The sequence below is a fragment of the Alosa pseudoharengus genome, unplaced genomic scaffold, assembly GCF_046254945.1.
Source record: "Alosa pseudoharengus isolate Yale_2024_CS ecotype anadromous, Long Island Sound unplaced genomic scaffold, YU_APseudo_1.1 YU_APseudo_1.1_scf_18, whole genome shotgun sequence".
NCBI lineage: Eukaryota > Metazoa > Chordata > Actinopteri > Clupeiformes > Clupeidae > Alosa > Alosa pseudoharengus.
In genome coordinates this window covers 33321222-33392091 of record NW_027468650.1, presented here as the reverse complement: position 1 = coordinate 33392091, position 70870 = coordinate 33321222, and the positions used below count along the sequence as shown (strand labels likewise).

The 70870-nt window shown below is 40.7% G+C and overlaps 5 protein-coding genes and 1 long non-coding RNA gene across 8 annotated transcripts; 3 read left to right on the top strand and 3 right to left on the bottom strand.

Annotated features, from left to right (window-relative positions):
* Positions 1-245: 245 nt before the first annotated feature.
* Positions 246-7153, bottom strand: sdhdb (succinate dehydrogenase complex, subunit D, integral membrane protein b). Its single transcript, XM_076291003.1, has 4 exons — positions 7073-7153; positions 5825-5935; positions 2534-2684; positions 246-1654 (listed from the first exon to the last, which is right to left on the bottom strand). The coding sequence occupies exons 1-4, from the start codon at positions 7119-7121 to the stop codon at positions 1489-1491; spliced, it is 477 nt and encodes a 158-aa protein (XP_076147118.1). The 5' UTR covers positions 7122-7153; the 3' UTR covers positions 246-1488.
* Positions 7154-11992: 4839 nt separating this feature from the next.
* Positions 11993-15334, bottom strand: il4i1 (interleukin 4 induced 1). Its single transcript, XM_076291178.1, has 8 exons — positions 15329-15334; positions 15074-15158; positions 14294-14508; positions 13926-14038; positions 13474-13675; positions 13320-13388; positions 12861-12997; positions 11993-12755 (listed from the first exon to the last, which is right to left on the bottom strand). The coding sequence occupies exons 1-8, from the start codon at positions 15332-15334 to the stop codon at positions 11993-11995; spliced, it is 1590 nt and encodes a 529-aa protein (XP_076147293.1).
* Positions 15335-16876: 1542 nt separating this feature from the next.
* snx19b (sorting nexin 19b) lies at positions 16877-29292 on the top strand. 3 transcript variants are annotated; one of them, XM_076291002.1, is made up of 12 exons: positions 16877-16974; positions 17646-19329; positions 19571-19709; positions 19815-19915; positions 20241-20360; positions 21052-21173; positions 21351-21444; positions 21790-21952; positions 22792-22924; positions 25737-25921; positions 26796-26883; positions 27660-29292. In XM_076291002.1, the coding sequence occupies exons 2-12, from the start codon at positions 17656-17658 to the stop codon at positions 27781-27783; spliced, it is 2943 nt and encodes a 980-aa protein (XP_076147117.1). In that variant the 5' UTR covers positions 16877-16974; positions 17646-17655; the 3' UTR covers positions 27784-29292. The 3 variants fall into 3 exon arrangements, with proteins under 3 accessions (XP_076147117.1, XP_076147116.1, XP_076147115.1); XM_076291001.1 differs by lacking the exon at positions 16877-16974 and adding an exon at positions 16989-17532 and having other exon boundaries at positions 22795-22924; XM_076291000.1 differs by lacking the exon at positions 16877-16974 and adding an exon at positions 16989-17532.
* A 3796-nt stretch (positions 29293-33088) lies between these two features.
* Positions 33089-46303, top strand: pou2af2 (POU class 2 homeobox associating factor 2). Its single transcript, XM_076290997.1, has 5 exons — positions 33089-33223; positions 37010-37110; positions 43389-43425; positions 44391-44689; positions 45379-46303. The coding sequence occupies exons 1-5, from the start codon at positions 33214-33216 to the stop codon at positions 45781-45783; spliced, it is 852 nt and encodes a 283-aa protein (XP_076147112.1). The 5' UTR covers positions 33089-33213; the 3' UTR covers positions 45784-46303.
* On the bottom strand, positions 45829-51072 carry LOC143131388 (uncharacterized). Its single transcript, XR_012988099.1, has 3 exons — positions 50816-51072; positions 49266-49665; positions 45829-48142 (listed from the first exon to the last, which is right to left on the bottom strand). It is a non-coding gene; the product is annotated as an uncharacterized LOC143131388 (long non-coding RNA).
* On the top strand, positions 47955-51948 carry linc.pou2af1 (lnc RNA pou2af1). Its single transcript, XM_076290999.1, has 5 exons — positions 47955-48091; positions 50081-50178; positions 50391-50445; positions 51083-51279; positions 51415-51948. Exons 1-5 carry the CDS (start codon positions 48085-48087, stop codon positions 51730-51732), a joined length of 675 nt encoding a protein of 224 aa, XP_076147114.1. The 5' UTR covers positions 47955-48084; the 3' UTR covers positions 51733-51948.
* Positions 51949-70870: the final 18922 nt, after the last annotated feature.

Below are 70870 nucleotides of genomic sequence, written 5' to 3'. Positions count from 1 at the left end.
ATGTAAATGTAACTGCACTGATTAGTAGTAATTTCACAATCGTTATTTCTGTGGTTATTCATAGATATCAATTTTCATTTGAGTTTAAAAACATGTATAGCCTTGATTTAAGTACTTCCCCAGAATAAGTGATGACAGTTTATGTGAGGTCTTTGTGGAAACCACATCTAAAACAACACCAAAAACTCCTGGCTGTAGATGCACAATAAGTCTGTGTTCACTAGAAGATCAGCCCTGGGTGACCATTTTGGTGAAGTGCTTTTTATTGTCATGAAAATCGGTGCACAGATATCATACTAGAGTACTTAAACTACATACAGTTTTGCTTGAAAGGTTTGTGCAATGATGCTGTAATTCAGCAAGAAAGAACTACAGCCCATCCAAGATTTTGGCATGAAAGACATGGCTATTTATTGAGGAAAGCAAAAAATACGTAAGACCAACACAATTTTTAAGCTGCTCGGTGGGTCTTACTATTAGCCAAAGCTAGTTTGTGCGTAGATACAATTGATTTGATTAATGGCACTGCTGAATTCAACTGCTTCCGTACAAGAAACACAGCTGGACTCAATTATCCTGGAGTTTAACAGTTGCTCATGGGTAAGCTGTATGAAGACCTAGTATTAATCAGAAATATTACAACATATTTTGAACTGATTTTTGCCAGCACAACAATGACATGGGCCTGAGTTGAAGATGTAGGGGGTGAGACGCTTCCTCTTATGACATCCTATACAAACAGTTGTTCTATCCAGAGACAAGGAAACTAACAAAAAGACATTTGTTAGAACGGACCTCTGATGCATACAGGCAGGCCAACTTAAGTAGAATATTCCCTTATTAACAAAAAAAACAGGACTTGCAGTGACAATATTGCTGTATCTGCCAACCAAATGCTGACACTAGCATCCGTCTTGTTTGGAGACTGGAGAAGAACATCGATACTCTTCACGATAATAAATAAGTCAAACATTCAAGACGTAGACTGACTTGACAAACTGTAAAGATATCAATAAGTAATCATAGACCACTGTTGCTGAAGTTACCATTAGGTATACATGCTGTTTCCATGGTAAACACGTGTGAAACAAAGACATACAAGTGGAAAAAATATGGGGTTTCAATTCTTGTGGACACCAAGCTGAATTAAACGTCTTCCTTTAAATTGAAAGGATTAATAACAATAGGATTCCTCCCTTGGCAGACAAAGCAATAAAAGGAAGATTCATCTGGCCTTCATAGTAATAGAGAGTGGACTAGATTTTCACTGAACTTGTGTGAGAAAAGCAAAGGAAGTCCTTTCCTGGAAGCAGAAATACTCACCATGACGTACAATTAAAAATACTTATGAATAATCATTAATCACTTTGTGAGAAATTATATATTTATATAATTTACATATCCCATAAAGCACACATTCAGCTGGAACAAGATCACAAAAGTCCACGTGCCCAAATGTTCCTCAAATATATACAGTCTCAAGTCCATTTATTTACTCCACAGGAGGGCGATAGCTTTGCAGATGCCCACATCGTTGTAGTTGAAGTAGCAGAGACCAGCAAATGTAATCGAGGACACCATGAATAAAGTTGCATTTGCCATCTTGATCTTAGTGTCTCCGTGAACGTAGTCTGTTAATACTTGGCCCAGTCCCCTAGGAAGAAAAAAGAAAATAAATTTTGATTAAACTACCAATACAAGCCCTGTTTTTCATGATTGGCCAAGTAGGCTACATATATTCACTGCAGGTTATTCACAATCCCAACTTTATCAAACTCTTTAATTGGAGAACCTAGGAGTTAGCAAACATTAAACAGCATATGGATTAGATGGGTCTGTCCCTTCAGAGCAGGCTGATTGTCCAGAGAAGCTTTGATGAGTATTTAAAAACGCAGGCTCTGCTAAGAGCGAATTAGCTGGCCCCATGACAGGGATTTGGGGACTAGAACAGTCACTTCTGCTTAGGGTTGACATTTCAATTAAGCAGGTTCCTGTGGGTTTAATGACAGACTATATAGAGCTTGGAGAACTGTTAATGTAACAAGACATAATGGGAATTCCATTTAAAGAGAGATAAAGGAAAAAGACATTCTAACTAAGCTGCACTATCTACAAGTTCAGTAAGTGACTAGTTATATGGCAGGCTTTTTTTCATCAAATTACTTTAAGCACAAATGGGCCTTTGGAGCAACTCAATGGGCTGTGCATAAATATAAACAGGTGCTTGCCATTTATCCACATATTTTCTTTGTATAGATCCTTTCAATCTGTTCCCAGAGGGTCTCCGGTTGAAACGCTCAAAACCAACACAGATACTATCAAATTAAAATGAATCAGACAGCCTAATGCTCTACAAAATGTTGACTTTAAAATAATTTTTTGTTTGTTTGTTTATTTATTTAAATATTTATTTCCCCAAGTTATGCTCAACATTGTTTTCTATGCCACCAGAGATGACTTGTTGCACATGTTTGTTTATGCAGTTGAAAGGTTTTATGGAAAAATAATTCAGTCATGTCACTTATGGTCATACCAGTGTCCATGGAGGGCTAGTGCTGCAGCCAGAGGGTAGTCGACGATGGGACCGGGGTAGAAGTAAGCCAGGGGGCCCATGCCCAGCAGCGCCACACTCAGAATCCGCTCTGCTGTCCAGTGCAGAGACGCAGCTTTCGAAGCAGACCCAGCTGTATTAGTTAGCAAAAATGCAAAAAGTCATTAAAAGTAGACCAAGCGGTATTGGTTAGCAAAAACGCAAAAAAGGTCATTAAACCTAGACCCGGTTGTATTGGTTAGCAAAAACGCAAAAAAGGTCATTAAAAGTAGACCAAGCTGTATTGGTTAGCAAAAACGCAAAAAAGGTCATTAAACCTAGACCCGGTTGTATTGGTTAGCAAAAACATTAAAAAAAAAAAAAAACATTGTATTGGTTAGCAGCATTACCGCAAACAAACAAAAGAAAATCATTCAGTTGCATTCTGCTACAGTCCATCAGTTATTTACTACACATGTAGGGATCTGAGACGCTGTTGGTGTTTTTGTCTCAAAATGTTTCAGTATTTAAGCCTCATCCATAACATTTGGACTGAGCCTGATGGACTGTGAATACATCCCATAATACTAAACATGGAGTGTACAAAAGAGGCAAAGGACACAAAAGACCCCACCCCCCCCACCCTTCAGTTCTTAAAAAAGCTTCCTTCAAAGATGCAACCTGCTGTTCTAAACCAGTGCACTTTTCAATCAAACCATAACTTTATAACAAAATTGTTTTTAATGCCATGTCTGCTCTTTAAGTGCTATTATTAAGAGTGATCTGATCATCTAGGGCAGTGGTTTTCACAGCTTTGGGGGTGTATAATGGCTTGGAATGTAGTGCAGCAACATATTTGAGGACATTGTGCACTATGGCTCCAAGCATCCCAAAGTGCTTGGAGGAGAATGCACTGTAGTTCTGGGGATTAGGTGCCATTTCACTACGTACCGAAGCTTAACATTTCTGTTTTAGTGTGGCAAGGTTCAGTATCCCATGTTTTCTGGCAGGTTTGTAACTTGGTCTTTTGTCAACTTTGGATTTTACAGAAGGCTACTTGACGATGTGGACCAACTCCAACATTTCTCGACGTTCATCAGCTAGATAGCTGGCAAATAAGCCAAGCTAAGCAGCAGTTGGAATGGTTCTTCAAGAACTGAGTGAAGAGATTCAACTTGTGTTAAATGTTAAAGTGGGTGGGAGCAAATATACACAATTTGCTTGTTTATTGGTGAAAAGAGTCGTCTCATGGGGACTCATGCTTTTTTGTATTTCATAACCAGGCAAGACCACTCATCACAAAACTTTAAAGGAAAATGCCGGTTTTTAGCACTTTAAGGCCCTTTTCTGGTTTGTTTTGGATGAACTACAGTGGTGGACACCGAAATTTTGACGATTGGTCCTGTCTCGACTTTTCTGACTCGTTTTGAATCGCCTTTGACTTCTCAGGGTGGCTGGCAATAGGCATACTGTAGTAGGCTACTCAAACATGTCCTAAAACAACCCTTAACGTTCGTTTTCAAAACTGTGCAACTCACTGAGTGGTTAGTGGTGTTCGTTGATGTTCCAAAACAAGTAGCGTAGCGAAATACAGTTTCTGTCGTCTTTTATTTGGCATTTTGTAAAATCCCATTGATTTCTGTCATTGCACGTTGATATTACTGCGCCACCGTCTATGCTTCAGGTTCAAATACGAATCATACATTGCGCCGATATATTTGCTTTTAATAGTCAACGAACTCCACTAACCACTCTGAGTTGCACAGTTTTGAAAACGAATGTTAAGGGTTGTTTTAGGACATGTTTGAGTAGCCTACTACAGTATGCCCATTGCCAGCCACCCTGAGAAGCAGAGCCGGACAGTAACGGAGTACATTTACTTGAGTACAGTACTTGAGTACAATTTTGAGGGATCTGTACTCGAGTATCATTTTTGGGGTGTACTCATGACTTTACTCAAGTACATTTGAGAGGCAAATATTGTACTCTTTACTCCACAGGAGTACCTGTTACTTCTTATAAAAAAAAGGAAAAAAGAAAAATCTCGGAAACTCTCTCAAACGTGATTGGATTGTGCAGACGCCACTGATTGGGACAGCCTATCAGCAATCACCTTCAGCTGTCCGCCAAAGTCAACTCCATGGTCAGATTTAGATAAGAGACGAAATAATGGACGAAACAATGGATGAAGACACAGGAGGTCCATCCCGGGAATGTGCCAACCTGTGGCCCCACCTCGCCAGACTATTTCAATTTTCTGAACAAGTTAATGATAGTTTTCGCTTCAAGTGTTTCAATTACAAAATTGTATTTTGTATTTGAAATACGTATTTTATATACATGTATTTGAAATACTGCCCATCCCTGGCAACATGGTAAAAAGATGAAAATGACTTGATTTTACTTTCAATTCCTTTTACATTCTCCAAGGTATTAACATTAACAATTTCCATTACTCCATATAGGACGTTTCTGTACATAAATGTAAGCACTGTGGCAGTAATGCAATATTTAGAAAATGTAGGCTACTCTTGTACTCTTGATACTCAAGTACTTTTAAAAACAAGTACTTCAGTACTTTTACTTAAGTAGACATCTGGCTGTTGTACTTTTACTTGAGTAAAATTTAGCAAAGGGTATCTGTACTTTTACTCAAGTAATGAAGCTGTGTACTCTGTCCGCCTCTGCTGAGAAGTGAAAAGGCGATTCAAAACGAGTCAGAAAAGTCGAGACAGGACCAATCGTCAAAATGTCGGTGTCCACCACTCTAGTTCATCCAAAACAAACCAGAAAAGGGCCATAAAGTGCTAAAAACCGGAATTTTCCTTTAAGTTAACGCAGGAAAGAAGCAAGGAGGAAATAAGAACTTATCCAGTTAAAATGCGTCTTAATGTCTGCACCATTACACAAGTCATTTTCCCATATCTCTTGAGACCAGGTGGGACAGTTTCATGTCTCTGTGTTAGTTTCAGGCGTCAAGACGTCAGAATCGCCAAATATGTTATAGGGGCTGTTTTTAATGAGTATTACATGTATGCAGTTTAAGGGTGTGAACAAACAAGACTAGGCTTATTTTTTGACATAAATCTCCTCAAATGCATTAAAACAAAAGTAACGAGCCAGTTTTGTAAAATGTAAAGAGTAGAAAGTACAAGTATTTATGTGAAAATATAGGGGAGTAAAGTAAAAAGTTGATAGAAAAATGGCGCTTTAATACAGTGCTTAAGTATTTGTACTTCGTTACTTCCCATCTCTGCAAGTAGTACTTGCTTTATACCAGAGACTTATACTAACCATAACTTGGAGTTGATGTATGTATCAGTGCTGTCAAAAGATGAGGTCGCTCTGCATCCTTCTGTTGTCCGGCCAGTGGTCGTGCGCCGAGAACACTACGAAGGAGGAGAGCTGCAAGCAAAAACATGAAAATGGTGATCTATATGATTTCCAGGCGCTTATGGTCTGGCCAAATTGGAACAAAGTGACCAAAAGAGAATGCTGACAAGCTATTCTCTTCTTATCAAGATGGTGACACAATCCAAAAGCTTTCAGCTGTATTTCGAACCTGTTCACCTAAATAAATAAAAAAAAAGGTTGATGTTTGGCAAAATCAGAGAATTGTATGCAAGTGCTGTTGTCAGTAACGTTAATAGACTATTAATGTTAATGTCAACGTTAGCTCAACTTAATACACTAACGTTACACAGCTCAGACGGTGGCTATATCACAAGACTTCTTGCGGGCTACGTTAACGTTAAATGCAGAGTGAATGCGGGCTGACTGGTCACTACAAACCAGGTTAGGTAGGATCTTGTTTCTGACACAAAAATAACTTCAGAAATTGTTTTCAGGTTGTAGGTCAGTTGACATCGCACGTCGGTCACTTCAGAGGAACTTTCAAGGGATCTGGGTACACTACGCTAAGACAAGCTAACCTTATCTCAAGGTTAATGTTAGCTATCGATACCACGGATAACATTCGTTTTTCTCGTTAGCCAAGGCAGCTAACGTTGCCTTAACAAATATCTTTACACACTTTGGAATTCACGTTAGCGTAGCCAGTCCAATAAACAGACCCGTATTAAAACTTGCCTTATCCACCTCACTAGCCGACGTTAGCTAGCACAACAACTTCCCAAGCACATGAACAAGTGATGTCACTGTGGCTACAGACAAACCATATGATGGGTAGCAGCTAACGTTGACTAACGTTAATAGGCAGCAAGCTAGCGTAAGATAGACGATGTTCAAGTCTATCCTACATATTATTTCGCCTGTTCATGGTTGGGAACAAACTAACCTAAGAGAAATACCACACCACCATCAATGTAGCTTTCCGCTAACTGATGCAATTGGAAAACCGGTATCCTACAAACATCTTCGGTAACGTTATGAACATGACTTCAGACACAAGCTAACGTTGGCACTGTTAGACCAGTTATGTGCTGCATACGAATAATCTTTTGTGTAGCAGTTTCAGTAATATGATTACTAACCATTTTCATCCGATAGATAGAACTGATGTTAAACATAAGCAATACTTACGATTTACTCCTCTATGACAGATAGATCCAAGTCTGACTAGGGCCGCCATGACGATCCCACTAACCAAGGTCAACTGGCTCACCCGGAAGTGCTATTTCACTATTTCCACATCCACCACAAAGAAAGAAGAATTGGTAAGAGATAGGCTACAGCCCTTCAGATCTTTGTAGTATTATGACTACTGGACATGCAGTAGACATGCACACACATTTTAACTGTAAAATTAGCATATAGCCCTAATGTATTTGTCACATTCTGCCAAAGTAAACTGAAATATCAAAAATATTAAATATTACTGAAAACATATTCACCATAATGTGATTATTATTACTGTTGATTCAGAAAGCCAAAGGGAGAGGAGCCACGAACACTTTTAGTAAATGGCTTAAGACATACAAAGAACTGTGTAACGTTGCTCTGCACTGTTTTAAGATCTCTGAAATGAAAGGGCATTTGAGGAGAGAGGAGACCAAAGATTGTTAAGGCGGAGCAAGATACTTCGTTGTAGTTCATGTCTATGGGCGCGAAATGGGAATCGAATCCTGTCTGCATGAGGCGTGTCGATGCAGGGATGGATTACTGCACGGGCCTACCGGGCCCAGGCCCAGGGGCCCAAGGGGTCAGGGGGCCCTGAAGCCCAAGCCTTTGCATGGAATCATTGCCTCAATATCAACAAATCAGGATGTAGGCTATGAATCTGATTGAATTTAGTATTGGCCATCCCCAAAATGCACCAGAATACAGGAAATCACATCAAACAAATTAAACATTTTCTGGGGGAGGACCCCCAAACCCCCCCTCCCACATATACGACAATAAGTGGGGGGGCCTTAATACATCTAGGCCCAGGGGCCCGAAAGTTCATAATCCGCCCATGTGTCGATGACCAAATGATTAGCGTACGTTGCAACCGGCCAACAGCAGCCGCATAAATAACCGGCGCACGACCAAAGTCGATTTTCTCCAGACTGGAATGCTCAAAAATGCTACAAATGTACCTGAAATGTTCAGAAGGGTTTGAGGATCATGAAAACGTGCCCAAAATTCACATTCTTAACTCTATAGAACCAAGACCTTAGCATATGTGGTAAAATTCTGAGCTATGCCCATAGACTTCAATGGAGCAGTCGCTGCCTCTGCTCTACATAAAGGGGGATTTTGACACCCCCTTGTGCGATCCGGGTTCCCGGAAGTGGCTCCTGATGAAATATCTTGCTCCGCCTTAACAATCTTTGAGGAGACTGCTTGAAACCTTCAAGACACAAGGCCTATCCGGCCTATCTGTATCAAAGATTAGGCGTGTTCAACTTGAGGCAGATCTGTGCAGATCTGACTTGATGTGATGCATGCTGGGTTGAACACAATGCATATTGGAATGGACGCAATGCTTGCTGGTTAGAAATTCTGTCCGACTTCTGTCAGCCGGGGAGGGACTTACCACCGTGACACCATGTCACATGACCTTAAAATATCGCGGGAGTCTTAGCTTGCAGACAGAACTTGCAGTTGCCTTCCACGAGCTGCACGAGCTAAAACACGCCCTCATGACGTCAGTTCAAAGACATGATAGGGCCATTTGGGAGGAATGTCCTCATGACGATTATGACGGGAGTCTCATGCTGCTTCCTTATGTTGGAATATGCTAAAATAAACAGAAATCGAAGGGATACCTTCTTATACGTGATTTCTGCAACAATGGTAGGCTAGCCTACTGAAAACGTTTGGATATTCTGTTATTTTCTGCTGTTGCCTAAATAGATAGACACACATATAGGGGAAACACTTGATATTGAATTTATGTGCTACAATGCAGGCCTGTTAACTGTATGACAACAGTGGTTTATTTAAACTACATCATAAGAATTTATTTTGTCAGTCATCATGCTCATTTTAATAAGTAAGAATGAAAGTTCTGCTGTGTTTATTGCAAACAACATTCCGCGATATCTCCCGCGATGTCTCCCGCGAGTCACGTCAGGCAGACTGTAGCCTGTCTGTCCGGGATGAGCTGCCCTCTGTTGTAGCTCCTCCCGGCTAGCCTCTGAAAATCACGTTTACGTAGAAAGCCAGACCAAGTCAGACTCAGTCCAAGTCGAACACGCCTATTGTTAAGACTCCATATGACCTACTGTATAAATAAGGAAGTAGCCTACAAGGTGGGGCTACTTTGCATTAAGAGCCCTTAGTCATAGGCAACTTGCTAGCTAGAGTAGCCTTTTTAATAATAGTATATAGTTGTTTTTTAGTATTTTAGAATATTTGTTTTACAATAGGGTGTGTATTTTCCAGGTTATTTTCCAGTGTTTAACAGTAGGAATAGGATATTTTAATAAGCATTTCATTTTATCTTGGTTTTTGTTTGATTCTGTTGCCCCTACAGTGTTGGAGCCTGTAAATAATACCTTTACTACTGCCGGCAACACTTTCAGTCTTAGCTCCTTCTCTGTTGCTGATGTTCATAAAGCCCTAAAACAATTAAATCCTCGAAAACCTGAAGGCCCTGATCACTTAGAACCTTTCTTCTTGAAATTAGCTGCAGATATCCTAGCTGAACCTCTGACACATCTTTTGAATCTTTCTCTGGTCACAAACAAAATCCCCAAGGTATGGAAGTCTGCTTATGTTTTACCACTTTTAAAAGGAGGTGACCCATCCTTGCCTAATAATTACAGACCCATTTCAAAACTTTCAGCATTGGCCAAAGTGTTGGAATCCTTGGTTAGTGAACAAGTGAAAGAGTACTTAAACGCTCAGTCAATTTTATCTAAGCATCAATTTGGTTTCAGGACTAAACACAGCACTATCACTGCTGCTACAAAAGTAATTAATGACATAGTCAAAGCGCTTGATGATAAGAAACACTGTGTGTCTCTATTCATTGATCTGTCCAAAGCGTTTGACACTGTTGACCATAACATACTAATTAATAGACTGATCAGTATAGGTATGTCTCAGCACTCTGTGGGCTGGTTTGTCAACTACCTCACTGATAGGAAATCAGGAATAACGAACTACCATAACGGATACGTAATCATCCCACCTCTTGTAACTTTCAGCTCAAGTGCTTAACACCATGTCTTATTCTCTACACCCGACTATCATATGCATTTGTCATGTATACAGACCTTACTGTCATGTACTGACCCTAGGCAGATGGGTCAGGCCCTTGAGTCGTGGATCTGCTCGAGGTTTCTTCCTATATATATCTCCAATTCTAGGGAGTTTTTCCTCGCCCCTGTTACCCATGGGCCTCTCTCTTGCTTTCCTTTTCTTCCTTTCTTTCCTTCTTTCTCTGATTGCCTACATTCTGTAAAGCGCCATGATACATGTGTTATGTTTTGGCGCTCTATAAGCACAATAAATTGAAATTGAAAATTGATAGGACTCAAGCTACGCAAGTTGCAGGCCTGACGTCAAAATATGCATCAATCTGTAAAGGGGTCCCCCAGGGCTCCGTTCTGGGCCCACTTTTATTCACTATTTATATAAACTGTCTGGGGGAGAATGTACAACATGCATTTTTCCATTTTTATGCAGACGACACTGTTATTTATTGTTGTGCTGCTACCATAAGGAAGGCATTTGAGCATTTGCAAACTGCTTTTCACAGAGTGCAAGCACAGCTTTATCAATTAAAGCTTGTGCTTAATGCTGAGAAGACCAAAGTAATGGTCTTTTCAAACTCAAGGAAAAATAAGTTAGATCTGAATATTGTTACCAATCAGGGTAAAACAATTGAGATAGTTTCATCTTATAAATACTTAGGTTTTTTAATTGATGACCACCTTTCTTTTAGGCTTCATATACAGAACTTAGTGAAAAAGTTGAAATTGAAGCTAGGTTTTTTCTTTAGGAACAAATCTTGTTTTACTTTTTCTGCCAGAAATAGGCTAGTCGATGCCACATTTCTTCCTATTATTGATTATGGTGATCTGTTGTACATGAATGCCCCATCAAAGTGTCTTCAGATGTTGGATGGTGTGTATCATGGAGCTTTAAGTTTCATTTCAAATTGCAGACCCCTCACTCATCACTGTAAACTTTACTCCACAGTGAATTTGCCCTCTCTGTCAAATCGCCGACTTACTCACCTCTACTGTATATCTTCATATATAAGGGCATTATAGGCAGGCTTCTATGTTACATATCTGAATTTCTTTCTTTTACACAGAGTACTTATGCCTTAAGGTCTCAGAACACTATTTTATTGAATGTACCTCAAGCCCAGACAGAGTTGTTCAAGAAGGCTTTCATGTTTGCTGCACCTTCTGCTTGGAATGAACTACAGAAAACACTCAAACTACAGTGTCTAATTTCCTTAAATGATTTTAAAGGTGTTGTTAAAGCCATAGAACATGAGTCCATCCAGTGCAAATGTTTTAATTAATGGTACTTTTATTTAATCTGGAATGCACTTGAGTTGTCTTGCCTCTTTTGTTTGTCTTTGTGTGTTTGTTTTGTGATTGTGATGTGTAACTATTTGTTCTGCTATCTTGGCCAGGTCTCTCTTGAAAAAGAGATTGTATATCTCAATGAGACTAACCTGGTTAAATAAAGGTTATAATAATAATAATAATATAGCTATAATGTAGCATAAAGCTTCAACTACGTTTTTACTTTGCAGTTTGAGACATAAAAGTTGACAGACTTGAGCATTTTATTTGAGGTCCTTGTTTGATATTCAGTTTCACACATTAGATTCAACTTTATTCCTTATTATTACCTACAGTATCACATATTACTCATTAATTGAATTATAGCAATATGGACCTACAGCATCACACATATTGTCCCAATTTCAAACAAACCATAGTTGCCCAGTTATACAGACATTTTCCATGCAGTTTATGGCCGGAGGTGAGACTTTCACAAAAACACCTGAGTTGGTCAGATACAGTCTAAGCACTGTTTTTCATGGTCTTAGACTGTCAATTTGTTAATGTTTCTGGCAGCTCTGATGGCAGATTTCATTGCAGTTTCAATCCAAGCGTGCGGTGTGGCTGTATGCTCCCCTGCAAAATGAACCCTATTCTCGCTGTTGAACAAAACAGAGGCGTAGTCCGTCTGCTGGTAAGGGGTGTAAATTACAAAAGCTCCCAGGCTGAAGGGATCCAAACCCCACTTTTTCACCACGCCGCCCGTGCAGAGACCACGTATACCCTCTCCGTGGATCTTCACCAAGTCGTTTAGCACTGCTTCCATCAGCTCGTCATCCCTCAGTCCCTGGAACAGGGCAGAGTCATCGGAACACGTGTAGGATGCCAAGAGGGCCCCTCCTTTCCCAGAAAACCCATGGCTAGGGTAGTATATGAAACGAGAGGGCAGGTCAGTGATGGATTTGCCACCTTTAATGCCAGCCTGTTCCCAGAACCGCTCACTGAAACTGAGCACCACCTTTGTGGAGGTGGTGTAGTGGACCGAGCGTAGCGCTTCCAACTTGAGCTCTGACAGGGCAGGTTGAAATTCAACAAACAACGTGGCCTTTGCCGAAGCAGTCAGTAAGACATAGTCAGCGGTTATGTTAGACAGAGTGGAGGGGCTGCGCCAGTCCTGGTATGTAACGGTTACACTGTTGTCAGACTGGGTTATGCGTTTGACCTTTGAATTAAAAATGATGGTGCTGTTGAGCATATCAGTCATTGCTCTTGTCAGGAGATCAAAGCCGCCGGTGATTTCATAGTACCTGAAAACAGAGACATAATTTAGAGCAGTGCTACCAGTCATGTTATTCACACAACAGTTATTCATTCTCCATGTCAATCAATCGTGAAATGAAACATGGTCTTACTCAATGTTGTCATTTATATCCGACTGAATGTACAGCATCTCTGTTAGAGCCGTGTAAAAAATGCTGTTCTCATTCAGAAGGTCTCCTATCATCCTGAGGGCTCCTCGGCTCAGGTTAGCCTCTTTTACCAAATATTCCTGAAATGGACATGGACCAGCATCAACTACATTCTGTTATCGTAACATTTGTTATATTGTTATATTATTACAGCATTTCATAAGTCACAATTATCATATAGTGATAGGCAGCTGAATATGCATAGCACCCAGTAGCAGAAGTCCTGGATTACAAAGACAGAAGCCTGACTTACTTTTAAACATTTAACCTAAGCATGCAGAATATATGTGGAATGCGATAAAATGCATTGCTGCAAATAATGATGACCCCAGCTCATCATAAAATGAACATTCTGTAGTCGTAGACTAATGAATTATAACCTGTACGTAAAAAGTTGTTTACCTTTACTGAGTATGAATCATATTTTTCCAAAACAGAATTGCAGCCAATGGTGTTCAAGTCATCTCTCATCTGTGAAGATAACATTCATTAACATGTATTTGTTTAAAGAACTACATCCTCAAGAGGTTATTTTTTACATAGGTGTGGTCAGTACCTTCCATAGCGCCATATCAAAAAGCTGACTTGCTGACTTCCCTTTTTCGGCTTCATTGAGAGGGTATCTTAATACATCTGGGTTGTCCTTAACAATGGAGGTTCTTTGCAGTAACCCATTTACATAGTAAAATGTGTTGTCGTCATCCTGAATGAAAGTATTTAGCCGCAGTCCCAACTTGGCTATGAAATTGAACAGAATCCTGAAATAAAGCAAGTATGCATTCAGTGGATTAATTGCTTTGTTTTTAATGCAACTATAAATAAATTAAGAAAAATATTTCATAAATACATATTGGTAATAAATAAGATGTATAACATTATTACGCTTTTTTATTATTATATAAAACTCATTTATCCTATTTGTCTTCTGGATGATACCCACACCTGCTTGTCAATGTTTTGTGGAATGTTTTGTGGAATGTTTAGTGGAATGCCAGTCTGTGTGCTCACTTGTGAAAACTGGGAATCCTCATGGCTCCTAACTCGGCGTACCAGCCCTCCCTCTCATTCCTATAGGTCTCCACTCGGCCGCCCAAGTGATGGTTTGCCTCAATGATAGTCACCTGATTACACATACAAGACAAGGCCAAGGGCATCTACACAGGTGCAAACTATTTGAACAACATATATATCTGGGTAAGTTAACTCAGAGGAACTGGTAAACCTGTCTTACAACAAGAGCCCTATGTTTTGTTATACCACACAGCTCTTCTATTAGGAGGTTTACTACTTACTGTACTATGACTTAAATTACCCAGGTTTGTCACTAAACCACATACTTGAAATACCCCCCTGTACATGCATTTTGATAAACAAACCTTGTGTCCAGCTTTTTCTAAGAGTTGGGCTGCAGTCAGTCCAGCTATTCCCCCACCAACAATAACTACATGCTGTGGAGTTTTGGTTAAGGGGAGACCCTGATTCATGATGTCAAGAAGCTCATTGTAGTCAGCATCCTGCAGGCAAGCCAGAAGAGGGTCTTCAATGTAACCTTTAACGCTGAAGATGATGATGAGTACCACTGCAACTGGCGCTAGAAAAGGATAAAACGCTTAGTTAGATTAACATCACAAGGTTCTGTTTCATGTATGAAACTGGGTGGTGTCAAGCAGGGAGCTGCTGGGCAACATGAGAAACTCTTTTGGCCTGAACAAGATGGCTGACATCAGATAACACGCTGCACTTCTCACCATCCCAGGAATGTTACGAATACCCAGATGTTCAGTTTTGGCTGAGTTTGAGCTTTTATTGCTGAGCTTGATTACTTTTTCTTCATTCATCCTAATATTCATCGTGACCTATATCACAATAATCATTCATCATAATGATTGATCCTTAGATTATCTTTTCATGCTAAAAGCCCTCTGGCATAGTTACTTTTTATACTATTTTTGTTTATTAGTGCCTAATTACAAACATCTTACAAACATAGCCGCTCATTCAGAAATTTAAATCTTTAAAGTTTTTAGCTATACTTCAAGGACTAAAAAACAGTGAAAGTTTTACTTTATCACAATTATTAGTGTAATTACGCATCAACTAACATAGATTTTCATATACGTTCTTGTAAGAACACAAGTCTTCAGTGTCTTACTTACCATAGCGACAAAGCATCCAGCTCTTAGACATCTCTCCCCTAAACCGTGTTCTTTTTGGTGTGACTCTCCGAGGGTATGTAGAAGTCTGTAGCATACGCGAAGAGAAAAGAGCTGCCTGAAATTAAAATTTACCATCAAAAATGACATTTTGTACATTTCATTACAGCATTGTCCTATTAATCTTTAAGTCGCCTACTTTTCTTTCTTTCCCACAAATGTACATGATTCTGAGAGATGAAAGAGGGGGCAACTCACCTTCATCAAAGGCAACTCTGCCAGACTCTTTTGTCAACCATGTAAAAAAAAAAAACTCTGACATAACTGAGAGGGGTGAGTAGCTTTATATACGGAGCACAAGTCGAAAAGGACCTGAAGGGAGGAAGCAGGACCTGTGAAACTGCCCACAGAGTAATGACACGGCCATGGGTGTGTGGGGGGCTCTTCTGTCCAGTGATAAATCTGTTCCCACGCCAGCTCCAGGTTCATCCACTCTGAACAAATTAGATTAGAGCATTTCCCTCTGTTCATTAACATACCTCATTTTCTTATCAATCAATCATCAGGAACACTTTGTTAATGAAATTATCATTTCAGGGTTCACAACACAAATATCCTTGGAATTAGGCCTATCAAATTATATAAAAAAATTGCCTATCAAAAGCTCACAAATTGTAGCCTATAAAATATTGGGGGGGTGGGGGGGGGGGGATCCTGTTGAACGGGTTAAATTCATCAAGATGGTTGACAAGATCTTAAGGTAATGCAGCAAATCACAAAAAACACCAATTAATACTTGAAACTGCACTCCTCTTTGGACTGGTTTCTTAGCCTATTGCCCCATTCTTGTCCTCATTCAACTATTGCTAGTGATGGTATGATGATGTCTGCTCAGAACTCATTTTGAACATAGTTGTGGTTAGTTGTATGTTCCCACGGGTCATGGAATTTCTGGAATATCATGGATTTTTGGAAAGTCTATTCCAGACATGGAAAGTCATGGAATTTTATAATTTTTGGGGCAAAGTCATGGGATATCAGGTAATTTTGTTGTAGCAGTTTAAAATGTACTTGTCAAAATACATTAATAAAAATATATTTTTGTGTATATCTGCTTATTAGCTTTACTGCTTGCTTGAGTAGCCCATCTGTGTTTATTCAATGCCCATTTATTCATCTCCCGCTCTTAGAAAGATTCTTGACCGCTACACAGGCGCTCTGAAATCATTGGTCAGTATATTATACTATTCATTATAAGTCATGGAAATTCAGGGTTCATCTCTGGGAAAAGTCATGGAATTTTACATTTGAGAGTGGGAACCCTGTTGTAATCTCTCACACTGTAAAGTTGGTCTAATAGGGGCCCATATAGAAATCACTACAACCTGAACCTGAAACATGCAATTTCCATGTTGTTCCAGTTGACACGGGATATAGGAAAAACCATTTCATTTCAGACAATTAGATATTTGATTTAGTTTATATAGTAGTATTTAGTATCTTAGTATCATGTTTATATTCTACTGTCTCTATTGTACAGTGGATTTTTTTTTTTTTTTTTAAGTATTACTTTTTCTGCTGTAAGTGCATGTTGTGTGTGATGTCTGTATGCTACTGAGACCTTGAATTTCCCCTTGGGGATCAATAAAGTATCTATCTATCTATCTATCTATCTATCATAAACACAGAGTATTTCTGATAGAAATGTCACTTTTAATCACGTTTCTCAGTAGTCCAGCGGGTGGCAGTGAAGAGTTGTTACCAATCTATGTCATACCATAGAAGAAGACAACCCGTTGGGTAAAAAATTGTAAACAGAAAAGACTCTTAATGATGGTGCTCGGAATGACGTTACATATTAAATATTTAGGCTCGGAATTTTTCACGACAAGTCATTGAATAAGGTAGATACGTTTTGGTGACTTGGCGTCTTCACATACAGTCTTAGCAGCTACATTGGAAGTGGTGCATTTCGCTTGCTAAGTTATGCATCAGATAGATAGATAGATAGCAGGAGGTAACTAGCCGTAGATACATACCAGTACGATGTATCGCTGGCTAAAAACGATAGCTTGTTATCAAGCGCACTATAGTGTGATATGATTCATTGTAGTTGGAAACTGCTAAACCATCGGGAGTAGGCTACATTTATCAGAATCATGATTATAACGTTTCGGAAAATGTCTGGCCAGCTAGCTTGTGGGTTGCTAACCATGCACTTGTTTTGACAAGTGGTTTTTCCATTAACGTTATGATGGTTTGCCATGTTGTGCATTCTTCACTTGTCAACCATCTCCAAGACCTACAAGAGTCCAAATTAACTAACTAACTAACGCACACACGTCAATCGTGCTCAAGACAATCTCAAGACGACTAAACAGATTGTGCACGGGCTTGTTCCCAGTTTTGAGCTGACCAGCGTGCCCTTTTCCTTACTCTCCTCGAGCTGTATGCCAAATGAGGTGCTTAAGACTAGTCCCCCAGAACTGTCCATCAAAACCATGCCGTCAACCAGCTATCATTCCCAACACTGACTGTAATTTGTGAATCTAAACTTAACTTTTTCTTTAATCAGGGGCTCCATCATGTCCTCTCCAGCCGGCCTTGCTTCCCAATCATGGGGCTTGGTCGACATGCTGGGCCAGAGAAGACTGCTGGGAGTTGGTGCTTTCTTGGCCTGGATGATCTTGTTCCACTTGCTGGTGAACGTGTGGCTGCTGTGCATCTTCACAAGTTTCCTTGTTGTGCTGGGTGCCTGGCTCGGATCTCAGGTGATTCTCGAGTCAAACAGGGTCGTTCACCTAGAGCGGTTTGTCACCATGGAGAGGATTTCCTCCTCCGTAGAGAGTGAGCAGCTGCTCGACCGCGAGATCGAAAACACCGTCACCAAGATCATCCGAGACTTTGTGTCATCGTGGTACAGCACTGTGTCCCCAGAGCATGAGTTCGAGAACGAGGTCGAGAGAGCAATGATCTCCATGGCGATGGAGCTGAAGCTACGCAGCAAGAGGGTGGACACAAAAGCTTTAACACAGAGGACCTTGGATCTGTTTGGATGTCACCTTCAGAGCTACATGAGGGCTAAGGAAAACCTGGTGGATGCACAAAATCAGCAAGATGACAACTCCCGAGACATTATGTGGAAGCTCTATTCTAAAGAGAGCACTCCTCATCCGGCCCTTAAGAGCTCTGCCGTCGAGGTGAATTACGCCAGGGCGATTGTGGACTTGCTTTTGCACGTGCTCGTTCCAGCGCCCCACCTGGAAACCCGAACGGGACGATTTGTGGTGGGCGAGCTCATCACCTGTAACGTCCTCTTGCCCCTCATCACGAAGCTCTCGGACCCCGACTGGCTCAACATGATGATCGTGGAGATCTTCGCGAAGGCCGTTGATCCTGTCCCAAAGCCGACCGGCACCGAGGAAATTCTGCACCTTGAAACTCCCCCAGAACCCACGCCTGCTCAGGAGACGGAGGCGCATCCTGTTCCCAAAGTACCAGAGAAGTGGAACGGGCCCAGTAAAGCAGACGTCCCCGTGGCTGAGATACCCACTGCAGATGTCGTAGACTCTGCCGAGAACTGCTCTCACCAGGACGCTGACGAGGACTCATCCAGGCCTGTGACTGATCTTACAGCAGCAGGTCTTGCTCCCATTCTTGTGCGGAGGCCAATGGATTTCCTGAGGCCCGGCAAGTCCAACCCTTTCTATCACGAGAACGATTCTGACCAGGACTCCCCTCTCTCCGAGCTCAAGAAAAACTCCACGGAGTCCCTCGTCCTCATCAGTCCCATCTTCGAGCTTGCGGACAAGCCAAAGGAGGACGCCGCCGAGGCGGCGCTGGAGGGCATCGTGGACCTCGAGGACGAGTTGTCCGAGATCTCGGGGATGTCGGAGCTGTCCTGCCCCAAGGTTCTGGTCTCTGACGATCCCAGAGCCTCCGTGGCAGATGTGGGGAAGATCGAAGAAGCGTCCAGCTTCTGCACCCTCCACGAGCTGGAGGAAGAAGGCCCCGCTGGGTCTAAGGCCGCGCTGGGTGTGGATCAGCAGCAGGTAGCCGGGATGGCGGTGAGTCCGAATGAGCTCGCTGTGATGGCACCGCTACTGGCTTCCTCACCAACTGGGGGCTCTTTCAGCTTTGACCCTCTCAGCAGCCCTGAAGGCCCGGTTATTATCCAAAACCTCCGCATCACTGGGACCATCATAGCTAAGGAGCACAGGGGTACCGGCTCCCATCCTTACACTCTGTACACGGTGAAAGTGAGTACCCCTCCTCAAAATACGTCTTACTGTTGTGTGTGTGTTTTTGTGTGTGCCTGTGTTTGTGTCTGTGAGTGTGTGCTTTAACAAAGACACTGGATATTGATTCACTGGACCAGTGTGTAGTGAGTTATCTGAAGAATGATGGGTGCACAGAAATAAGTGATCTCAAGAAAAGCAATGCTTTTAAGTGACTAATTTGTATATTTAAAATGTAGACTGTTTTTGCATGTTGTTTCAGTATGAAACGGCGCTGGACTCCGATAACCCCTGCGCTGTGCAACCTGTGGCTTATCACATGGTCAATCGCAGATACAGTGAATTTCTCAACCTGCAAACCCGCTTGGAGGAAAAACCGGAACTACGCAAGATCATTAAAAGTGCGGCCACCATAAAGCACACAGTTCATTAAATGCATGTAGGCCTATGCTGCCCCCCTCCGTGTACTAACAGTCTCATGTTGTTTTTGGGGGGGGGTTTTGAAGATGTTAAAGGTCCAAAGAAGATCTTTCCAGATTTACCATTTGGAAACATGGACACAGATAAAATTGAAGCCAGGAAAAGTTTACTGGAAAATTTTCTCAAGGTTTGGTACTCTCATTTTCTAAACCATTGTTATAATTGCATTGTTCATACTTTGGGAATAACAAAGATTTGTTACTGATGGTGAGGGAAATGCACATATACTGTAGCTCTGGAATACAGTTCTGTACATAATGTGTAACTGTACTGGAATGTGTAACTGTACTGGAATGTGTAATTGTACTGGAAAATTATTTTGTTCTAGAAAATGCCTTTTGACCCTGTGTTGTTAAAACTGTCAATTGAGTCCTTCCCAGTTAGATGGACTATGTGGCTGAAATGAACTGAGATGATTAAACCATTAGATTTGTTTTTTTTGTTTTTTACAGCAACTCTGTGCCATCCCAGAAACTGCCAACAGTGATGAAATGCAAGAGTTTCTCGCTCTCAATACAGATGCAAGGATTGCCTTTGTGAAGAAGCCGTTCATTGTGTCACGGATAGACAAGGTACATGTCTGTCCCAAGTACACTGGGCAACACTGGGTTTTAAGTTGGATTTAAAGAAAAGCAGGTGAACAGGGCCACACACACACACACACACACACACACACATTGTCAGATTACATTTCAAACTTGCAGTTGTTTTTACAGTTGATGGGATATGGTCACAGAGATAGGTCTCCATTGGTTAGGGATCTGTCCTTCCGAATGGAACATCAGAATGTTTTGAGTTCTATTCCAGGACAGACCGCCATTGTACCCTCTATGATTGTACCCCTGTCCTTTTTTTTTTTTTTTTTTTTTTACTTTATTGTAGTTTTTTTCCCTATTAACATTCAAGAGAGACACCAATGGGAACACATTACATGACAGGAACAAACAAATGAGGTACATACATATACAGTACATACTCGGATACATATACAAACATACACACACACATACATACAAACACACACATATACATACATACACACACATATACATATATATATACCCATATATAAATACACATACATACATACATGCATGTATAAGAGACACAGAAAACGACAAGTAAGACAGCAACATAACAAAAAAAAACCTTTCCTGAGCAACCCCCGAATTGATCGAGGGGGACTTTCCCTGTAGTTAGCTCACTGTAAGTCGCCCTGGATAAGTTAGCTCAATGTATTGTGATTGATTCTTTGTTAAGCAGATAGTGATGAATGCTATAGTGGACACGCTGAAGACGGCTTTCCCTCGCTCAGAACTGCAGAGTCCTACGGATGATGTGGAGGTAGAGACGGACGGCAAACTGACCTCTGACAAAAAATCCAAGTACGTCACCTCAGAGGCTCTTAGCACTGGTGTTTCTCTGTGTATCTGTCAAGATGTGTGCATGTCAAAGTGATCTTAAATCAAATGAATGAATGATTTGATTGATTGAATGAATGAATGAATGAATGAATGAATGAAACACTGAAAACCTGTACACTACTTTGTCTTCGTGTTCAGGTCGCGACTGAGGTTCTCCAGTAAAACTGCTCCTGCTCTGATTGTAACAGATATCATGCCCAAAGTGTTGTACTGCTTTGATGAGGCAAGCACGGTATGTAGATCCCAGCATAGTTATTAGACTATTATGAAAATTTTAACTGAATTGTGTTAAATATCTTTTTCTCTCAAACTATGATCTGAAAAGGGTAGCAGAAGGTGTTTGTGTGTGTGTCTCTCTCTCTCTCTCTCTCTCTCTCTCTCTCTCTCTCTTTCTTTTTTGTTTCTCTCTCTCTTTCTGTGTGTGTGTGTGTGTGTGTGTGTGTGTGTGTGTGTTAGAGAGAGAGAGACAGAGAGAGAGAGAGCTATTGCATAATTGTGTTGAATTAAGTTCTTTATTATTGTGGATCTGAGGTTAAGTTGTTAAATTGTTCCCTTAAAATCTCCACACCTGTGACAGGTGTTCAATGGTCTCTCTGTGGCTGGACTCGAGACCTTCATTCAGGAGCAGGAGATTCTTGTGGTCAAGACTAGTTTACAGGAGACTGGCTCTAAAGGAGAGGGTGGTCTCAAACTGAATATGGAGGGACAGGACTGTGGACGATCTAGGACTCTAAGTTCAGGTTTGAAGACATTTATTTAACTAGCTAGCTTTTATCTAGCTGGCTTAGACCTTGTACTGCTTCCCCTGCTTTGGCCATTCCCATTTGGTTAGTTCACTGCATTGTGACCATGTTTTAAGAAATGTTATTGAACACTTTGTGCTGTGTCGTGTCCCACCTTGGCTTTTTATGTAGTTAATGAATTATTCCATTTACAGTACAGCAATTACTAATAATATTTATTTCTTTATTAACTATTATGTTTTCTCAGAATAAATGTGCTTCCCTTCAAGGTTGGGTATTCCCCTTGCTGTTTTCATTCTTCGCTTCAGGAAACGAAGCTCAAAGGTCTTCCTGAGAGGCCCTCATGAGTTAGAGCGGTAGACTGAGCATGCAGTTTCTTTGTAAGCACACCAGAGGGCGGTGTAATCCAACACTCATTATTGCTTGCTGAGTGGTAGACAGTCACACCCTCAAAAGCTGAATGTCAATGTCGACACTCACAGACTCACAGACTTTAAAGTATGATCACACTAAATGCATGAGGGTTAAGGGCTTACCCTCTGTGAGATTAGGAAGTGCATGAGGGGTCGCCTGCACCCTTTCTGTGCCATATATGTAGACTTTACTCAAGGGAATTACCAACAATTCCCAGTGTTGTGACGTGAAACACAGGGTTACCCAAAGGGAGGCTGGAAGCTTAAAAACACATCAGTAAACAGCTGCCATAAAATGGACATTACAAAGATGGCCTCCCATTTCTGTTATTAGCATTTTCCTGTTATTAGCATTTTCAACCGTTACAGCCTCTTGTGTTTATGTGTTTGTGTTTGCATTTGTGTGTGTGTGTGTGTCTTCAGTAGTGCTGGAGACTGCAGTGGGTGATGTGGCCCTGGATGTCTTGTGTATGCTGATGAAGGACCAGTGGAGCTGGCTGTGCACCGAGAACATCCAGAGAACTCTGCACCTTCTCTTTGGCACCTTCATCGACAGGCAAGGACACACCTGTACACATCTAATATGAAGCTAAACAGCAGCATTCAGTTACAGACATTTGAATCCATCCAGCAAAGCAGGGGCCTCATGCATCTGAAAGGCTTTCTTTGGAAACTGTGTAGGGACATGTCAATGTTAAAAAATATATAGTGTAAAGGCTAAATGGATAGCATAGCAAATCTCAAAGCAAAGCTGTTTAATGTTGCCTGTCAATTTCTGTCAGTTTCAATTGACGTTCTGTCAACATCATAGACTGTTATATAGATCTATAGTTCTATATATACAGTCTATGATCAACATCAGCATTTTCATATGTCACATATAGTCACACGTACAAATTCTGGTTGTTATGTAAATATAAAAAGAATTCCTGGAACACAAAACAAGGGTCGTGTGTAAAAGCTACACTGAGGAGGGGCTCAAGTGTGTTTGCCAAACATTTCAGCTAGCATGACACATTATTTTTATGTTTATAGTTTATAGTTTTTAGCACTTTCGTCCAAACCATGGTCTGTATAAGACGTTGTGTGGCATATTAGATAAGGTCTGATCGTCCTAATATTATGTAGGATAATAATCATACTCAGAGAAATTTAGTGGAGAATGAACCAAGGTGGCAGATTGGTTACATTACATTACATTACATTACATTTAGCAGACACTTCTTGACCAAAGTGACTTACATATGTCAGCTATATTACAAGGGATCACATTGTCCCCGGAGCAACTTGGGGTTAAGTGCCTTGCTCAAGGGCACAGCGGTGGAAGCCGGGAATTGAACCGACAACTTTCAGGCTACTGCACGCTAGCCCAGCTCCTTAACCACTACACTACCACCGTACACGTGGTTGCTCAAGAGTCTTCTGAGATTATGTCAGATTGAAACTGTAGGAGTAGCAGCTGGACTTCGCGGGAGATGCACAGAGAATCTAATGAAGTAATGGATTAACCATATGATTTCCTGTTAGTACTTTATACCTCCTGCAGGGGTCAGAGTTCACACTTTGTGTATACTCTGTCATCTTCTGTTTTTCTTGGCTTGTTAAATCATTTGAGAAATTATTTCTTAATCATTAAGTTGCACTGTCTGAATATGGCGTATTCATGATGAATATAGACATGAGCTGTTAACCACTAACCACAATTTGTGCAACGTTTCTCAATGAGCAAAGTATCTGGTGCATGAGCTAAAGCTATCTCATGGCCTGTGGAAGCATCAAGCTGGCTGACTGACATTTATGCTTAGGATCTTGGTATTGAACTAGCAAATAGATTTTGCAGCATTATGAAATTAGCTTTTGTCTCCATTTTAATTAGAGCCCAATAGAATGTATAGATGCAGTTAGCCTCTGGCTACATGCACCAGGCAGAGACGGGGACTTTTTTTTATCTGGACAGGGAAGGGTGACCGCAGACGCATCCCAGACCAAAGAAAAGGCCCTGTGTTGGGGTGGGGTGATGGTGTGGGGAGAGAGGTTAGTGCTGTGTGGGGGGAGAGAGGTTAGTGCTGTGTGGGGGAGAGGGAGAGGGGTCAGTGCTGTGTGGGGGGGAGAGGGGTCAGTGCTGTGTGGGGGGAGAGAGGTTAGTGCTGTGTGGGGGGGAGAGGGGTCAGTGCTGTGTGGGGGGGAGAGAGGTTAGTGCTGTGTGGGGGAGAGCGGGGTTAGTGCTGTGTGGGGGGGGGGAGAGGGGTCAGTGCTGTGTGGGGGGGAGAGAGGTTAGTGCTGTGTGGGGGAGAGGAGTTAGTGCTGTGTGGGGGGTAAGAGGGAGAGGGGTCAGTGCTGTGTGGGGGAGAGGGGTTTGTGCTGTGGGGGAGAGAGGTTAGTGTGTTTGCACCCTGACAGTGAAGAGGAGGAAGTGGCACAGTGTCCTAGTTTTATGGCGGGGGTTTTCCTTTCCCTCTAACACACAGAGCCAGTCTGTGTGTGATCGGTGTGTGACCGCACCTTCCTTACGGCCTTCTGAGGAAGGTTATCTTACACCTGGCTTGTCACTGAATCCCTGGTCAGAGGGCGGAAGTAACAAAGTCCAAATACTTTGTTACTGTATTTAAGTTGCATTTTCAGGTATCTGTACTTATATTTCTGGCAACTTTTTAATTTCACATTCCCACACTTTTTAACAGTAATATCTGTACTTTTTATTCCTTACATTTTCAAAACAGGTTTGTTACTTTCCTTGTAATGTATTTGAGAGAATGTATTGATTATTCTGAGTCACTGCATGAAGACCAATGTCAACCTAGATTGATAGCGGTGCAACATATGCAGGGCTGCTCTACTGAGGGCCCAGGGTGGCAAAACAATGTTTGGTTACATAAGAGTGACATGACACGGTCATGAACGTGTCATAAACATTATAAACAAGTCATAACCGTTTATGACAACGCTTCTGTCACTCGTTTCTGTCAGGTGTCATTCGGTTTTTGTCATGATGGGTTAGGGTTAGGTTAACTTTAAGTTATGACAGTGTCATGTCACTCGTATGTAGATACTTTGATGTAAAGTGTTACCCAATGTTTACTGTTGTATGTCTTTGTAAAAGCAACGTTTAAGTCCAGATGGCACCAGTGAAGATTTAAATAAATCTGTCAAGAATAGAGACAAGGAGAATGCAGGTGAAATGAAAGAAAAGTGTCTGGAAGAATTATTACAGATAGGATTCAGGTGAAAATCCCATAGCAAGCTCATCCTCAAACAAACTCATTCAGGTGTGTGTGTGTGTGTGTGTGTGTGTGTGTGTGTGTGTGTGTGTGTGTGTGTGTGTGTGTGTGTGCGTGCGTGTGTGTATGCGTGCATGTGTGTGTGTGCAGGTGGCTGGAGGTAAAGGTGTGTAATCTGACCTGCACTCAGTACTGGGTAACGTACCTGCGCGTGCTGCAGGAGGCGGTTTGGCCCGGAGGGCGTCTCCCAGTCCTGCCCCGCCCCCAACGCAGCCTCCAGGAGAGGGAGGAGACCCGCAGGCAATCCCTGCACTGCCTCATGAAGCTGCTCCCAGGTACCAACACACACACACACACACACACACACACAGTAAACACACACATCGTAAACGTGCTAATTACCAACCATTTCATTCGAAAATTCTAAAACAACAATGTTTTTTAATACTTCAAAATAACATTTGCTAAATTAACCTTACATTTTTCAGTAGCCATAGGTGTGTAGATTTGAACAAAATCTGGTTTGGTTCTTACCGGGGCTTACTGCCTGAAATATCTGATTTGTTTACCACCTCAGAGTTCAGTGCTGGGCTGGTGGGTGCTTATTCTCAACCTTTCTCACAGCACATCAACGGTTAGCCCGAGAATTCTCGTCAGCAATTCAAAATTCCACTGGAGCTCCAAGCGGATTTGTACACGCAGCCTTACAACACTGTTTACAGCTCTTTGAGTCACGATAAAATGTAATTTTTGGTACATAGCTAATTTAGATAAACGTATGGTGTGGGTGCTTGCGTTTCTTTTGGAATCCGCCGTCTTGGTTTGTATAGACCCTTTCATGGAATTTTCATTATCAGCATCATAGTTGGCCCCACAAGACTTCCTTTTTAACATTCCATATGTTATCTTAATGCAGAGGAAGTAGATTGGGGCCCAAATAGAATGTTCAAGCATTGTTTTTGTTTACCTTGTTGAAAGGGTCCATAGAAATGAATATTAAGTGACACATACACATAAGAGGTTGGACATACGTGACGGTTGGTAATATGTCAAGTTCCTATAAAACACAAAACTCTAAATAGTCCCACTCAGTATTTCATCAGCATAGAATGGACTGAAAGTGGATGTTCCATTGCAGAAAGAAAATGCACTAAAATAGGGTGGTGGTTCTGTTGTCATGACGCCCTCAGCTGTTTACATTTCCCCCAGACTTGGTGTCTGACTTGCTGGGCTCTGAGCGGTACAGACTGTCATGGACGACTGTGCTGGACTCTCTGCAGGACCCCCACATAAACAGGTACGGGTTTGCATGGCTGTAGAACTATCGGCCACGTCTCATTGCCTTTATGGTCCCTTGTTATTTCCTATGTAATGTGCAGTTGTGCCCAGAAGTTTGGGCAGTGACACAAATGTTGTGTTTCACAAACTTATTTTATTTTTAATTATTAAATTATATGATTTATTTTTCTCCTTTCACATGAGACACCTTTATAGTCAGTCTGCTCTTATAATTCAGTCAGGATGATAGTGATTTCAGCTGACTTGTACGCATTCAGAGCTACATTCATGTACTTTTGGGGTCAGCGTGGATAAGGGCACTCCTTCACACTTTCCCCTGTTTTGATGATATGATTATACTGAAATTATATGTGCTGGTCAAGCTTGTCAGTTAACTGTTAACATGATTTTCAACATTTAACTAAATTTACCCATGATTATGGCCAAACATATGGTTTAATATTACTTCCTATTCATGAACTATGGTAGCAATACTTTTCCATAAATCACCTATCCACCTATAGGTTCCATCTAAATTGTATGTTGTGGTTGTAAAGTATTTTTCCACTTGTGTGTGTGTGTGTGGTAAGGAGCAAATGCAGCTTGGAACGTTGGGATCTGTTTAATAGTTCCATTGTGAGCTAATGGGAAAGTGAACCAAATTGAGTCATGTTTTCCAGTCCTTCATAGGGAGATGGGGCCTTGCTCTCTGGGATGTCTGCCTTGCCTTTAGCTCACCTGTCCTGTGCGCTCGCTCACCTGTGCATGTGCTGTGTGTCTACCTGCCCCTGACAGGCACCTGGTGTATTCCATATGGGACCTGCTCCTGGAGTTTCTCATTCCAGAGGTGTCCGAGGAGGCCTTCCAGAAATCTCTACTGCACAGCCTCTCCAAGAACGCAGACAAGCTCCTGCCATGACGAGCGTTTAGGATTACATACACACACGTGTATACACACACACACACACACACACACACACACACACACACACACACACACACTCACACTCACATATACTCACACCACACATTCCTGTCTGGTGTAGTTTCACTCACATGGGTGTCTCTGATATTGTGTTATTGTCTGTCATGTGCAGACATGTTGATGTGCTCAGTGGGCTTTTAAATTCAGAAACTGAGGCAATAGTTTGAGGACAATACCATGGTAACAAGTATTTCTGAAGTTAGCATGACTGCTAGCAGGCTAGCATGCACCCTTGCATGTCCTTACAACCTCTAGAAAAGACTTAGGAGTGATTTCAGTACCAGAGAGCAGTTTGCTCTAACTTCAAACCGTTTTGTATACACTCTGTTAGCACAGACGTGAGCAGTGTTTCCCTCCTAACTGCAGAGTGTGGCGTGTTTCAGGGTTTGTTCTGGATATTGTTCTCCCTTCAGGGTCTTATCTGAAGCTCCGGAGCATGTAGCCTCACACTCCCACATTCAACGTCTCCGACTGATTCCCCAATTATGAGCAAACAAACACAGAGACAAGAATTTGAATTAGGGTTACACTTAAGACCAATGCTATTGCAGAACTCTAGAACGTGTGATGTTTTGTGGGTTGTTCCCCTTCTCTTTGCTGGTTCACGCCTGATCTCTTGTGTCTAGTGATCTTTAGCGGATTTGTTTACAGGAGCCTTATTTGAAAACAAGTGGTCACAGCAACATACCACTAAGCTTTGTTTACTAACTCCATTGTGACGTGTTTCAGTGTGTCATCTTGTACTTCACAATGAAACTTAAGTTATACAGCATTTTACACTTTCCTTTGAAATACACAATCTAGCAGTTATTTTTGAAGAGCTATGTCCACACTGATTGCCATTAACTCATACCTTAAAGAGGTCGTCCCCAAGTAGTAGAAGTCACAGAAGAAATCTGTCTTAACGTTGCCAGATAATCCCCTTTGCATTGTCGTTTTTGTGTATTTATTAACTTTGTGTATTTATTTGTGCTCCTGTAAATGTTAATAATAATAAATACAATCAATAAATAGATACCCCAGCACAGGAGAGGCCTTAATGTATACAGGACGCAGCCAGTAGAGTCTGTAGAGCACTCAGCACACATGACCAAATGCCACAGAGGTTGTCTTACTGGCAGAAGTAATGAATGAATTTCCCACTGTGAAAGTGCATTGATGATAATGTAATCAATGTGTTGTGTTGTGTTGTTTATGCCTTATCTATCACTATCACTGTTTAGCCTATCATGTTTTTGCACTTTTTTTCTTTAAATAGGCATTCCAGTCATTTCTTTGCTTTAACACAGAGTAATGTGTCATCTCCTGTTGGCTGTTTAAATGAAAAGTACTGTATTGTTTGTGCTTTGTAGTATGTGTGTGTCTGTGTGTGTGTGTGGTTGCTGGTTAGATTGTCTTTTTTCCTATGGAATAAAATTGCAAGAGCTGCTTAATTCCAAAACAGTGGTGATGTTTGGCCTACACGTCATTGTACATTGCAAGGATTATTGAGGTGTGAATACACAAAGGGTGATAATCAGTGACAGTCCTGACTCCAATGCTGTTTGTGATTGGATGATCCCTGAACTCTGGAGTTGATGCCTTCATAAGTTTTGAGTTTGAATTGAGTCGAATTTTGGGGTACATGAACTTATTTGCCATCGACCACAGAGTTGAATGAGAGGATGCATACCCTTCTCGTCTCTGTGTATGCAATAACTCAGTCTGACACTGTTAGTCTTAACTCACTGGAAGTGAGTTACTCCAGTTAGCATTTAGCTCTCTTCTAGCCATAGGCTAGTTGTAGGCTAATTGGTGATAGGGTTCTTCTTTATTTGACTGTCTAAGCTCACATTCCAGATTAATTCAGAGAATAATTCAGGATGCTCTTTGCATTGGTTTTATAAATGTGTACCAGCAGGCCTTTGTTGACATGGAATGCCTTCAGTAGCTTGAGGAAGTGCAGTCTTTGCCAGGTCTTTTTGTTGATGTTGCTGCTTTTAATGTCCTATTTCAGATTACTGCTGCATGTACCAAGCAAGGAATTTGAAGTCTGCCAGAGAAACGGACTGATTCTTTAACAGTGGGGGCCCTATCATGACATTCTAAAGTGCATCGTCACTCGTCAAAAGTCTATTCAAATTTAGTAGGATGTTCAGTTCACATTGGGAGGGGTTTCGTTCTCAAAAGTGGAGCGCATGGCGTAACAAGGTGTTCCTAGGTCTTTTAATCAGTCATATGGGTGTGTTTGGGGCGTAACATCATTTTAAACCAATGAGAATGACATCTGTCATTCCCTTTAACGGCGCAACGCGCCATATGTCAAATAAATGCATCGGTATTTTGGCATTCAACGGCGCATTTGAAGGAGGCTGCTTGCGAGACCTTATGGAATAGTCATTCTTAAACCATGCTTTACTAAAGCCTAGCATAGCCTTCACGCATTTGCACTCATCTATTATTTGAACTCATTGGCAAAGTGAAACTAACTTCACCAAGGAGTCAGTCAACGACAAGACAGTTATATGCAGTTACTTTCACTATTGACTGACAATGGGTTACCATCGAAAACATAGGCTGGAAAATGCAACACTTACCCTAATGTTGCTCAAATGACTGAATAAAACAACATTTATCCTGCAGAGGAGTTGCTTATATCTCGTGACAGTGCGTCTTCAGCTGTGCTCCATATGTGTCTCTCGCCTCTCCCCTAATCACTTTGCAAATGATGGTGAATAACTACTCATCATGAGATGTACAGTATTTCGTAATATCTTTATTCTAATTATGTTTACCATTGTAATCGTGCAATTTGTAATGCTTTGCATGGACGTGCGCTGGTGTGGATTCATGAATGATAGAAGGATGGTGCGTGCACCTGCCAATATGACTGTTGACATGCGCTCTTAAAATAGCATATGAACAACTCGCCATTGACTTCTGACCAGGTTTAGGTGGTGTATGATAGCGATTTTTAGACAATGCGCCAGGTCCCTCCCTAGGTTGTTAATTGCCACACCCCTGGGCGCAATGCTTAAAAAATAAAGGTGCAAAATAACGAATTCAACTTTGCGCCGGTGAATAACGAACTTTACGCCATGCGCTGGTGACCCAAAATACAGCCCAGTGTCTCCTCCTCAGATCTATGACTATTTCTTTAGTTTCAGAGGAACTGAGTATGACGGTGTTATGATGAATATGGTGTGAGATTGAATTATTTTCTTTTCACAGATCTTGGCTAATGTGGATAGGAAGGCCAAGCTCTTCTGTAAGTGACAGAGCATGTTTAGAAGGTATGAATCCTTACATTAGAGCTGAGGAATGTATTTATCTGTGGATCCCTCTCCCCTACACACATAGCCTATGTCCTACATGGACATATAGTCATAAGTCTTCTAACAAAACAGTGCTTTCTGGGCCAGATGTACTAACGCTTTTGCGCCCACTTCAGGCGTATTTGTTTCGCAATGTGCGTGTAAAATCATTGCTAGATGTACAAACAGGCCGCACTCATGTAAAAGCGCAAAGTGCCGCGGGAGCTGAAAGTGGCAGATTGCGTTTGTCATGTCATGCATATGCATTCATGGGAGGATCCAGGGGAAAGGGAAAGTGGGAGTTTCGCGTAAAAAGATGGGAGGGGAAGAGTAAAGAGCGCCTAATTATGTGTTCCGCGGTATGTATAGACTGCTCCTGAAATCGCACGTCTATTCTGCGCCTAAATACTTCCGCCTTGTAAAAGCAGGTGTTAATCCAAATTGCAGTTCAATGCGTCAATAAGGGAACCTTTCAAAGACAACAGAATCGTTATTTAGAGCGATTTTTTTGTGGTGAAAGTATTTGTAGGCTACTACCAAAAGAAACCTCAACTTTTGTTGGCCTTTCGAATGTCTTACTTTCACTTTCACGTCATTCACTTAAACTTTCCTACTTCCTAGATTTGACCAATCTTCCATAGCCTACGTCACGTGCACAAGTAGTTTGAGTAGAACTACTGATCTTTATTATCTCCCTGCTTGTTTACATCTTGTATGGTATTATTTCATGATCGCTAAACGTTTGATTCTTTTTAATGTTGTCATCTGTTCTTTCTTCAACTTCATTCAACGGCGCTTGTATACTAATAAATTTCCATCCCTTTCTTCTTATTGTTAATAATAATAAACATCATTTGAATATATGCCATCATTGTTCAGCTTAGCAGTTTGTGAATTGGCTAGACAGCCATTTACTCTCCTTTCTGTTCATCAATTTTGTATTATAAAGGTCATACCTTTGCTGGTAATAGCTTTTCATAGCTTTCATACGTTTCCTTTCCTTGTTTCCTGGAAGTGTCAATCCCCTATGTGTCATTGTTGCTAATGCACAATGACATAGTAACCTGCTCAATGTTATTGTTTATTGTGGAGCAGCAATGTCTGACAGTAAATGCTTTACATGCCTCATGAGTCATGTTAAAGACTTTGTAGTTGCAAGTTTGAGGCACAGAGACATACACTATAGGCAACAGTTAGTTGTGGCTGATTGCCATTCATACAAGTTAAGGCTATAGGTTTTTGAATAGTTTCTAAGCCTGTGTTTAAATACCTGAGATCGTTTTGATACTGTCACATCTAAGCTAATATTGACCTGGAAATAGCTTAGATGGACTAAATAAACAGATTACAGCACTGAGTTGGCTGTCAAGGCTGTATTTGTTTGTTCACCAGTGACTAAGCTCGTCTAAGCAGCCTGTTCCCTCAACACACACACACACACAGAGAGAGAATACAATTAAAGCACAAACAATTTGGATTGTGCTGTGCAACTAGGACACCTACTCCTTCTTTGGACCACATGTGCAGTAGCACACAAATGCAGCAGCAAAATGTGTTTGTATTTATTTTATTTTATTTTTTTCTACTAGTTCCAGTTTTATTCAGTTTGACTTATAGTTTTACATTTTCCCTTGTGCTGTGTTCCACCAATTCAAATTCCTAGACTGTATTGCAGTAAATAAAATGATTTACATTCTGTATGAAGTAAATTATAGTGACCTGAGTGACGATTATTACTTCACTATCACATAATTCCTGCTAAAGTATCTGTCTCTGTTTTACCCATGGTGCCTTGCCCTCCCGTATCCACTGGTGATGTTGGGCACCCGGCTCTCCTTCCACTTATCTAGAACTTTGATGCAAATATTTCAGAAACGTCTTGCCATTCATTTGCATGTAACCAAATGATAAAGGTCACTTCAAAAACTGCTGTGCCTGTCCACAGGTGTAAAAGTACTGTGCAGAGGATTGCTTCCTGACAATGGTATGATGTACATTCCCCATATTGCTCATCCATACTTACGGTCAAAGGAAGCGTTTTCACACAAGGCATCCTGAAACTGTTGGCACCATGGAAACTGGTAAGGAATTAAAAGGCTATTCTGGTTCAAATATGGCTCAGTGACATTATATAGTATGTCTTAATATGTGTGTGGTGATATAGTTTATGCTATTGTCATTATTACATTGCAACTTCTATGTGTGTAACTTGATTGTCTTTGGGCTTTGGGACTGACTGAACTGATAGTGGAGTACTGTTGGCAGTTGTGTGGAAGGAAACTGGTCATGACCAGTATACAGCACCAATGTGTAAACTTTGTGTAAACTTCTTAAAATATGTTTGTCGGTCACAGAGTGTTGTCTTAAGTGTGTTTTCTTGAAAACCCTTTTTTAAATTGATGGTCCTCTGTTTTGTGAAAGTCTGGCAGCTTTGAATGGAACAAATTGTCACATGAGTTTGAGAACTGTAAAGGTTTTCCTTTATGAATCTAATACCATACATACTATTGCCAAAGGCTCTTTAAATATGGAATGTTTCCACCATCAATGAACATCTAGGATAAACATATTGCATCATCCACCATTAGGACTTGGATAATAGACTAAGTACTATAGAAAAACACTATGGACATTATCATGGTTGATTACCCTACTCTGTAGAGAAAATAAGACAAAACTCTACATTTACAACTGTATTCATTTATATTTACATTTATGATGTCTGCCGCAAAAAGACCGCATCCTACAAGGATGACACAGAACTATTGTTTTTGTTTTGATCCGTCGCCCCCCCGACACAGTTTTCTGTGAATATCTTGAGAACCGTAGGCCACACACACGCACACACACACACACACACACACACACACACACACACACACACACACACACACACACACACACACACACACACACACACACACTATTACCCCCACACACACACTCACAAGCGAAAACTTGTGTGTGAGAGTCTGTGCTTATGTGTGTGTGTGTTTGTTTGTGTGTGTCTGTGTGTCTGTGCTTGTACTAGATGTACCGCAAATCGGTACAAAATATGACCGCCGCTCAGTCCTGCACATTCTCTCCTCAAAAATAAATCAATTTGTTTCCATCTCCTACTCCATCCCCTACTCTTGCAACTTTTGTGTATGTAAATGAGTGTGCATGTGTGCGTTTGCTTTTGTGTATTTGTGTGCTTCTCTGTGTGTGTTTTCGCTTGTGAGTGTGTGTGTGGGGGTAATGGTGTGTGTGTATGTGTGTGTGTGTGTCTGCCTGCTTGCCTGCATTTGTGTGTGTTTCTTATGTGTCTGTGCGTGTGTGTGTATGTATGTGTGTGTGTGTGTGTTCGCTTGTGAATGGGTGTATGGGGGTTCTGGTGTGTGTGTGTGTGTGTGTGTGTATGTGTGTGTGTGTGTTTGTGTGTGTGTGCGTGTGTTTGTGTTTGTGTCAGTGGTGCTTGCTGCTCTTTGGAATAGGGGAAGTTTTGATAAAATGGTAAAATATTAAATTAATATTATTAAGATGCTATATTGTTCTTTGAGGGCAAAAATGATCCCAAAACCCAGAATAGACCAAAGAGTATAGAGTATAGAGACATGGCAGCTGGCTAGGCTAGATGCAACATTTTATCAGTTCACTTTGAGGGGAGTTTAGGCTATTTGGTAGCCTTCTGTGACTGTTCTGTACGTTCACCTGCCTTGCTGTTTTATTTTGAATCTCCCCTGGTGGGGAAGACTATCAAATGGCTTAGCATTAGAATAATGTAGCCAGACTAGTTATAGAGCGAGCTATCTGGCTACAACTTAGCCTAAATACACAACTGAAACAAAAGCAAGTCACAAACTCTGTAACTCCACATTACGGTTTTATTTACAGTAGGATATGTACAAAGACATGTAGAAACTGACTGTATCCTCACAAATATATGAGAATTTGAGCTGCAACTTGCCTTGCCTCTCGACACCTGCCAACGCTTACGTTACTGAACTTGAACTTGAAACTCGTGGGTGTGTTTGTGCATGCGTGCATGTACGTGTTTGTGTTTATGTGTGTGTGTGCATGCATGTGCTTGTGTCAGTGCTTGTGTGTGTGTATGTATGCGTGTGAGTCTGTGCGTGCCTGTGTATGCATGTGCATACGTATGCCTACATGCCTACTGTGTGTGTATGTGTGTCTTTATGTCTGTGTGTGTGTGTGTGTGTGTGTGTGTGTGTGTGTGTGTGTGTGTGTGTGTGTTTGTGTTCATGTGTGTGTGTGTGTGTGTGTGTGTTTATGTGTGTGTGTGTGTGTGTGTGTGTGTGTGTGTGTGTGTGTGTGTGTGTGTTCATGCATGTGAATGTGTGTGTGTGTGTGTGTCTGTCTGTCTGTGCTTGTGTGTATGTGTGTGTAAGTGTGTGTAAATTAATTTATTTTATGGCCCCCCATGAATGGAATTCCACAAAACTTTGCATGCATTCAGAGGGTGTCAAAATGATTTTGTGCAGCCAGAGATACCTGTGATTACAACACCTCGTTTTTTGCCTTTTCATTTTTAACTAGGTGGCACTATACAAATGAGTGGTTATGGGATGTGGTCTTCCTAGGCCCCACGGTTCTCAAGATATTCACAGAAAACTGTCCGCCCTATCCTCCTTTCGGGGGGTCCAGTCTGGCGGGGGGTGGGGGGGAGGTCGAAAAACAATAGTTCTGTGTCATCCTTGTGGGGCTACATGCCCAACAAGTTTAGCGCAACCCGGTCTTTCAATGTCCCGGGAATCGTTGACACAAAATTACTGAAGAAAAAAAAAAACTCTGGCTAAACCTATATGACCGCCGCTTCGCTGCAAGGCTGTCATAATAATATAGACATATTCAGTATGAACCGTATAGACAAATATGTACAGTATGTACAGCTATGTGCAGTGTGGTCACAGAACTGTTGTAGTGCAGAAACAGTAACATTATAAGAGTAGTAAGAATAAGTGTATGTGCAGTGTGAATAGTATGAAAAGCAGTAATTCCTTAGCTGTCTTTAGCATTTCAGACATCTGTCGATACAGTGTTGTGTATTCACAGCTTTACTCTGTATAACCTTAGCAATGGATAAATCCTTACTGATGAACCATTGAAGACAGCAAAACAGTCGATGAAGTAATTTGCTGCAATGGCCCTGCTTGGACATGACACTTTTGAAGGAGAAACTAAATCCTACTACGAGGACTCCTATGAGTGTCCACTCTAGTGATAGTCAATAGGCCAGTGGCGCTGCGGCACTTTGCCAGCTCCCTTGGGAATTAGGCAGTCTTTGAATTGTACAGATGTTTGGAAATAGACAAAATAGTTTACTGTTCAGCTCAGGCATTTGAAGTTTGTGCTGGACACTGCACAGGCCACTCTTGTTGTTGGATTGATTGGTTGATTAATTGAGGAACCCTTTGAGAAATACATCAAGCATTCCTCTGTGTGAGTTGCAGGGAGAATCGCTGGACAAGATCAGTAAATGAACCTCAAAGATGAGCTGCTGCTGCTGGGTCAAGCTTAAGCCCTGTAAGCCTATTCACAGAGGTGGAGATCCGTAGATCGGCCCGTGTGGATATGGTCCTCGATTCTTTATGAGTGTTTCACAGAATGGCACACGTTACTATGTCATTTACATACAAGATGATTCTCTGAAGGACAGTGTTATTACAGTACATTGGCCTTGTTATGCTGACACCAAATGACGCATAACTGTCATTTGTGTATCATATCCACTGGTTCCATTCATAACTGACTCATAACTCATTTGTGTATCATATCCACTGGTTCCATTCCTTCCTGGATTTGCTGTGTCGTATTGGTTTTCCTCAAACATTTCCAAACATGATTTGTCTTTTTAACTTTCCCAGAGTACTCCAGGCGAGTCTACCAGGGAGTAAGGGTGAAGCACACAGTCAAAGACCTGTTGGCTGAAAAACGTTCACGACAGACGACTGGACCACGCTACAATGTAAGCTTTCATTTACCCTTTTGTTCTCTCTCGTTTTCTCTTTGTCTTTCCTCCTCTTTCTGTGTTTTTCTCTTCTATAACCCCAGACTACCTGTTTGTTTGTCCATTATATCATGATTCCCTCTTTATTTACACAAGGGTTGATCTTTTTAATACAACAACAAAACAAACCATGGGCCAAAGACCGAATCACAAGCCGATGCTCTCTCTTCTTTAAACAATCCCTGCGGGTCCTTTTCTCTGGTCATTAACTATGAGTTGGTCTAAATCCCATCTGTAAATACTGACACATTCACAGAAAGTGCGGGTGAAAGAGACCCATCAGTCTCCCTAACGTTCACAATGCAGCTGGCAACAATGGCCGCCATGGCTAGTGGTCATGAACTCTGCCGAGCTCGCCCAGGCAAACCGACCTTTTCTCGTCTGGCAGCGTGGCTATGCAAAGTTAGTGTCTCACACACACCTGTGTCGCCGCATTGTGTATGCGGCCCCAGAGACCACGAATCTGTTTATTGTTCAACCCTGGGCACGCCAAACTCACAGACATCTGCCTGTACAAAAGGCCAGAGTCTTTGCGTAGCCATGGACCAGACAATGCCCCTCTCAAGCCATGCATTCAGAGCTAGCCAGGGGCTTAAGAGGATGGTCACATACTACTAAGTAATGACTTAATCATGCCTGCGCCCTACCCCATAGTAATTGCCACCATTTAAAAGTTTAGAGGCCATTGTTGGACTATTGTTGAAATGTCACATCTACAGTTGAACGTTTGGCAGTTAAAATAACTTGCATGAGAGACACTAATGCAGTAAATTGTTTTAAATGTACTTTGAATTCTATTAGAAATTTACCCAAAATAGATGACTTGGCATCATTCCAACTGTGGGAACTGTGAGACAATACTGAAAAAACTATTTGTACAATTTGTATAATAGAAAAAGCAGTCGTAAGTTTCAGACCCGGGGAAAATGGATAGTTGTGGTTTGGTTGCACATAATAACGCCTTTCTTCGAGATTCTCAAGAAAATTTAGGCAGTTCAGTTTTGCCTCAAACTTCTTCCAGCGACTGGATGAGCCACAGAGAGCTGAAGGAATGGAAGGACATAAATCACGCAGACAGACATTGCCAGGGAACGCTGTTTGTAGAAACTTTTATTTGAGGAGCATTTGTGAGCTATGTTACATAAGCCATTGTGTTTATGATAAAAGGGACAAAAAGATACATTTTATGTGCAGTTGTCTGTCTGTGCAAACAGATGGTTTGTATAGGGTTGGTAATAGATGTGTACACATTACAACAGAAACTGTGTGTGTGTGTGTGTGTGTGTGTGTGTGCGTGTGTGCGTGCGTGCGTGCGTGCGTGCGTGCGTGCGTGCGCGCGCGTGAGGGTCTGTATGTATGTGTGTAGGTGGGTGAGTGTGTGTGTGTGTGTTTGGGGGGAAGGGATGCTATTGAGAAGATACAGGTTGAGAACAGAGCATACAAAGCTCGAGCCCTTTCACCTCACTCCCATGGGGGGTTGCTACCTGTTCTTAAGGAAGGGCCAGCCATCTGCAGAGGCACACACACACATTGGCCCCATTAACTCGGGTCAAGTCCAAACAAGGGCAGAATGGCACAGCCAGTGGCTTTTCATTATTGAAATTGTCTTTATTGGGCTTTTGCAAATGAATAAATCACTGTATTATTGTTAATAACAATAATAATTCAATAAAGTAAGGGAAAGAGGAGAGCAGGACAATAATGTAAAATTGAACTTGCCCTTTGGAGAAAATAATCAAGAAGTTCTAGTTTATCTTGAATCTAATCTTTAATACACAGAGATAACTGAGCATTGTTATGCTATGGTATGGTATTGTTGGCTGATATAGTATATTTATATTATATAACCAGATGCTAATATTTTTAAGTTTACAGTCTTGGCCAAAGGTTTTGGTAGTGAAACAAATTTTGTTTCACAAATTTTGCTGCTTCAGCTGAAATACAATTTTCACTGTATTTCAGCCCTGGCACAAATGACCAGCCAACAACATTTCCGTATAATCACAGTCATCAGTACAGGGGAAAGTGTGAATGAGGACTGAGGACTGTGAATGAGTGAAGAGCAGACTGAAGTGGTCATGCAAAATCATTGTTCTTCAGTATACATGTGAAACGAGAAAAAAAAAAAAAAATCCGAAAATACTGAAGCAGCAAAGTTTGTGAAACACAAAACTTGCAAAGACTTTTGACCACTACTGTACAACATGCAGTTATTACATGCCCACATTAGTATCCAAAATGTGAAATTAGGTTTCTTTACCAAAATGAATGATGTGCCACACATACCACAGACAATGATATATGGCTCCAACTTGACGCGTTGCTTTTGTGGGATTCCCTTAATTATAATTATCTGTGTGTGATGACCTGTCTACCACAAACCACTGCACCACTGTTTAGAGGTCATCATAGAGCATACAAATTGGCTGTGTAATGTAAATGCAGGAAATAAATAGGAATATTAAACACCTGCTGTTGAGATTCCTGTCATAGAAAAAGATAAAAACATTGCATGATTATGTTTACGGATGTGCATTCATCGCTTTGCCAATGGTTCTGAAGAACGTTATTAAAGATACTGTAGTATCTTTATATATATCGTTGACTTCTACTTAAGCCTTTAGATTGAACTATGTGTTGTTATAGCACCAGCAGGGCTGTTGGAGGCTAAACGCAAATAAACACAGTTTATCCACCTCTCAAAAAGTTTCTTCACCAATTGCAACTTTTACCATTCAAAAATCACACTGTATTATCCACATTCACAATATGTACACTCATCAACACTCAAGGATCTAATTTAATACCAGTTGCATTGTTTTCTAAACACATGCACAATTGCAAAATTTTCTAAATTTACCACTAATATGTATTACAAATAATGGAATAAAGAAATACATATGTGCCTCCACAATGTATATTTTAGGAGAATTGCAGACTTTAAATGGTTAGTAAATGGTTGTAAATCACTCTGTTTCAATAGTTGCAAATCCATCATTCAACATTTGTTGTCAGCCTGTTTGTTAATTGAATTCTTTAAATAATGCTGTTTGAAACACATGCATTAATTATTTATTTTATTTTCTACCATCATGTGTTTTTTATCTGTAGTTGCTTTCTTTCCTTTTGGATTTTTTTAAATCATAAATTACATGGCAAAACTATAACTGTGAACATTTTAGAAGCTACATACTGTTGTAGACTACTGTAGATGTTGTAGACTACTGTCTCTGTTTACAAGATAGGGTCAGGGCCGCGTTTGGGCATTGGGCAAAGGGGCTGCTGCCCCGGGCCCCGGCCACTAGGGGGCCCCGGCGCGGGGCATTTAAAAAAGAAAACAAGTGTCTTATCGTCACCTGTCTTTGCCCGTATCAATGCATGCTATCACAGACAACAATGGCTTCGCATGAGACAATTAGGAAATATGAAAGCGGATCTCGAAAAAAGAGAGAGCTTCAGCCAGACGTTCTCAGTAATGCGCGCCAAAACCATGGCCGTACGCACTGTGCGTATCAGCCAGCCAGGCTACTCAACAACGAGAGAATTTCCCCTGTGTGCGTGTATTCACACCAAATTGGCCTAGGCTACCATAACTTCTCAACTCTGAACAGTAGCCTATTCCATTAACTGCATGCCAGTAGGCTATTTACAATTTTCTGTAAAGTAAAGTTTGTAACGTTATCAAAATCAACTTAATGCAGAACTATGCACGCGCGCACCTTTTGTTTGAGCAGGAGAGACACAGGCATGCTACAGAAGTTGTAGGCTAGCGTGTTGTTTTCTATTACTATCTATGCTGGTTATCAGCAAACAATGGTAGGCTATAAGCTAATTCATTAACTCGAGACTCATCATGGATATAACACGTTTTTTTTAAACAACGAAAACAGAAAGGATGGAGACAGCAAAGCGAGAGGAGTTATTTCAAATGGGCAAGCCGCAAGCACAAGGTAGGCAAGATTATTGCTTGTCAAAACGTTAGGCTAGCATTACCACTGTTTAAAGCCATACGTGAACGTAGCCTTCGCTAGAACAAAACTAGCTTAACTTATAGGGCTATACAAAGTTGTCCAAATAAATAGGTCGTTGTTAGGCGTTGTTATAAAGATATTGCATGTGGATGTTATTAGCGTACTACAGTATGTAGGCTACTTTTTAACTGACCAATGCAGGAACCTAACCGGGACAAATATTATCAAAGCGTTGAAAATTAGGTGGGTGTGTGCGTACCATCCCATTCATTCTTGCAGGCGCCCTGTCCACTTTTTTCAAAACGAGGATCAAAATAGTGATAAGTCCACGTCTAGGCATACCCCTGTCCCTGACAACGTTACCGTTATCGGCTGCGACACCCCCCTTGTTTGTATTTGATGTGGTCTGTGTGTGCGCGCTAGACTGCGTGTTTCAATGTATTTGACGTCCTGGCTGGCTAGGGCTGCGTGTTACAGTGTATTACAGACAGCGTGTTACAATGCATCATGTTGTGTGTTACAATGCATCAGGCTGTGTGCGTGCGCGCCAAAGTCTAGGCTACAATGTTTCATGAGTTCAGAGTTCGGGAGTTGCACATTTTAGTCTGACCTGGGTACCACTGGCAGTTTTCAAGCCTTAGTTGAAGTAATTGATGGTAATAATGTAATATTTCATGGTTGATTTTTTGGTGTGCATTGCCCCATGTTTGTAGGCTACTTGGTTTTTGTATGTTGGTACAATTGTATGTTGGTATGGTTCCACAATATAAATGCAAATTTAATTTTTACATTATGTCTGTCATAATGTAATTGCCTCTCTCTCTCTGTCTTGTGTATATTGATAATAATAATAATAGTAATATATATTGAAAAAAAATGGGGGGGGGGGGGGCCTCGGGGAGGCCTCTGCCCCGGGCCCCAGATGACCTTAACCTGGCCCTGGATAGGGTATAAGCACAGCATGTTATAGGCCATTTCAGACTGTTCCTGGAGGGTTTCTGGGTGAAAGCAAATACTGTGAAATGAAAATGAATCCGACTTTAGAGCAATGCTCAACAAAATGTTGCTCTTTTTTTGTCTAGTCATCATTAGCTCAATGTTGTTTTCTGTGCCACCAGGAATAACTTAGAAGTACACCTGTTTGTTTATGCAGTTGAAACGGTCTATACAGGGGAAGTAAACCTATGTGCATATGACAGCCATCCTGTTGACAATCTGTAGCCCACGTCTAACTCAACCCAATGATCCCAGACAACAAGCCTCTCATGGAAAGTTAGCATGTGCCGTCATCCCATCCCCATGCCACCCCATGGCATGTCGTGCCACAACACCCCCGCCACCCCCCCCCCACCCCCGAAGACTGAGGTTGTGTGTTCTGAGCGTCTGAGCTCATTGGCCCTACTGAGCTGATTTCCCTACGCAGCCTTCAGAGGAGCACTGAGGCATGGTCAGGCTGGGCACACACACACACACACACACGCACACACAGGGAAGTCCTGCACTGCCCAAATGACATTCAAATCCCAGCCTCAGGATTTGCGTGCCTGCGAGCCTCTCCAGTCCTCCTATCAGCTCTTTTATGTTTGGAATATGCAAACAGTGGTGGGCTTGTTGTCCTTCTGGACGCGCCCTGTCACCGTGCGCTCTCCCTCGGCTCATTCCCTCGGCCCGGCCATATAACCATCTCTTTATGTACACATGCGAGAGGGACCGGTGTGTCCATCTACCATCGCAACGTTCCTGTGAACCCCAAGCGATAATTGAATGTTTGACTTCTTATTACGCTCGCTCCAAACAAAGAGCTTCAGTCGACTCTCTCAGCTGTACTGGTGACACCACAACTGCCATTTCTGACTGAATCAGCTTGTTGCTCTGCAGTCTCCCAGTCTCAAAACACCTTCCATGACGTTTGGTGATCTCAGTATAAAGTTATGAAAATCGAGCTTTGTGCAACTTTGTAGCATAATTTTAGCTTCTGTGCATGTACTACTTTTCTCTATTAAGTCTGATTCTCTCAGTTTGCTGTAGGGGTTGGAGTTTTGTTTATACATTTTTAAACTACATATTATTATACTACATATGTGTCTGTCAGTCTGCTTGCTCCTTAACTGACTTGTCTGAGATATTCCTCCTCACTGAGCTCAACACTTTTTTAGTTAATTTGTAGATGGTAATAATTTCTTTGCGAAGAGATACACACTGGAATCCACACTTCAAGTCATGTCACTTCCTTATTGCTAATCTGTCCACTATACTGTATTGTAGGGAGTGGCCTCTCAACAGACATTTGTTCCAATGCAAGGTAAATAACTTTCTTTTTATGTCTGAATTTCATGACACATGACAAATCAAAGCATGCAATGTTTAACTAAATCTCATAAATCTGGATGAGAATTCAGAGGGTTAAACAAACCAAACTCATGCTTAAAGAATTAAATTTTTTATGACCAAATTTGCATGCTTCAATTTGGATATACTAATTTTCATAAAGCTTTGGACTAAAGTACAACATTCTAGGAATTCCACAAAGCAGGAACTCTTGTGTCAAATAAAACCTGCAAACCGACCAATTCTGGCACACGGATAAAGGTCAAAGTGCAATTTCCCATTGTAGTCTTAGAGTCTTAGAGTTCCAGAATCTGGACCAGTAATCCTGCTTTGTGGATTATATGTGCGTCTATAATTGTTGTCGTAGTTACACAAATGTTGTGTTTCACAAACTTTACTGCTTCCGTTTGTGTGATGGTTATTCACATTGTTTCTAGATTATTGTGCAGAGTGATCAGGTGCACATTACCAGGAATTCATTGCAAATAGCTTCATTAGCACAAAAACCTGATTTTCACTGTATTTTGGCCTTGTACAAATAACTAACTTACTAACTAACTAACTAGAATAATTTCAGCATAATATCATCATCAGTGCAGGGGAAAGTGTGAACATTCTGACTAAATTATAAGAGCAGACTAATTGCTATAAATGGAGGAGAGAAGTGCTTAAATTCATGTGTTTCCTTGTGCTAGCAATGGTTACCCAGAAAGACACATGTGCAGCTGAAATGCTTATAATTGTTCTTCAATATACCTGTGAAATGAGAGAACATTCCCAAAAAGTACTGAATCGGCAAAGTTTGTGAAACATAAAATATGTGTCATTGCCAAAACATTTGCCCACGTACAGAGTTACCTAAACTTGGCAATGAAAAGCATTCTGCATAGAGCTATAGGCAGAGTGTAAGAAATAACAAATCACCCTTTTTGCTCCCAGGCCCCCATATGCTTCCTAGTTACTACAGCATGCGGAGATCTTTCATCTCGGACACCGAGTTCTGCCCGTCGGGCAAACAGTTATCCACAGACATCTACTCCTCCTCGCTAGGGGGCAAACCTCTCTCCTGTGATGCCACACCTATGTCTGGCTACCCCTTCATTGACGGGTACTACCCGGAGTCATTTGGAGACTATCGCAATACTGCCCTGAACACTGGGGGGAGCTCTGTGTTCACCCAATCTGCACTGTCCTCACTGCTGCCCCCCTTTGGTACAGAACCCTCACAACTACTGATGGTGAGCCTCCCTTCTTTTTGATTATTCTTATCTTTATAATAATAATAATTATTATTATTATATTTGCTGTGGAATTTTTAATTTGACCAGCATTGACATATGCATCCATCATAATTACAATTACTAAGGTCAAATTCAATCCAGGGCTTACAAGGTTAATGCAAGTGGAGGCATACCAATATACACTTTGAGTTGAGTTTGTTTACATTCACTCCTGGAACCTTTGGATTACTTAAAACACTACTGAATTATTCAAATGAGCAAAAACAGGAATACATGACTACACTCCTCTAAACTGGACTCGGACTCCTGTAAACTGCAATCCTTTCTTTAAAATACTTTCTTTATAATAATGTTCTAATCCAACTATGACATATAAAGACAGCTATGATGGCAAGTTGTGGTCTAATTACAGCATTTTTCCATAAAATATATTCTTCCTTCTAAAGTTGCCATCTTCATTTCCACTTGTTCTCTCTACTCACGGAAAGACTTATTAAGCTACTAGTCCAAAAGTTATAAATCCCTTTTTATGGGTCTTTACTGCCTTTAGAATGCAAAAACATTTGAATACTCAAACGGGTATTAATTATTTGTTTGCATACCATCTCTGTCTATGGGCCACTGGATTTATTTGCATTGTGTTACTACCAGAGCGGTGAAACATTACCCTCTATCATTTCCACCAGAGGGACTCCTGGGAGCAGGCCGGGCCTGAGGCTGTGACACAGGTGGACAGTTTGTCCGGTGAGGGTTTGCCACCAGAGACCATTCCCAGCTCATTAACCAGCACCGAGTCCGGGAGCTCCTCGCAGTGTCCATCTCCACCGCACGGCGCCAGCATGCCACCCCCCCAGCCGTACCCGCTGTACCCGCCTCTGGACGAGGCCCACTACCCAGGCCTTTACCAGCCGTCGCCCAGCTTCCCCTGTGCACCCTACATGACTGCATCCAGTGACCTTGGCACTAAAATGCCCTCCCTGCCAACGGAGGAGTCTGAGAATGCGCCAGCGGCACTCAGCGACAGCTCCCCGTGGGTGAAGAGTGATGTAAATAGCTCCTGGTCCCCATATGAGCTCCGCAGGACCTTCTGAGGGACATGGAGGCTACCTGGACAAGCAAGACTACCAACCATCTGCCAGCAGTTGATCACATTTGTTTAATGCATCAGTCATAACAGGACATTACATGGCATTACATTTCATATATTATTGGATCATTTCTATTGTAAGTGGAGAGGTACTTTTCAAATTACCTTTACCTAGTCTTCACTAGTTACAAAATGAATAGGATATTTTTTTTTTTAAATGAGCTGTATATAACATAGAATGAACAACTGATTCATTTCAGCACAATGTAAATGCTTGCTCTGCCTAGGACATTCACTGACTATCTTTAAAATAAGAGACATTTTTTTTGGCAAGTCCAGCTTGATAATCAGTGATTGATAATAATAATAATAGTTATAGTAATAATAATAATAATGTGATGATGATGACGATGATGATGACATATGTTACTTTTTTATAATCTATTTTTTATGGTATTTAACTGTGTGATGTCTAATTTGTTTGCGCTAACTAACAGCATTTAATAAACATTTCAAGTGATGGATCTTTTGGCAGATGCGCTTGTTGTTGAATCAGATTATGTGTAGGCTTATGAATAGCCACTAGGTGACGCTGTTGTATCACACCTACCTGGTGTAAACTTCAGTTGCTCTGTTGGTAATCGATTTATTCTGTTTTAAATCCTGCTGTTTCTTTAGCCGTACAGCCCTAGAATATTGTACCCTACTAATAGGCTATTGTCACTTTTATATGACATTAAGACCCATCACATTTTCACAAGGCATAGTTTAATAAGTTCCTGCTGTCCCTCTGGCTAATTGTTGCGTGTCATCTGTGCGCTGCCTGGACGACGTTGGGGGCTTAAAACGCCAAACGCATCTGAGCCGCACCCTTGCCATTCTGTCTACAGCCCATCTTTCGAGGTATGCTGGCACGCGCATACTGTACGAGTGTGACTTTTAATCCCTAGCACATCTTTTTCTGTTTAATCTGTATGTGTTTACTCTGTCTGCGTGACCATGAAGGCTTCAGTGACCCCTCACATGGTCTGATCAGATTGAGGACTACGACGTTCAATAAAAAGAAAAATAGCCTAATTCCATGTTAAATTGCAATAGGCTATGAGTTTGCAGATTGCAGACCACAGAAAATGTCATAGCCTCCTGTCATACCTTCCTGTCGATGTTGAAAAATCTAAATGTTTGTTTTGTTTGCAGGTAACAATGTTTCAATTGTTTCCAGCCTAGGTCGGAGTCATATCAATAAAGTTGTCTAAACGTATCCAGTTTATGCCTTATCTCGAGATTCCGGGCGAAAGGGAACATGTGAATTATTGACACACAATCGTAGGCCTATTGTATTACATGTTCTAAATATACAGAGGTCCATTGCCTATAGCCTATTGCAGATATTGTAATGTAATGGACAGGACCTCTCATTAAAGATTTGCCTTTTATTAACCGCCTTTTATTAATTAGGCTACTTCACAGATAGTGTAAAAGGGCAGTTCCGGGGCCTGGAAGTTGTGTTTGTGGTTGGTATTACGGTTTACCACGTCCTTCTGGAATATGAAAAAGGCTGGGAAAATATGTGCAAATGGTTATGCATATGATAAATGGGTATAATGTCATGGTGCAGGGAGATGCAGAGTAAGGCACAAAGTGCTAGAGATGCTGAGATGGGAAACATGGCTGCTGCCTTATGCCACGCCCACAAGCCCCATTATTTTATCAAATTGTCCTTAAAATTGCATTATAAATGCAAGTTATATCCCTAATTTATGTCGTTTCCAACAGGTAAAGATGTTAGCAGCGCTATATAAATGATTGATTGATGTTTCGTGGAAGCATATTGATGAAATAATGAAATATAGCCCAACTAGGGGAGTTACACCACCTTAATCAAAAGGAGGATAAAAAGATTAAAATTGGTTTGTTATTTTGAGTCAAGAATCGAATAAACATATTATTCTATTGCAGAAAGTGTTGTTTTATGCATTTGTGGTGCAAATATATTGAAAATATCAGTTTTTAAGCGAAGCCTTTGAATATTCAAATTGAAAGTATCGCGCAATCAAATCATTGTCAAATCATGGAGTTCTAGGGGTTTTAAATAGTAGGCATGGGGCGAGAAAAACTCAAACTAATATATCCCCAGGTATATTACTATATTGTTGTATGGTCTAAGAGGACTTGTAGTTGTCTCTTAAGATATTTTCTAAGACTTTTATGGATAATTCGTTCTTGGCCATACAAGTCAGCCAGGAACAATACGTGGAGGATTCCCAGAGCAGCTTCATCAAGTTTTTAACATCTGTTAACCATCATGTCTGGTGAGTTGGACATAATTTTGATGTCTTTATATTTTTCTTCACTCGAACAACCTGTGGACAGACAAAGAGAAAGAACAGAAATCAAACATTAATGAGAGTTTAATTAAAGAAGGATGATCAAAATTACATGGATGGTACAAATCTTACTTGACATAAACGACCATGTTGCTACAAGTTTCATGCCCAGTTGCCTCATGTAAAAGTATGTTTCTACACGTTTAAGCAGGCTATTGTCCAAATATTTATTAACCTATGAAGATAGGCAACTGAGAATAGACCGTGTTAAATTCTAATGCTATAGACTTTATTTTCAAGAGATTATCAAAGTTATTCATTATATACTCCTCGAAATCCGGTATTTGTTTAAACAAGATAAATGGACTGATGCAGAACCTTTTCATTTAAGATAATGGACTATGTTTAGCTATATTTTATTTTGTGCAATCTGCGCTAAAGGCGAGGATAAGATACATGGACGATTTTGGCTACATGTTTGTGCATTAATTCTACAATGAAGACTCTTGGTGATCCGAGATCTTAATACATGAATATTTATCAGAATGGGTCTAACAGCCTTCCGAGCCCAATTGCCTTCTCCCAAGGCACCTTGTGCGAATCGCATCACATCTACACCGGCGTCAGTTTGCCACCCCCGAAATGATTTCCGATTGCCTTCACATCCTTAACCATTGCGTGGCGTTGTTTCGAGTCCTCAACTTGGAATTACTTTGAATAAAACGGCGGCCACTGTAATGTCTAAATAAACGACATAATTGCAATTACTTTTACTCACTAAATTAAATTAGTAAAAAAGTTAAAGTCGGCGTCGATCTACATTGGTCAACATTTTACGCAATTCACTACTATCCAATTATTTTGAATATGATACGTCTACCGGTTAACAAGAATGCAGTTAATCAAATATTGATACAAAACAACCAATACTGTGATCCATGACACACTATTCATATTGACGAGTTAAAATTGCGATTGGACAAGAATAGGCTAGATTCCTTAGATTGGGATCCGCGATATAGTAGCCTATACACAACATGTCTTTGCCCCATTTTCACGCAATCGTAGCTATAACGTCTCACAGTAGTGCAAATTTTCAAGTATTATTGCCTATTGGGGGCATGCGGAAAACAACATGACAGTGGAATAAAATACTCACTCCAAAGACTAAACGTCTAGAATGCAATTAAACCTTGCGATCAAAGTGGCAAAGATCCATTCTTATCCCGTCCGATTTCCAACCCGCTTGGAATAATACCAGGAAGTAAGTGCGACTACACTCGCGGGTTTATGCATTCATTCGAGAAAGAACATTATTGCTCTTTTCGTAACTTTATGCCTTAATCGTATCTATCATATCTGCTCCATATCGACTGACCCAAGTACATTTCTGCCCCACAAGACTAGTGCCCTACAATATATCAAAGTTTTACCTTGCTTTGTAGATATTCTTTCTTTTAAAATCGCGTCGTCTACTAATCTCCCGTAGTCTACTAACCTGCTCGTTGCCAAGTGGTCTTGGAGTAGCCTCTATAGCCGACACCCAGTCTTCATCCAAACTAATACATGTGAATAAATTAATTTTAATTTCAAATTACATTGGGTTCAGATTTTTGACAAAGTAGCCTGGTAGTCTACCCAAGAACATTAACCCAGGTTCTAGGTTTTCCACAAACCGATATTTTTGTCAGAATGTAGGCTAAGGAATAATTAGTAGAATGAAGTTGAACATGTTGTTAAGGGGAGCTTGCATCGGATACAATGTTTTGGGGAATACCTTTATGTGTTTGTAACATTTTTAAGTCTATTTGTATGTTTTGCATAAAATGCCCTGTTACATGGCTAAATGTAAATGTAAATGTTTGGATATATGGCCTAATGTACAGTCGATCACATCCGAACTGTTTGTAAGTTGTTAACATGCACAATCTATGCATGATATGGTGTGAATAACCTGTTGGCTTGTACATCCAGGTAAAGAGAAGGTCTATCAAGGGGTGAGAGTTAAGATCACCGTCAAGGAGCTGCTACAAAAGCAGAGAGCTCGCCAAGAAGCGATTAAAACAGTTGCGGTAAGAGATTAATCAATTCCGTGTGTATCTCTACTTTACATGTATGAGATGTATGCAACACCACTTCTTTGCATGAAGTATGAACATGTAGGTTATTTAAAGCCTCTCCAATCATTTCCTTTAAAATATTGTTAGTGTGTAGCCTAAGCACGGCCACTTTAATTGAATGTAAGTCTCTCTCTCTCTCTCTCTCTCTCTCTCTCTCTCTCCAGAAATCCCAAGTCAACCTGTCAAGTCATGAATTATCTTCAGTTACATACATGCCTGGTGAGTATGCGCGGCTTGACAGTGGTGCTCGATGGTTCCCAAGGTCCACATCATATGCATAAATGTAGGATACCAGTTTTGTATGGTTATTAAAGAATAAATTCTAGTTTAATAATACGAATAAAGTTACAACAGCCTATAGCCTAATCTAGTGGAATGTCACCGAGTAGTTTACATTTGCTGTAAAACGTACTAATAAAACAGTATGGAAGTCATTTGTTTGGACACTAACAGCCTACTAATTAATTATGTTAGCATGGGATTTGCACTGTTAAATGTGTCATCATCTCTCACACAAACATCTCGTTTAAAATTGCCCTCCCTCTCTCATTCTATCTCAATAAACTCATTGATTTCATACGAAACTTACATGCGAAGTCAGCATCCTTCTCGCACACAAGACTTATTGCAAGCGAGAGAAAAAACGGGGGGAAATGCTAATTGCTCAACCAACAACGATTTCAGATCCCCTAAGGTGTAAGAACAGTGGTTCAGCTCCCTCTTATAAACTTGCATTTAAATGTGATTTGACTGTTGGCTGATGGACCCGTGACATCACATCTGGAGTATCTGCTAATTTAAATGTCTCTTTGGTCTTATCCATGCCTATATTTCTCTCTTACATTCTCTTTCATAGACTATTCTCCTGGAGCATCACTTCCAGAATGCAACCTCTCATCGGGATCTATCACAGATAGCATGTACAACATGCCCCTGGAGAATGGATATGATAGTGATCAAACGATAAACATAATGGCAGCCGATCAGCTTTTTTTCCCTCAGAGCTGGCCTCAAGGATATCCCTCTTCAAACATGGACTACAGCAACTGCATGGTATTGAAACGTTCTGGACTAGCCTACTATTGTCCACGCGGCGTGCGTTTGCCTCCCTGTTTACGTCTGCCTCATTTTGGATATCTGGCATGTGTAACTGACACTTTTTGTCCATGTGCTTTCTGTGTCTCTCAGGTTCCGGACTCTCCATCAGAATCCTTTAGTCTGCACAGTCCGGCCGAATACAGTAGTTATTCATCGCCCCTCTCCTACTCATCCTCTTCCTCATGTTACAACTCTCCATCCCGGATGGACCTGGGCTGCGGTCTCATGCCTGAGAACCACCACCCATACTGTTCACTCCAACACTGTTATTGTGGATCTCCCTCAGGACTCCAGGATGTCACGTCGCAGTTACAATACAGCTCGTATGGCAATACAGATTGCTGGTACACGTCGGCGCTAGATGACTGCTACTTCAAGAGGGATTCTATAGACGCTTGTTACCGGTAGTCTTCAAAAACAATTGCAGAACAATATCTAAAATGTACCCATCTGAAATTGACGTTGAATCTAATGGCTTAATGAAAATGTCCACGGTTAGGGAAGTGAATGACTGATTGACGAGTGAGTGACTGCTTTTGTATGAACATTTACGTGATGCAAGTTTCTTTACAGATAGTAGGCCTAGGCTTGTGTGTGTTTTTAAAATAAAATTATTTTTCTAAAGTTGTGTTGACTTGTGCGGTTCCTTTTGCTGATCCTTTATTTTCATGTTACCAAATGAAAAGGGAAAGTGGTTTCACAAAATAGAGTGACTTATCACTGGAAACATTGGCCTTCTTTACTCAATTACTAATATTAGGTTAGAGCAAATTCTATTGTATGGCTCGGTTGGTGGACTATGCTACTTATAGGAACACCCCAATGGAGCACCAAACCTACCCTAACTTTTCCCCTGATAAACCTGAAACAAGCAATCTTGGGTCACCCCATCTGCTTGTCCCTCAAATGCATGCAAGTAATAACAGTTTTGCTGAAATGGTGATCTAATTTGGCCTAACTTTAGCAAATATGTATGAAGCCACAACAAAACAGATTTCTTTTTGTTTCTCTCCATTCAAAGAGGTAGTTCTAGGCAAACGCTTGGACAAACGTTGGCCAAGCCTTTTTGCAAGTCCATGCTGTTGAGACTTATGTATTTGTAGCAAAGTCATACTTTTAAATGTCCATGTTGTTGAGGCATATAGTTGTAGCAAAGTCATACTTTTAAATGTCCATGCTGTTGAAACTTATGTAGTTTTAACAAAGTAAAATCTGTCAATCTATTGGCTTTGCTTTGTTTGGTGACACCTGGACTTTCTCAGGAAATCTGGATAGGGGCTGTCAGAAGTGTTTCGCCTGCCTGTGTGTGTTGACAACCCTGTCATTTCACATTTATCTGTCTTCAGTGAATATGCTGGCAGATCAACCCTACTCTCCTCCTCTGTCTCCTCTGTGTCATCCATTTGCTATACAAAGACTGTTTATTGTGCATTAGTGGCTATAGTCATTTACATATAGCAGGTGTTTCAAATGTTTTGGTCGAGAGAGAAAATATTCAGAGGACCCCCCCCCCCCGCCCCCATAATCATATGTATTTTTAAAATGATAAACTTCATAATTTAAAGCAAATTATTTTGCGGACCCCTTGGCTATGGGTTGCGGACCTCCAGACCCCACTTTGGAACTGCTGACATATAGCAAAGATGTTGCACTACAATGTATTTCAGTAACACCATACTTGAAACTGTCAGTACATCCTGTTTCCAAATCAGCACTAAAGTGAGCTTGATAAATGTACCTCACAGATGTTTGGCTTTCAGAGCCTGAACAACTGTCCAAGCAAAGGGACATTTTTATCTGCCACTTTTATACCTGATCCCTGATAACTTCATTAACTCTGGACACATCTGGATTTTATAGAGAACTGTAACAAAGGATTACAGTACACTCACACACCCTGGTCAAGGAATTGTGTACAAATTAACTTCGCCCAAAGAACAGCAAGAAGTCAGAGAAATGGGTGTGCATTTGTGCAATGTGCCTGTGAGCTACATGCCAAGTATTGTGGAAATCCCCCTGAAATAAAACGGGGGAAATCCAGATCAGACACCCCCGGCAGCTCCTTATCAGCTGAAAGGCAACTCCCAGCAGGATATGGATTGTATATATCTTAACATCTCACCAACAGCAGCAGAGGGTTTTTTTTCAGCGTGACATTTGTAAATATGTAACATGAAGTTCCAAGGAAAGAAGAGGGAGGGAAGTGTGTGTGTGTATGTGTGTGTGTGTGTGTGTGTGTGTCTGTGTGTGTGTGTGTGTGTGTGACACAGATGAAGGGAGGGAGAGATATAGAGATAGAACGAGAGAAAGAGAGAGTGTGTGTGTGTGTGTGTATGTGTGTGTGTATGCGTGTGTGACACAGATGAAGGGAGCTATAGAGATAGAGAGAGATAGAACGAGAGAGTGTTTGTGTGTTTGTGTGTGTGTGTGTGTGTGCGCGCATGTGTGTGTGTGTGTGTGTGTGTGTGTGTGTAGGTGGAGGTGACGTCATGTCATGTGGTGCAGATGCGAGGTACACACAATAGTTGGGCTGTTTCTGAGTTTTGCCCACAAGCTGTTGATGTTTGCCTGCACAAGTTTCTTCCCTTAGTAACAGCAGTGGAGACATTTAACTGTAATATATCATTAAAGGTCCAGTATGTAGGAAATAATGGAAAATAAACTGTAACCATTCCAAAAATGATCACCATATGTTGTCAGAGAGTAAGGAAACACGATGAATTGAAGTAATGGCTTATTTGACAACATTACTCTAACCTGTAAAACCCCGTAAAACCCATGAAAAAAATGAGTTACCGGGCGGAATCTCTTGGAATTTTCGTTTATGTTTTGAACGATTAATTCTAGAATAGCGTATTAATAATGGGCTAGCCGTCCTCCTATTTGGGTTGCCAAATTAGCAAAGGCCAACTGTCAACAGCTGTCAGTTGTAGTCATGAACGCTTACGAGAGGCAGTCAAATTTCCAAAATTAAAACAAGAAACAAATTAAGTGGACATCGGAGGAGCTTCCTGAAATGGTGACGTCTTCGTCAAACGAAGAATATCAAATCTGACGCAGAGCTGGCCATATTTCTCCACAACAGGTAGCCTAGGCTAAACTTCATCTGCATCGCTAACTTCAGCTAAATATGTTACGTTGGTTAGAGAGGTATTTTTTGTTTTCACTGTTTCCGTAATGTGTAGCTCATGGTTGGAGAAACGTTAAAGCAGCTGCAGGTCAACTAACGTTAGCTAAAGTCTTCATTATATCTGGCAACCCAGAAGAGGCTCGCGTCTGGTAGTAAAAGTGTATTAAAAGTTCATTATGATTTTGTCACAATGAATGACATTGGGTTGGGAGATAGATATCCTAAATCAGTTTCAGTTTGCACCTGTACCAAAGATTACACACAGAAGTCACACATCCCCTAACCACCGTCATAACACCAAATTCACTCTTTCACAGAAGTCTCACATCCCCTAACCAATAACGCCAGATTCACTCTTTCACAGAAGTCTCACATCCCCTAACCACCGTCATAACACCAAATTCACTCTTTCACAGAAGTCTCACATCCCCTAACCACCGTCATAATGCCAAATTCACTCTTTCACAGAAGTCACACACCCCCTAACCTTCATCCATATGCTTAATACAAAACAGAAATTGTAAGATCTTATATCTTATCAGACATGGAGGAGATAATATGTTTGAAAGTGGAGATGTTCTTCTCGTTCTAAGCTTTCCCAGCCAGATCAGCAATATTACTCTTACTATAGGAATTTGTACTGTATTCTTACTTATGCAAGGAAGAACCTTTTACAGCTGTGGATTGTGGAAAAGAACCAACTGTTACACTAAAAGCTGGCATAGAGTGTTGTTTATATTTCTAGAGTACCTTACATGCACATTGCATTCGATGTCAGGCCAAGAGTGTGTGTGTGTGTGTGTGTGTGTGTGTGTGTTGTGTGTGCGTGCGTGCCTGTGTGTGTGTGTGTGTGTTTGTGTGTGTGTTGTGTTTTCGGTTTGTTTGTATGAAATGTGTTTGCTTGTTCCTTTGTTTTCTTAGAATCTAAAATAATCTCAGTATATATACCGGTACATCTTTTACTACATATAGGCTAATAAAACCATTAATTATGAGAAAATAAGTAGAGTAGAGCCAAGCCTTTATCCCTGTGTATTCACTGTACCAATTGATGTGTGTGCCAAATTTCATGAGTTTTCGCCCATGGGAAGCACCTCTTTTGGCATCACAATTCATCATATGTTAGTGCACACAAAATCCCAAATACCTGTTGGGCGTGGCTAATGCATTGTACATACAAATGTTGTTCATCTTGGGGAGATACAGCTGAAAGTATATGCCAACCACGGGATCAGTCACCCATAGGGGGCGCTATGGAGTCTGTGGGCCAGACCTGGGGCCAAAGCTTCTGTAACTGAGTAGCGGGCGCTTCGACTGATGTGTGTACCTTCATGCGCTTTCGACTATGGGAAACACCTCAAAAAAGGAAAAGCCATGTCAAGTCAAGTGAAGAAGAAGAAGAAGAAGAAAAAGAAGAAGAAGAATCCTTACAAAATCAATAGGGCTTCGCACCACGGTGTTCGGGCCCTAATAAAACAACTCATTCATTCATTCATAACACAGTTGAGCCTTTTTAACCTACACTATTCTCTTCAATGGGAAAGAGAAGGACGCATTAATCTCCTGCCAAAGTCCATAGTCCACCCATGAAATGTAGTGGGATGTTGATTCAAGGTGAGAGGGTGGAGGGGGTGGAGAGAGATGTTGAAATTGCGATATGTGGTGGGGATGGTGTAAATGCTCCTGGCATGCTGTGCACTGCCCAACCAGGAATGTGGCAGACAGACAATGTGCAGAGACAGACAGAGTTTTAGGCAAGCACATTGTTTTGTAAAGTATTTTTTTCTCACACTGTTGTTGTCTCTAGCAACACCAGTCACCCTTGTGTTGAAAGGATAATCAGATCAGGCAGGTCACGACAGTGAATGTTCTCACAGTCAGCACTCTGTGATCCCTGGACGAGAATCTTTCAGTTCAGTTTTGCCCCAAGGATATCATCAGGAGCAGCTGCCATTGTTTGATTGTCCAGGCCCCTTAGGCTCACAATTACAAAGACTTTTACCAGTTTTACCTCAAAACGTAATGTTTCTGAAATTGAAATCATATGTGGTCTTAAACAGAGCAGAACATTTTACAGTTTCAGACATTTACTGAGGTCAAAAAAAAGCTGTACATCACATTGTTATTGGCCTGCCAGCTGTGCATAATACATTGTTTTTGGCCAGTTCCAAACTTGGAACATGGAGATTATTTCTCTTCCTGAGTCGTAGCCTGGTTAGCACGCAAACCTTCTCAATTGTAGTTGAGAGTGGGTCTAGAAAAGGTTTACTGAATTACGACTTCCAGCAGAGGCTTAAATAACAGTGATATTAAACTTAAATTGTTGCATTAAACCCTTACCAAATTGTTTCAAGAAATACATGTCCAAGCTGGATTAGAGACATTGGAAATGGGCTTCAATGGCCTCTTGGCCAGACGGACCTGCAGAGCAAATCCCAAATTTGCCAAAGGTTCCTATAGGTGCTCCCAGGCTATATGAGTGATGGACTGAGGGCAAGCCCAGCAGCACCTTTGTCTTTGGTGAGGAGATGCGTGTGTGGGATTTTGGACGTTGTTTGATCTCTCTGCTTTTACAAATAGACTACAAGAAGCCACAATGAGATTTCCATAGGGGCCTTGGAGCTGACATCATTTCTCTGTCCCATGCTAAAGCTGCCTATTCAAATATCACGTGGGTGGATGTGATTTATGCAAAGAATGCAAACATGAGGTGTGATATTGTGCAAATAGAAAACCTCTATCCATCAATACATTAAGGACAAACACACATTCATTGCCGCATTTTCAGATTGATCACATGGGAGAGTTTTAACTTAGCTATTCATTTAGCAATCGCAAAGGCATTCAACAGGTTCGGTATGCACGCACAGTATGTTAAGGTCTCCATAGTGAGATAGTGCAGGTGGTACTCTCTGGAGTCATATATGTATAACACCAGTGTCTACAGAACACTGAGTACGGATGTAAAGAGCAGTTGCCTTAAGTGTGCTGCTCGATAAACCAGAAGTAATCACATGCCGTCAGTTGATTTGTCGAATCATTCAAGACCCATTTGAAGCTCCATCTTAGGAACAGCCTATTGGGGCAAGTCAAAGCAACTCCTGAAATAATTGAGAGCAATCATTTCAGGACCACATGTCTATTAAGTTGACTCTTTCCCCCTACAATTACTCAATTTTATTGGCGAGGGAGGCTGTTGGTATGCTGGTATGGTGCCAAGCTTCAGGTGTGTTGCCTGGCCCAGGTGCATGCGTTCAGGTGTGCTTTCTTTGGGGGAGGGTTTAGCACTCACATGCAGAAGCCTGTTCTTCAGAGAGGGTTTTCTTTTAAACCAGGTACACGTTCGCTGAAAAGCTGTGACTTCCTCTAAAGTACATGAAATTATCATATTTTGATAAGACCGCTTATGATACAGCATGGGCAGAACACCTCACCTGGAAGTTTAGTCAATAATTTGTATTGTCACTGTATAAACCAATGAAACAACCCTGCAATTCTAGAAATGTGAGATTAAGTGGTAATAAACATAACAGTAATGAATAAATACATATGGCTATATTTCTAATCAGATCATAAATAGACACACAGCGATGGACCAAAGAATTTGTTGTAGAGAACCCATCATGAGTGTGGAGGGGGTTGGGTCTGGGATGCTGGACACTACTGTTGACCTTTCTGGAAGTGTTGTGGGCCTAATTCAAAGACACACAGATGAAGAAAGGTGCCTGCTTGCTACTTGTCACAAAGGCTGCTCTGTTGCTGATGCCGTTTTCAAAGCATAAAGGTTGCTTTGTTGGTCATTTTGTTTTTGTTGCTTCGGTTCTTTGGTTTAGCATTCAGACTACTAGCTGTGGATGTGGTACCGTAAAGAGGGCGTTAGAAATTGTGGGTACAACATGAGACATGTACGCGACTGCCACCAGCCAAGTGGGCATTGTCGCTGTATCCCATGTCATGTTGTGTAATGTTAAATAGGCTTGGCTGTTAATTGACCACTGTAGGAAATTCCCCAACACCTCTCCTGTGTATATCTGAAACATCAGGAACAAAAAAATATGGAAAAATACAGCACACATTTACACACACAGTTATAGGTTCCAATGCACCAATGGTGCAGTTGAAATGGTGCATTCATTGTAATGCAAACACGGTCCAGAGCTCAGAGTTCTTGTTCAGGGTTGCGGCTAGAAGGGGGGAGGGCTGGGGAATTTTATTTGCCACCAGAAATAACTGCTCATTACTCAATAAATGCATGAACGTCTGTCCAGTTAGAATGGAAATAACTGAGTTTGAATTTACGATGTGATATGGGTAGACTGAGTACAGTTGAGACACTTTTTGCCCACACAAAATAAAACAACATAGATAATAGATACTGAAAAGAAGTGATTTTCCACACAACATTCCACATGCCATTTCCTTAGCTTGTAGACAAAAATATTATAAATCAATAATCCCCATAAGTAGTTTATATTTTCCACAATTAGCTCATAAACATAAGGTGCATTTTTTGTCTTGACTGTGTCTCAACTGTACCCTATATAGTACAGTTGAGACACCTACCTACAGTTGAGACACCCATCTTTAATGATGTATAGTTAACTAACCGTTAGTTGGAAAGTTGAATAAATAAAAACATAGCAATTGCAAAGTGTTTGTAGTTCAAATTCATTCATTTCATTTAAATTAGCGTTGGTTAAAAGGAATACATCATGAACAAAAGGTGACACAGGAACAGATAGCAAACAGTAGCCTACAAATGGAATGTTCAAGTGGCCTAACACAATCCAATGTGTGTCTCAATTGTCCCCCGCTGACCACCTCACACATTTCTCTAGATTTTGCAACGACCTTACATGACACAATGCCATAAAATATGCCAGTTTTTAGGACACAGAATAATGTTTGTAATGATACCAGTTACGTTTAACAGTAACATAAATGTAATGAGCTATTCATTGTCGAAGGTGCATGGTGAAGTGAAATTATTACTTTGGAAAAAAAACATGTGCCGATATCCTTGGATAGGAGATACTTGTGTCGTTCAAATTTTCCATGATCAAAGAGGGCACTAATACGCATGTGCATAGCAAAAATCACAACTTGGGCTTGCTGTGCAAGCAAGATATTTAAGGTGTCTCAACTGTACACATGTCTCAACTGTACTCAGTCTACCCCTACCTATATGAAAGTGAAATACAAGACCCCTGCACAGTATGATCCAATGAAAAAAATGATTGATTCAATGTTAGAGTTTCATATCTGACTACCCGAAATGTGCAATTGACAGTGCGCTTTTATTCAGGCTGTCTCTGTATATGAAATGATCTACATAAATAAACATGCCTTGCCTTGCCTTGCCGTGTGACCACTGAATACACTACTCTCCTGGAAATTCTAGTCACATCATCATGTGGTAACAAATCCTAGGTTTATATCCCATGAGTCACCTTGATATCCTCCCTCTTATTACAGATTAAAGAGGATTAACCAGTGGCTAAGACTAACTGTAGTTTCTGTAGTGTATAACCACAGAACTGTGAGTTTTGCCAACTGTGAACTGCATTGTGTGCTTGAAATACCTGAAATAGCTTCAGCGCTTCCATGGAACAATTTTTTATTCCGCTTTCAAAGTCATTTAAATTTGTTTGCTTTGAGGTCAATTCAGAAGGAACATTTTACAAGGCATAATGTTACATGCAAGCATGCAAGCTCCTCTCTATTATTCAGTCTCTCTCCATTCTCCTCTCTCTCTCTCTCCCTCTCCCTCTCCCTCTCTCTCTCAATCTCTCTCTCCCTCTCTCACTCTCTGACGGTAAAGCAATTTAAAAGGAATTTAATTTAGTCTAATCCTTTCACCCTCATTCTTGTCATCACAGAGAGGCAATTGCAAAATTTATGGAGCTCCAGGTGTTGTTTTAGAGATGCTCCCTGGCATAAACTCAGCGATTGACGACGGCATGCAACCTCCAGCTCCTTGTAGCTGCTCAGACTTGCACTTTCATTCCACTGCCCACACACACACACACACACACACACATCCTCGTTCTTCACCGAGATGCGAGAGCTTCACCTGGATCTACAGAGAAGTAGAGGAGCTCCCAGCACAAGTGAGCCCGTCTCCAACTATTGTGCCCCCAAAGCCACAACACTGCCAGGCCAATGTCTGCAGACAAATCTAAACACTGCTTGAGTGACAGCAGTGATGTGGACCATTTACATTTCAATTCAAGACATTTGTCTTGGGAACACAGATTACATGATAACTGATTGACTGGGGTGAGGTTGAGATGGAGATGGCAGTGAGTTATCCTCATAAGGTAATTCTGAAGGTATGTCTAAATTAGACATAAGTGTGCTCAATATATCAACTCATATTTTTATTATATCTTTTATTATATCTTTTATTGACATTATTGGTTATTATTGCTATTCTCCTTAATGTAGTCTTACCAACTTTTTAAAACTGTTCACTGTTTTAGCTATTGCATTGTTTTACTTGTAAGTCCCTTTGGACAAAAGCATCTGCCAAATCCCATAACCATAACCATATTTCTTCATCTGAACTCCTGAGAAATGGCTCCCTTGTTTTACAGACATTTATTCATTTAGTTGACGCTTTTATCCAAAGCAACTTGCAAGCAAGGTCTATCATTCATGCTATAGTGCAAAGGAGACTTTAGTAGAACCACACTCTTAAAACAAATGTGTTGTTCCTATCTGGACACAAAGATATGTTAGAAAACAACGCAAGTTGTGCTGTTTTCCAGGAGACTTTAGTAGAACTAGTTTGTATTACTCATTCTCTGTCATTACTCATTATCATCCGTTCTTTTTGTGACTCATGAAGGCAGCGCTAAAAGCCTCGGAGTGAATTAACATTGTGACGCTTCAGCACTTTCAACCCTGTTGCGGTTTACTTCTGTCAACCAGGTCTGATAATTACTGCTTTTGGAAAATTCAGTACACAACAGTAGTTCTAAAGAGCTCCAAACACTCGCAGACAAACCAAACACAAACCAAACCAACCCGAAGAAGCAACAAAGAGGTACCTCAACTGTCACAGCTGACAGCTGATTAATCACTTGATGGGACTATAGGGGTTAAAAGAGACAGTAAAGTATTGTAGAATAATGAATTTGCATGAGTTGCTTGTTCTGCTTTAGCATAGATTTATGATGTGCTGATGATTAATTAATTATGAGGTAACCAAAGTGGTTCCTGACAAATATTTGTTTTGTCATGTGTCACCTCAGACGTAATAAAGATAGAACAAATGGCATGGCTGACTTTTGCTAGTGTTAAGCTTAACACTGGGTCTTACTGCTCAAAAAAGGTAACACTTCAATCACACATTGGATAAGTACTCTCCCTGCTGAAAAAAACAACCTGACCAGCTTAAGGTGGTTTGCTGGTTGACCATCTTGTTAACCAGCTTGTTTGACCACCCTATGATGGTTGACCTAGACCAACAAAACTCTAGCGAAAACATACTTTCAGCTGGTTTACCCAGCTTACGATGGTAATTCAGCTGGTTTTGCTTGTCATACCACCTAAAGCTGGTCATTTTAGCTGGTGTTGCTGGTCTACACTACTGGTTTAACTGGCCAATTAACATTTGGGGTTGATCACAGTATACCCACTACAGCTAACTACTACATCACAGTATATCCACTAAAAGCTAACCAGACTACACCACTGTTTCAACACAAACTGCAGAGGGGGAAAGATATGCCCGTTGGCTGTTCTGTTGGTCAGCCACCCTCAAAGGCCTGCTCCTTAAGGCTTAGCTTGACGCCGGCCTCTTGAAGTGCTCTTCAGCTCAAGCATGCTGGTCATTATTCCCCTCTTCATTCTGTCGACAAACTGTCAGTCTACACGCCAGCTTGCCCAATCACAACAGGCTGTCTTTCTTGGGGCACCAGTCAATCATGACAAAACCCTCCTTTTTGCACTCCCTGTTGGGTAGGAACCTTTGTACAGTATGTAACCTGTGTAAGCAGGGAGGGGAAGTTCAATAAAGGTACACAGTAGGCTACTGAGTTGTTATTATACTGCAAGGCCGACTGAACAGTGATGTTCAGTAATTGTTCAACAACTACTATACATGCAGAATTTGGATATCAGCACATGATCTACATTGTCTCTGTAGGTGGTGTAGGCCTGAACAACAAAGCAAAAGATAGCAAATGGTAACATAAAGTTATAGAGTCAGAGAATGAAGGTGAACAGGTAACACTTTACCACCTACAGTGACGATGTAGATCATGTGCTGACATCCAAATTCTGCATGTAGAGTAGAGAATTTTTGGTAACACTTTACTTGACGGGTGAGTTCATAACACATTCATAGCAGCTGTCATAAACTGCACATAAAGCATTCATGACTGTTTCATGAGACATGACTCAACATTCATACCAAACCTTTCATGAATGTGGAAGACAGAACAACGAGAGCTTGTCAAAATAAAAGTCCAAAGACACAAATACGAGTCAGCTGAATTTAGGCTAGTTTACCTCCCAGTGTTAAACTCAGTGATTACGAATACTTCAGAACTTGTATAGTAAAGTGACATTCGATGTAGCCTAGACTGTAGATGTAGAAGATATTCATGAAATATTTACAAAGGCTGGAGAGATTAAATTAATGGTATCCAGGTTACACAAATACAATGTTGGACTTTTATTTTGACAAGTTGTCATCGTTCTGTCTTCCACATTCATGAAAGGTTTGGTATGAATGTTGAGTCTCATGAAACAGTCATGAATGCTTTATGCGCAGTTTATGACAGCTGCTATTAATGTGTTATGAACTCACCCATCAAGTAAAGTGTTACCGAAATTTTAACGTACACCTATACATTTTAGTTAACAGACAGTGTTAGGTGATAATCTGTATGGCAAGCCATTTTAACATTTACCCGCTAGACTAGATATGTATTGCAGATATCTGTAATTCATTTTTGCCTAGTCAAAACTAAATTACAGATATCTCTATCTGACGTTTCGACTAGTCACAATTATGTTACAGATATCTTGAATGACAATTCCAACTATCCAAAATGTAATTGCGACTAGTCAGAAAGACGTTGTTGATATCTACAATGTTAATTCCGGATAGTCAAACTTAGCGGGTAAATGTTAACATGGCTTGCCATATAATCTGAGCATCTGTGGATAGCCTAAAGACCAAGGAGAGTGTGACCGGTTAACTTAAAGAAAACAGTAGTCTCGTCACTGTCAGAAATGCCAGTTAATTCACAATTTATTCACACAACAAGCAAAATGTACAGATACAAATCTCCAGTGCCCCATGTGGACCCCTGCTGGTCCAAGCCCTCATCCCAGGTCATTGTGAGGAGAGACTGCAGAGAAGGACTGAAAATAAAAAGAAATACCCCTTTCCACCCCTTGACTATTGTTGCATGTTTAAATTCAGCATGCTTGTATGTCAGCATTAAGGTCTCAAATAACGACTTAACATTGTTACTCAAGTGTTGTTTTTATAGAATTGTGTATTGCTTTGAATTGTATCTGTAGAACTAAAGTGATCGAAGAGATAGAGATGTCGCTGACCACATAGCTGGCTATGATCTACTAAACAAATTCAAATTATACTATTCAAATCAGAATGTATCAGGAGGTTATAAAAGTCCCGGCTTTTCTCAAAAGGTTCCGTTTTTGCCTACAGATTCATCTGGGATATTGTGGGGTGAATTGCTCTTCAAAGATTAGGCATAGAGACTGCTTATTACAACACAAACAAAAAGTGTTTCTTGTAAGCAGCCACAGGTGCCTTTTTATGGAGGTTATATAATGCAGTACTTGCAAAACCCACCCCCACACAACTCTAGCTATGTCCCAGTTGGGATATCAATGAATAGGAAATTTATCAAACATTGTAATCTGATCACAGTAAAGCATACCAGATGTCGCTTGTTGTTGACAAAGGGAAAAGTAGTTATTAATGTATTTTACAGCATACAAGTGCCAGAAACTAAACACACACAGATTCCACCTATACACTCTTCTCACTCAATACCTCTTTAAAACGCAATTTACTGTCCCCCTCTAGAGTTCTCATGGTCTGCATCTCGTTTGCTCTGCCTGACCCAGAGACCTTTATTGCACTTCATCCAAAAAGAAGAAGTTCTAAGGCACTCTCAGTTTTAAATACAACCCCTAATCAGAAAAAAGTTGGGACATTGTGTAAAATGCATACAAAAACAGAATGTGATAATATACAAGTCTCGTAAACCCATAATTAGCAGCAAAAAGGACATAGACAACAAAAATGTGGACTATTTCATGGAAAATATATGTTAATTTTGAATTTGATGCCAGCAACATGTTTCAAAAAAGGGAATGTTTACCACTGTGCTGCTTCACCTCTTTATTTAACAAAATTCTGTAAAATGTTTAGGAACTGAGGAGACAAGCTGCGTATTGCTTTGAATTGTATCTGTAGAACTAAAGTGATCGAAGAGATACAGACGTCGCTGACCACATAGCTTGCTATGATCTACTAAACAAATTCAAATTATACTATTCAAATCGGAATGTATCAGGAGGTTATAAAAGTCCAGGCTTTTCTCAAAAGGTTCTGTTTTTGCCTCCTACAGATTCATCTGGGATATTGTGGGGTGAATTGCTCTTCAAAGATTGGGCATAGAGACTGCTTATTACAACACAAACAAAAAGTGTTTCTTGTAAGCAGCCACAGGTGCTTTTTTATGGAGGTTATATAATGCAGTACTTGCAAAACCCACCCCCACACAACTCTAGCTATGTCCCAGTTGGGATATCAATGAATAGGAAATTTATCAAACATTGTAATCTGATCACAGTAAAGCATACCAGATGTCGCTTGTTGTTGACAAAGGGAAAAGTAGTTATTAATGTATTTTACAGCATACAAGTGCCAGAAACTAAACACACACAGATTCCACCTATACACTCTTCTCACTCAATACCTCTTTAAAACGCAATTTACTGTCTCCCTCTAGAGTTCTCATGGTCTGCATCTCGTTTGCTCTGCCTGACCCAGAGACCTTTATTGCACTTCATTCAAAAAGAAGAAGTTCTAAGGCACTCTCAGTTTCAAATACAACCACAAATCAGAAAAAAGTTGGGACATTGTGTAAAATGCATACAAAAGTCTCGTAAAACCCATAATTAGCAGCAAAAAGGACATAGACAAGAAAAATTAGGACTATTTCATGGAAAATATATGTTAATTTTGAATTTGATGCCAGCAACATGTTTCAAAAAAGGGAATGTTTACCACTGTGCTGCTTCACCTCTTTATTTAACAAAGTTCTGTAAATGTTTAGGAACTGAGGAGACCAGCTGCTAGAGTTTTGAAAAAGAATTGTTGTCTCATTACTGCCTGATATAGGATTTCAGTTGCTCAATAGCATGGGGTATTCTTAGTCATGATTTTCATTCCATGATGCACCTCTTCAAATGCTGTTTAAATAAGTGAAGAATTAAATTTGGCATTGTTTTCCTGAAATATTCAAGGTCTTTCATGAAAAAGACATTGCCTGGATGGCAGTACAGTATATGTTGCTCAAAACCTGTATACATCATTCAGAATTGATTGTGCCTTGCCAAATGTGCAAGATACCCACGCTGTAGACACTAATGCACCTCCACACCATCATAGATGTTGGGTTTCGAACTGAGCACTAAAACAAGTTGGATAGACTGGATACTTGGATAGGCCCTCTCCTCTTTAGCCCAGATGAGTCCATGATTTTCAAAAAGAATGGCACATTTTGATTGGTCTAACCACAGGACCTTTTCCATATTACCTTAGTCCATTTTAAACAAGCTCAGGCCCCATTTAAGACAGATATTTTCTGTATCATGTCTCAATACAACTTTGGCTGTTGCATGGTTTAAACAGAGATGGTTGATAAAGCTAGGATCTTTGGTTTACCGTTTTGGTAACACTTTATATTAAGACAGACATATTCACCATTAATTAGCTGTTTACTAACATGTATATTAGTAGCAATAACTATTTATTACCCATTATAAATCACTTATTAATATGTTATTCTGCAAGACTTATTCTACCCATAATAGACCGTTAACTAAGAATTTCCCTTATATAAGCTCCTAATTACCCCTTATTAATAGCTATTAAGTAAGTTGTTGCATATGAATTATGATCTAAATACGCATGGGTGAGTATGGGGCTTGTAAGGGGGTAGTAACACAAGAGCAGTTATTCACCCCTAATAATACTGGTCTACTCATATGGAATTAGATACAAAACCACAAGGGATAATAGTGTAGAAATTATTCATAATTAAGTCTTTGTAATGCAGATTATGTTCCCTATTCTAAAGTTGTGTCTGTTCACATTTAATTCACAACTAATTTGGCACTTAATAAGCCTCATTTGTTCCCTAATCTAAAGTTACCTCATATTCACACTTAAGTATAGTACACAGCAAATACACAGCCAATTTATCACAAATAGGCTACAAATATCAGTTTTATTGATGATTATGACATAGCAAATCTTTCTTGGCTCCTAGAAAAATAAAATATCAAACTACAGTATCAGACCAGTTGCAGTTTGCAACAGAATAAAGATAAAAGTGAACATGACCGTATTCAAAGTATTCAAATATGAAAGCAAAACAAGTCACCTTTATAAACAACAGAACTGGCTACACCAGACATGGCAGAGCAACAAACATTTAAAAAATATATATTATGTATATATATCCCATTTATTTCAGTGTAATTGTTGATGGAACTTGACTTAACGCAACCAGTGTAGCCCTAGAGTTACCATTACTTTAGTACTTCATTAGCAAAGGCAGCAGTTTACCTCTGCTTTTCATATCCTCTATAATGATGCGCTTTTCTGGTATAATGTGAGAGGCACATTTTTTGGCAAATGACAGCAGGGTGTCAGAAACAGGGTTGAACTTCAAGTTGTTGAATGTGTCGGGATCAACGATTTTTAGCTCAGCAATGGGTGCGGTCATTTTAATTGTGCCCCTGTCCACGCCGTTGATTCGAAAGCTGCAATCATGAGGGGTCCTTGAAAAAAATTATGCTCCATGAGGGTGAGATTAACCTCTTCATGACCCCTAGCAGTTGGGTTAGCCGTGAGCCGTGGGTCTGCCCAAGGTTTCTTCCTTACATGTAGGTAAGGGCGTTTTTCCTTGAGCCTGTTGCTCTTGGGTGCTCCTTGTTGGTGACCACCCCCGCCAACCCTCTTATACAGCCCCTTCCCTACTGCATTTCTGTACTTTGCACATATAGGCTGACACCAAACAAAATTTCACTGCATTTTTTTTTTTACACCAGTAATCCTATGCATGTGACAGATAAAATTCCTTGATTCTTTGATTCATGGCATTAGGCTAATCATTTACTGAGCGAGGGTTCAAGTAAAGCCATTATTACCGCTTATATGAGTTTTCCCAGTTGCCCCTGGAGATGACCGAGGCAGATGAGGCTTAGGTCTTGGAGTATCACTGTCTGAAGTGTCGCTTATATTTGGAGAGGATGCAAGGTCATCTCCATCTTCCATGCCGGCATCATCATCCTCATCATCAACTGTCACCATCGACTTTGTCACTTTGGGATGGTCTTTAAAGTAGATACAGATGAGACAACAATAATTTTAGCAGGGACACAGTTTTATTCAATTTGGTGATTGATTACTATTTCTAACAGGAGGCAGGGGTGGCATAGAGTTTAAGGAATCTGGCTAGCATGCTAGTAGCCTGGATTGGTTCAAATCCCCTGTTGTGCCCTTGAGCAAGGCATTTAACCCTAATGGCTGGAATGTACTTGCTGTTAGACCAAGCGTACTGTAAGTGTGTGAGCTACAGCGTTCTGTGTTAAGACTTGTTGCAGCATTACGCAGTCAAAACGCATGATCAGGGCAGTCTCCACTTGGGGCAAACCACAGTGATACACATGTGGTCTATAAAGAGAGAGCCTCGGAGCACGGGGATATGGGTTGGATATTTAAGATTGATTTCTTGATTACTTATCTTGTGTTGGCACTAAATGTGATTATTTCTGTATTTCTGTTTCTCCTTTATTTAGGCTACCACTGCACTGTCCATAAAATGCTTATTTTTTTAACAATAACGTAATTCCTAATTGTGTGATTCCTAAATAAGTTATTAAGTTAGTTATTAAGTTAGTCTTGACTACGTTTTTGCTCATTCAATCTATTGTGAAAACGAGTATTTCAAGTTCATCTAAGCTGCCATCATGCGTTTAGAAGAGTTGGAAAAGTCTCCTAGTCTCACTGTGTCTCTCTAGCCCCAGGTTAATGCGTAGAGCCTATCACGATTCAAGTTTTGAAACAGAGTGCCGTCCCCGAAAAGTGAGCTGTTTCCACCCCTAAATACCACATCCCAAATCTCAACATTGCTGTTACTGTTTTTTCGCGCAATCGCCCCTCACTTTTTTGTCAGTATTGTATCTTGCGGACACCTTGACCGACGCATGAAACAAACGCAAAATACGCTTGCCAGCCATGATGCGTGCATTTATGCGTTGTCTGCAACAAGTAAATCCCAGCCCTAAAATGCTCTAGGGGAAACTGGCCCTGATGTAATTGAAAATTGGCAAATGTGTGTTGCTTTGGATAAAAATGTCTGCTAATGCATAAATGTACTCACTCAATGTCTTCTTTTTCCCCCCTGGACTTGAGCACGGAGAAAATCACGCTCTTGTTCTAAATCCTTGATCAATTTGTCTTGCCACTGGATCTTGGCCTCTAAAAACTCCACCATGGAGACTGATCCTTGATAGAATGATAAAAGTCCATGTCATGATCATGATGATTTATAATATATATTGATTCATAGGATAGATGAGAGAACAAGATATAGGCCTAGTTAAAGTTATACAATAAAGAATTTTATTCAGTTGGTATCACAAACAGGGGCATGGTTGAGACGCACATTGTTACACTATCAAAAATTGTTACAGTGAAAATGAGAATCAGTTAAGCAAAAGACTTTGAATGTTGGACAGAACGCAAAAGTCTTGCCTATTGTCTTACAATACTCATTATTAAACTATGCACATACTATAGACCTATGTTACATGTTTTAATATTAGTGAGAATGACCTTAGTAATTTCCCTACTGCTTGTTGGCATAGCCTGGTGATTGTTGGTCTGTTTTACATTGTCTGTTATGTCATGGCCTTGATTTCTTGATTTTTTGAGTGTTCTGTGTTGGGTGTTACAGTCATGTGGTCTGTTTTTGAATTGTATATTTAAATACAATAATATGTAACATTGTAAAGAGTGAAAAACCATTACCTAAGCCAAGACTGCTGATGCTGCTGCTGCAACTGAGTGCTGAGCCTCCATTGTCTATAGGATACACATAAACACAATAAAGTCACATTCATATATCTACATTAAATTGCACAAGGTCATTTTTAGTATCTAGGCTGTACAGCTCATCACCTGGACAATTTGGATAATTTCCAGTTGTTTGTGTGACGTCTGTGATCTCATCTTCTATTCTGACATGTGTCTTCTTCTTTGCTTTAGGCTAAATAAAGATCAGTTTAAAAATTTGAGTTTACAGATTTACACTGAATCACGGTGAACAAGTACATTGGGCACAATAGCCTCTGTTTATAGAAACCCATTCGCTCTAGCGCAGTGTTACTCATTAGGGGTTTGCACGGCGTGTCATCAGATCTGGACATGGCCATATTGGAGATACTCGCCTCATTAGAAAGCATTTAGGGACTGAAGTAAATCCTTAACATCGTCAAGGAAAATGGTTAATTATTGCCGTGTTTTAGGTTGTACCAATAGGTCAGACTGAGAAAAACATCTGGTGTAGGTATTGACTTCCAAAAGTTATTAAAAAAAAACCAGGGAGAAGGAACAATAATGCCAGAAGTTATCAGAGGAAGGGGAGCGCTTGTGGTTGAACTTGGTACTTCGTCTTCCTCACCCAACTCATATGGATCTGCGCTGCCAAAAATCCGTAATTTCTCGAAAATATCGCGCCTTTTCTTGTGGTCCAAGTCCTGCCCTATATGCCTTTGCATCTTAGACGCATTTTGATGAGCTTTTCTGTTGTTTAGACACGGCTACAATCACGTAAGATATCCAAAGTGCATAATACTCCATTGTACTTCATTCACTGAGTATCGCCAATATGGCCGCGCGTGCTGGGTTACCATAGTTACTGGCCAGAACGTGACGTCGGTGCAAACCCCTAATAGAGCATCACAGTCCCGCCCACAGGAGTTTCCGGAAGTAAGAATTCAATGCAATTTCTCCATTGACAATTCGGGTATAAGCCATAAAAACTTAACTGCACATGGTATACTCAAAACCAGCTACGGCTGTACTAAGCGATTGTGTATGCTCATATAGACGCCAAAAGTTGACGG

What these genes read in the sequence shown, in the direction of transcription:
- snx19b (XM_076291000.1), top strand. An exon ending in ACACTCTGTACACGGTGAAA is followed by an intron (nt 19,330 to 19,570) that starts GTGAGTACCCCT and finishes ATGTTGTTTCAG; the next exon opens with TATGAAACGGCGCTGGACTC. An exon ending in ACCTCTGACAAAAAATCCAA is followed by an intron (nt 21,174 to 21,350) that starts GTACGTCACCTC and finishes CTTCGTGTTCAG; the next exon opens with GTCGCGACTGAGGTTCTCCA.
- linc.pou2af1 (XM_076290999.1), top strand. An exon ending in AAGCGATTAAAACAGTTGCG is followed by an intron (nt 50,179 to 50,390) that starts GTAAGAGATTAA and finishes CTCTCTCTCCAG; the next exon opens with AAATCCCAAGTCAACCTGTC. An exon ending in TTCAGTTACATACATGCCTG is followed by an intron (nt 50,446 to 51,082) that starts GTGAGTATGCGC and finishes TCTCTTTCATAG; the next exon opens with ACTATTCTCCTGGAGCATCA.
- sdhdb (XM_076291003.1), bottom strand. Translation starts at nt 7,121, where the DNA reads ATGGCGGCCCTAGTCAGACTTGGATCTATCTGTCATAGAGGAGTAAAT. An exon ending in CTGTCATAGAGGAGTAAATC is followed by an intron (nt 5,936 to 7,072) that starts GTAAGTATTGCT and finishes TTTTGCTTGCAG; the next exon opens with CTCTCCTCCTTCGTAGTGTT. An exon ending in TACATCAACTCCAAGTTATG is followed by an intron (nt 2,685 to 5,824) that starts GTTAGTATAAGT and finishes TAACTAATACAG; the next exon opens with CTGGGTCTGCTTCGAAAGCT.
- il4i1 (XM_076291178.1), bottom strand. An exon ending in TAGAAAAAGCTGGACACAAG is followed by an intron (nt 14,039 to 14,293) that starts GTTTGTTTATCA and finishes ATGTGTAATCAG; the next exon opens with GTGACTATCATTGAGGCAAA. An exon ending in ATGATTCATACTCAGTAAAG is followed by an intron (nt 12,998 to 13,319) that starts GTAAACAACTTT and finishes TGTCCATTTCAG; the next exon opens with GAATATTTGGTAAAAGAGGC.
- pou2af2 (XM_076290997.1), top strand. An exon ending in CGACTGGACCACGCTACAAT is followed by an intron (nt 37,111 to 43,388) that starts GTAAGCTTTCAT and finishes ACTGTATTGTAG; the next exon opens with GGAGTGGCCTCTCAACAGAC. An exon ending in AACCCTCACAACTACTGATG is followed by an intron (nt 44,690 to 45,378) that starts GTGAGCCTCCCT and finishes CATTTCCACCAG; the next exon opens with AGGGACTCCTGGGAGCAGGC.